Below are 72,089 nucleotides of genomic sequence, written 5' to 3'. Positions count from 1 at the left end.
AACAGAGCAGATGGAGAGAAAGGAACAGATGGCTCAGTACAGGGTTCAGCAGACACTATGTGGAGGAGAGGGGGCTTTGTATAGCCATGTGCTCATTCTTCTACTTGTGCCTGGTTATGTAATAACAGATGAGAGTGAAAATAATGAGCCCATATAGCCAGAAAAATATGAGAGTGGATAATGTACCATATTTATATACAAATATTTATGCGCTAATCATATGCTGGGCATAAACATATATATTATATATATATATATATATATATATCCTTAGATAATAAGAAGTGAAATACTAAGAGGGCAGACTAGATGGACCCAGTGTCCATCTAGGAAACAGAAGAAAAAGCTGGACACTATGGGAGGCATTTATTAAGTCCGGCGTTTTTTACGCCGGACGTAAAAATGCCCCCGCAGCTCCGGCGCTACGGAGATTTATGTAGAGGCGGACTGCCTCTACATAAATCCCGTGCGCGCCGTTGCGCACCGCCGAAAACCTACGCCAGCTGAGGACTGGAGTAGGTTTTCGGCGTACATTTTGGCGGAACGGATGATAAATTGCGCGGACTCTGAGTCCGCGCCCTCCATTCCGCCCACTCTCCGCCCCTTTTCCGCCCCCTTTCCGCCCCCTGGCGTACTCGGCGGAAAGTGCCGATTTGCGAATATTTTATTCGCAAATCCGCCATTTTTGCTTAAAAAAAGACGCAAATCGGCACTTTCCGCCGAAAATCAGCCATTCGCCGGATGATACATGTGGCCCTATGTTTAAAGTGCACACCACTTTATTTTGACATGATCCAATAACAAAAAAAACACCAAAACAAATATGATTAAAAACTATTAAAACACCACATGAGTGTATGGTAACCTAAGTGAAAGGATATAATAATCCATCACGTGACCAGGATATTAGACAATAGTTGTACTCCACATGATCCAATACATAAGTATGTCTGATTACATTATGCAAACACAGAAAGGTTGGTGCTAGATGTAAAAACAATTTACCCCAAAACAATGGATACAGTAATATAGCAAGCAATTAAATACACCCTAGTTAGAGCAAATAATCATATTCAGTAAGCAAACACTTTTCCATATGAAGTGCTGGTAGTGCTAGGAAAAACCTTGTAAACACCAAAGTATTGCACGAAAAAAGCCAAACCCAGTGAAAAAGCCAGTGGTCTTTTTCTGCAGATATTATTATTATTATTATTATTATTATCTATTTGTATAGCGCCAACACATTCCGCAGCGCTTTTTTAAAAACATATAAGTACAATACAGGTAATATTTATAATACATTATACAATAAATTAAAAAAAAAAGATAAAAACAGTTACAGACCTACTCACGAGAGCTTACAGACTAGGATGACTGGAAATGTCACAAGAGGCAGCAAGTGCTTTATTTCCCAATGTTCCAGTCATTGAACATAGTCGTAAAGTGTCTATAGGTGATTGGGTGAGCCAGTCAAACGCCATTGTCTCGGTTCAGGTAGAAAGTGCTTGGCACCAAGGAGAATATAGGGTGGATGGAGAAGGGATAGCAGAGAGGGAGACGAGATTAGGGAATGTTATAAGTGCGCCTGAAACTGTGGGTGTTGGAGATAAATCTAGGTCTAAGTCTATTTGGTAAAGCATTCCAGAGAACTGGTGCAGCACGAGTGAAGTCTTGGAGGCAGGAGTGAGAGGTTCTGATTATGGAAGATGTTAGTGTAAGGTTATTAGCAGGATGTAGAGCACGGGTAGGATGATAGGTGGGGAGGGGGTACATAACTGCGTGTCATCGGTGTAGAGATGGTATTGAAGGCAAAACCTGCTGATGGTCTGTCCGATGGGGGCTGTAAAGAGGGAGAAGAGGAGGGGACCCAGGACTGATCCCTGGGGAACCTCAGAATTCAACCCCAATCTTCTGTGTTTGTATGTTTCTACAATAGTTCAGAGTTCAGTGCGGTTTATGAATTTAGGATCGTCCGACAATGTCCGGTATAGTTGCACAGTATACTATACCCAACATCAGAAGCTACAATGTCTATTGTAATAAATTTCAGGCACAATAGGGTCAGGATAAATGAAACTATTCCCAACTTTTTGGGGTTGGTTTTGTGCCAAACAATTGGCACATGGGTAATTCTGTATGCCTTGCATTAAATTCTACAACACTTTTATCCCAACCCATTATTTTTGTCTTGGAACACAATTCAGTGACAATTCAGTAAAGGATGCGCCAGGGAATGAAGGGGATGTCATTATATGTAGGAAGAGCAGTGGCTCCACAGTTTTGTATTGGAAGAGCTCCCCCTACTGTGCACCTGACTGCAGGCAATACCCAGCTGCTAAATATTTCATATTAATCAGTTTTCCAGCTGCCACACTACGCAGCTGTTCATCTCCTCCGCTGAAGGTGCTGTGCACTGACCCCCCCCTGGTGCCAGGTTCAGTTATTGTGATGAAGCTTTATTGCATTGGGATTGTGGGATTGCTGGCTGTATAGATATCTAGGATCCCCATTACTTCCCAAGCTGGTGACTATTATGAAGTCACCTGGTCTCTGGCTGTCATATCTCAGAACATATGCCATGAAGTGGATGAGATTTATAAGGTTACACATCTGTGACAAAACTGACTTATGAGGTGGATTTCACATTCTTGGTATGTCTGTTTTGGTGTTGAAAACACTGCAGACTTTTGGATTTCCCCATTGACATAAATGGGAAAGAGAAAAGCCTCAATAACAGTACAAGGTTGGTGGCTTGGCCTCAGGCTGCAATTTTCACACTGCCTTTTTTGCTAAAATAACATCCGCTAAAATAAAAGATAAAAAATAACAGCCATTATTTGCCATTAAATGACGGCTATCCTCTCAATTTGAACAGTTGCAAAATACTGACAAAAATACTGTGTGTGAACATAGCCCAAGGCCACGTTCAGACGCTGTAAGACAGCGGACGTTCTGTCACACAGCCATGTCACAGAATGGCCGTTGTCTTTGGAGTTCAACTTGGCAGTACTGCAGTACCAGCCGGATGAACAAAACTTCTTTTGAATTGGAATACAGGCACATTCAGGTGTGCCTGCTTTCTAATTAACCATAGCAGACAATGTAAAGCAGTGCTTCTCAAACTGTCGGTGAGGCCCAGCTGTGGAGCCAGACAGGACACTGTCCAGCTCCAAAGGACTCTCTCAAAAGAAGATAGAAGACGGGAGCCAAACGGGAGCTGTGGGGGGATCGGGGCTAGGCAAGTATAGATTTTTTTCTATGTTGTAAGGGGCACAATGTACAGTGCAGCAGCCTGGGCTTGGTGGATTGGTGCTGTACCTGCAATAAATAAACAAATAATAACATTATTATATGCTGTAAACTGTTCATAGATGTTAGATATCTACAGTGCTGCTATCAAAACATAATACTGACCAGGGAGGGTCCCACTTGCCCAACACGTTTTGCTATGACACTTCTTCTGGGGCCTCTTTTTTTTTCTTTTTTTTTTTTTAATCTTTGAAAAACTTTTTTTAGTCTTGTAATGTATTTTGATTTACAGTTACATTGCGGTACTTCTATTACACCCTGCCTATGGCTAAAATAAAGTCCTTCAGAAGGCTCCTGGAAGCTATGAGAACCGATAACCATCCAATTGTGCCCTGTAGGGGAGCAGAAGGGGGTACTGCCTGTGATATAGTTCTGGTATGCTGGCAAGTTCTAGTAATGCTATGATATTTTGGGTGCCATCGGTGCTATATAATACAGGCAGACAAGTCACTGGTTGGGTATCACTACACTACATTATGTGTATTAGTGTGGGAAATAGCCATAGTGCATCAATGAAGCCCCAGGCCTTTCCATGGGCCTGATTGTAACTTCCACTTCTGCATTCTATAGCTTTGTCATTGCCCCTATAATAAAAGCTCTGTCTGCTGACGGACACTCTATAAAATACACGACTATTAAAACATCATTTTAGAGACGATTTGCATTACACATGGGTTGTGCACACACATACTGAGTCATGTAAATGCATTAATCCCACTCAGCGCTGAGTTATTAACATCACCCCTCTCTTTACTAGAGGTCACCCATTGAGCACGATACATAATTCAGGCAATTTCAATAAGATTTCCCTATAAAGGATATGTGTAGTCGGGGGTCTCATATATTAAGTCAGTATAATCCCCCCAGAGCGCGGCAGTAGCCTGAACACCTGTCACAGCCCTGGGACACAGACTGCCCTTTATTGTGGGAGCTGCAGCTGCCAACTGCCATCAGCATCAAGTTACAGGCACAAAGAGGCGGCCTTCATTCTTCTGGTTCTGGAACTAGCAGCAAATGGCGAGGAAGGGAAGAGGATGTCATCAGAATGATAATGGGTGGCATGGGCTGAAATCTATATTGGTAGAAAATATATCAGGAACACAATATGGATGTCTTTTATTCCATCTATTTCATTTATTTATAATGATACATATGGGATGTGAATACTTTTCCGTTGACATCACATTACATAGAATAGTATTTACTTAGTTCTATAAACTTTCATTTCTGTAATTCGCCATCTAATAATAATAAATAATCACAAAACGCACTGACACCGCTCAACGGTCTATACGGGAATCTGGGAGGTGAACAGGACTGCTGTCTGGCAACAGCCTTTCAGGACACACGAAAAGACGAATGTCCAGCTCCAAAACTCTGTTCCCTTGTAGTACTTTATTGAAGATAAAACCGACACGTCATAGTCCAAAGACCGATATGTTTCGGGCATAAGCCCTTATACTTGGTATATGAGATAATTACAACAATCCATTTAAAAAGTCTAACCCCATTGGGTCACATGGTTTCCAACCCGCCCTCCTGGGGAAACACATAAAGCCCCGTAAACATATAAAACCCGGAAAATAGATAATTAATATAAAGATATCATAGGCATAATCCCCTATTTGCAAAGAATATGATACAGGCTCGTACATCAACTGCAACACCTGGTCTATTTGGCCATGTGTGAAGCGTGCCAGCTACAGTATGTTGGTTGCACTACATGTCCCCTTTAGGAACGAATTAGGAGACATATATCAGACATTCACAATTCTGTTGTTTATGTATTTATGTTGAGACGTCATTTTCGCAACATTCACACAGGGTTGACAGAGTCATTGCAAATTACAGGCAATGAAAGGGTTACACGCCCAGCAAGAGGAGGGGATCATAAACGTAAACTTATTAACAGGGAATCGTAATGCATGTTTGTCCTTGCTACTAGGATACCGAATGGATTAAACTTGACCTCATCTTGACATACTAGGCATTACCTAGAACAGTGTAGTTTGTAATTAATATTATGTATAACAGAGTTGTGTGCTATGACAAATTAGTCTGATAATGTAGAATAGCTAAAAGGGGATTATGCCTATTATGTCCTTTGATTAATTATAATTTAAGTTTCTGTGTATGTACAGTACTGATGCATGTATTTTCTGGGGTTTAAATGTTTCCGGGCTTTATGTGTTTCCCCAGGAGGGAGGGTTGGAAACCATGTGACCCAATGGGGTTAGACTTTTTAAATGGATTGTTGTAATTGTCTCGTATACCATGTATAAGGGCTTACGCTCGAAACATGTCGGACTTTGGAATATGAAGTGTCGGTTTTATCTTCAATAAAGTACTACAACAGAAAGGATTTTCAGACCTGGACATTCGTCTTTTTATCTAATAACATATATATATATATATATATATATATATATATATATATATATATAAAATTCTGCAGCACTTTTTACACCCTGCATATATAACCTTTTCCTGAACCGGAAAACCTGAAAAATCACCTCTCCACAATGCAATGTCTATGGGACTGATGAGGATGAAGAGTGTTGTACTGTGTTGTCAGTCCTATAGATACTGAACAGAGCAGCAGGGCGCAGACATGACCACTGTTCCATTCAAACTCCTCTGTGATAGAGGATGACAGATCCTGGGGGTCCTAGCAGTGGGGCCCCTAGGGATTATACAATTAGCACCTATTCTGTGGCTAGGTGACAAATGTTTATCCAGTCTGTCTGGGATTACATTCACAGAATATCTCTGCTTAGTTCTCCAAGATGTCTGGAATAACTTCCCTGTGTGTAAGTACCTAGAAGAACTGAGGAAGGCTCAGGGCCATCACACCAAATATTCATCAGATGTAGATTTCTCTTCATTCATTTTTGTATTTTAATTGATAAAAATAAACAATTAACTTTTATTAAGCATTCTTAGTTTTACGCTATTTTTTAACCTGCCTATACAGTGCTGTAACTACATCTGTAGCTCAGATACTGATAAAGTACAAAGGCAGAAAAAAAAGCATACGTACACAGGAGCTGCTCATCCGAACAATATTTTATGTAGTCAAAGTGCACAAAATTAATAAAAGAAGCAGACAAAAGGAGAAAAGCCTCCTCACAAGACCAAGACTTTAAGGGTTAAAATACTCAAAATGCATCAATACCCGGCTTGCGACCAAGATGGGATACACTGACAACAGACTCCTAAACACCACATGGATGAAGCGTGATTAAAATATAAGTACAATGGTGAAAGATAATGCAGCAATAATATCAACCCCCAACCAGGGGTCAGGTAGGAGAAGCACCAAGCGGCTTCATCAGGATTTTAACTTCTATGAATACTTACACTCTGTTGCATAGTGTGGTGCCAACCTTCTAATACTTACACTCTGTTGTATAGTGCGGTGCCAACCTTCTAATACTTACACTCTGTTGCATAGTGTGGTGCCAACCTTCTAATACTTACACTCTGTTGCATACTGCGGTGCCAACCTTCTAATACTTACACTCTGTTGCATAGTGTGGTGCCAACCTTCTAATACTTACACTCTGTTGTATAGTGCGGTGCCAACCTTCTAATACTTACACTCTGTTGCATAGTGTGGTGCCAACCTTCTAATACTTACACTCTGTTGTATAGTGCGGTGCCAACCTTCTAATACTTACACTCTGTTGCATAGTGCGGTGCCCACCTTCTAATACTTACACTCTGTTGCATAGTGCGGTGCCCACCTTCTAATACTTACACTCTGTTGTATAGTGCGGTGCCAACCTTCTAATACTTACACTCTGTTGTATAGTGCGGTGCCCACCTTCTAATACTTACACTCTGTTGCATAGTGCGGTGCCAAACTTCTAATACTTACACTCTGTTGCATATTACGGTGCCCACCTTCTAATACTTACACTCTGTTGTATAGTGCGTTGCCCACCTTCTAATACTTACACTCTGTTGTATAGTGCGGTGCCCACCTTCTAATACTTACACTCTGTTGTATAGTGCGGTGCCCACCTTCTAATACTTACACTCTGTTGTATAGTGCGGTGCCCACCTTCTAATACTTACACTCTGTTGCATAGTGCGGTGCCAACCTTCTAATACTTACACTCTGTTGTATAGTGCGGTGCCAACCTTCTAATACTTACACTCTGTTGCATAGTGCGGTGCCAACCTTCTAATACTTACACTCTGTTGTATAGTGCGGTGCCCACCTTCTAATACTTACACTCTGTTGCATAGTGCGGTGCCAAACTTCTAATACTTACACTCTGTTGCATATTACGGTGCCCACCTTCTAATACTTACACTCTGTTGTATAGTGCGTTGCCCACCTTCTAATACTTACACTCTGTTGTATAGTGCGGTGCCCACCTTCTAATACTTACACTCTGTTGTATAGTGCGGTGCCCACCTTCTAATACTTACACTCTGTTGTATAGTGCGGTGCCCACCTTCTAATACTTACACTCTGTTGCATAGTGCGGTGCCAACCTTCTAATACTTACACTCTGTTGTATAGTGCGGTGCCAACCTTCTAATACTTACACTCTGTTGCATAGTGCGGTGCCCACCTTCTAATACTTACACTCTGTTGCATAGTGCGGTGCCCACCTTCTGATACTTACACTCTGTTGTATAGTGCGGTGCCCACCTTCTAATACTTACACTCTGTTGTATAGTGCGGTGCCCACCTTCTAATACTTACACTCTGTTGCATAGTGAGGTGCCCACCTTCTGATACTTACACTCTGTTGTATAGTGCGGTGCCCACCTTCTAATACTTACACTCTGTTGTATAGTGCGGTGCCCACCTTCTAATACTTACACTCTGTTGTATAGTGCGGTGCCCACCTTCTGATACTTACACTCTGTTGTATAGTGCGGTGCCAACCTTCTGATACTTACACTCTGTTGTATAGTGCGGTGCCAACCTTCTAATACTTACACTCTGTTGTATAGTGCGGTGCCCACCTTCTAATACTTACACTCTGTTGTATAGTGCGGTGCCCACCTTCTAATACTTACACTCTGTTGCATATTACGGTGCCCACCTTCTAATACTTACACTCTGTTGTATAGTGCGGTGCCCACCTTCTAATACTTACACTCTGTTGTATAGTGCGGTGCCCACCTTCTAATACTTACACTCTGTTGTATAGTGCGGTGCCCACCTTCTAATACTTACACTCTGTTGTATAGTGCGGTGCCCACCTTCTAATACTTACACTCTGTTGCATACTGCGGTGCCCACCTTCTAATACTTACACTCTGTTGCATAGTGCGGTGCCAACCTTCTAATACTTACACTCTGTTGTATAGTGCGGTGCCAACCTTCTAATACTTACACTCTGTTGCATAGTGCGGTGCCCACCTTCTAATACTTACACTCTGTTGCATAGTGCGGTGCCCACCTTCTGATACTTACACTCTGTTGTATAGTGCGGTGCCCACCTTCTAATACTTACACTCTGTTGTATAGTGCGGTGCCCACCTTCTAATACTTACACTCTGTTGCATAGTGCGGTGCCCACCTTCTGATACTTACACTCTGTTGTATAGTGCGGTGCCCACCTTCTAATACTTACACTCTGTTGTATAGTGCGGTGCCCACCTTCTGATACTTACACTCTGTTGTATAGTGCGGTGCCCACCTTCTAATACTTACACTCTGTTGTATAGTGCGGTGCCCACCTTCTGATACTTACACTGTTGTATAGTGCGGTGCCCACCTTCTGATACTTACACTCTGTTGTATAGTGCGGTGCCAACCTTCTGATACTTACACTGTTGTATAGTGCGGTGCCCACCTTCTGATACTTACACTCTGTTGTATAGTGCGGTGCCCACCTTCTTGCTTGTTTAGATACTGATATATGAGCACATTGTCAGCATTTCCTGTGACATGATAATAATAATAATAATAAGCACACACTCCTTCACAAGGAATCAGACACATTAATATTTTTGAGACTACTTTCCTGTGAATTTACAGGCATCTGACAAACCTTTTGTCTGGAAACCACCTATCTTTCCTCTGAAGGAGTAACCTACTCTTTCAGCTGCAATGTCACTGATTGGCAGTGTGACGTTACAGCTGGAAGAGCTGGACCCGGAATTGATGATATGGGGCACAAGGATAGGTGAGTATACTTTGTTTATTCTGCTTTTTTTACTCTCACGGGACTTTAAATAAGATATGTGCACAGCGTCAAAATATTCATATTCATATTATGTGAGATAATAACACAGTGGTTTCTGGTTAAGTGACCAGAAAACAGTGTGTAGCCCAAGCCTAAACGGCAGACAGCTAGCTCCCCACCTCTAGGGTTGTCCCTTGTCTATAAATTCATGGGTAGTCTATAAAATTAGGGTATTTTTGGCCAGCGTCTGTCATCCCTGATGTTTTCTAACCCGGGAGTGCTGGTATTTATTCTCCATATCTGATCCCTATATATCCCACACTACAGATTGTCATCTAACCCTAAGAAAACGTATAATGTGCACGGACATGTTCAAAGACATTGTATTACTCCATGAACAGTTGCAGCATTTCTTCCCCCATGCTGTCCAAACAAGTTTATAGACCCTCGTATAATTAGGCGGCAATGTGCAAATGGCCCAGACCCTCAGCAGAGGACTGCAGGCAGTAAGAAGGTCTGCCCCCCGCAGCTTTGAACTTCAGTAAAGTTCCCAATAAAGGCTGCACTTACTGGACACATCAAAAGGACAGGTCCACCACACATTAAAGGTAATCGACACCTTGTGGATGGGAAGGTAAGGCTGTGGCATCTGGATGTAATGTACTATTTAAGAAGTAATGCCAGGGTCCATGTTGTACAGCCTCATACACAGAAGATTTCCAATCCATTGGAATAAGCATTAATAGCACAGGAGTAGATCAAGGCTCCATTAGCCGGAGTGGCTCCCACTATGGAGGACTTGGTGTGGCCAGGTACTATATATTGTCATCCATTTGTATTAGGTTTATCCTGGTGTACACTATGAAGCTTCTCTCTTGTTTTGTCTGTTTTTTTTGTTTTTGTTTTGTCAGGAATTTCAGGAACAGCAGCTCTTCTTTTGCGCCACATTCAGACATGGTAAAAAATCGGCTGTTCTGTGACACGGCCACAGAACGGCTGCTGTCTGAGATGTTCAACCTGGCCAATACTGCACATCACTTCACTTCTTTTTAATTGGAATATGGTCACATTTGGGTGTGCCCGGACTCCAATTAGTCATAGCAGACAATGTAAAGTATGGCCAGAGCCGCACTTTACAATGTGTGCGCAGTCTATTTCGTAGGGCCCCTGTTTAATGAATAACGGCCGCAAGAAATAGACATGTGAGTTTTCTGTGCGGCGCATGGAATTCCGGCAGGGATTCCATAGGGGTTAATGCGATCGGCTGCTATGATTAAACAATGTCCGTTGTTGCAAACTTAAAACAATGGCTGTTGTTTAATTAAAAAAAAAACATTGTGTGAATGTGGCCTAAAACAGATGAAAGTTGGCATTACACAAATTAATTTATAATATCTTTTTTTGCCGCTCATATGTTGAACTTGTGGTGCGGATATAGTAAAATAGTTGATAAAATTGAAAAAATAAATCAAGTCCAATTGATAGCCCTACTGGAAGGCAAAAAGCTCTTATGTGGCAGATGCCAAATGCCCCAAACCGGGGGTGGGGGGGAGTGGGGTTGGGGATGCCTCCTGACCCTAAATCTGCCAAATAGAATAAATCTCTGGAGTAATGTTCCATCACATGTGATCTAGGGATCAGAACGCCAAAGAAAATAAATCTTCTTTCCTCTAGACCAGGGATAGGGAACCTTCGGCCCTCCAGCTGTTGCAAAACTACAATTCCCATCATGCACGGGGAAGCCAAAGCAAAGCTCTAGACGTAGAGGATGCCTCCTTGTCATGGTTACAGGCCTAGGTATACAAAGATCACTACAAAGATCTCTGTGCTGTCCATCATGATCAGATCCCCCTCTATAGTATTTTTTCCCCAAACGAAATGACCCCAAGTTTCAACAATCAAGAACCCGCTACATGTAATAACGATGCACGGCCAATGGCTGATGACTAGGAAAATAAAATTAAATCCTATACACACCTCTCTGCGCACCCTGGTGTCCTTCTTGCTTTTGCCTGCAGCCACTGCTGGAACTTCAGAGCCGGTCTGCTCAGCCAGTCACTGCCCGGAGCACTGTCCTGTCTCAGTCAGTGATTGGCTGAGCAGCATGTCACTTCAGAGACCCGTTCTGAAGTTCCATTGGTGGCTGCGGACAGTGGATAAAAGTGAGAAGGACGCCGGGGAGCATGGACAGGTTTGTATAAATTTTATTACTTTAGACTTTTGAAGCAAGGGCTGCATGGACATCACTTACAATATCTGTGCAGACCTTGCCGCATGATTATCGAGCTAATAGGCTCAGTAAGTAAGCGCCAATCTAGAAAATCGCTAGTAGCTGCCACTACTAAAAGACCCATTAAAGAGAGCTACTCAGCTGGATTAAGGGGGTAGTTCAGCAAAAGAAAACTTTCTTTGAAATCAACTGGTGCCAGAAAGTGCCAGAGATTTGTAACTTAATTCTATTTAAAAAATCTACAGTCTTCCAGTACCTATCTGTTACTGTATGCCCTGCAGGAAGTGGTATATACACTCCAGTCTGACAAAGTGCTCTCTGCTGCCACCTCTGTCCATGTCAGGAACTGTCCAGAGCAGCAGCAAATCCTCATAGATAACTTCTCCTGCTCTCCAGACTGGAAAAAATACACCACATCCTGCAGGACATACAGCAGCTGATAAGTAGTGGAAGACAAGATTTTTTTTTTTTGACAGAAGTTAGTTTCTAATTTCTGGCCCTTTTGGCACTAACTGATTTGAAGGATTTTTTTTTGTAGAACTACCCCTCTAACCGTCCAAATAAATAGTTATCAAGTGAATGACATTTTTCATACAATTTTTTGAGCATTAAAAAAAAATTAAAACCTATGGTGGTCTCTGGGAGAAAAACACCACAACCTATATGAAAAAAAAATATTCCCCCCCCCCCCAAAAAAAAAAAAAAAAGTGGTGGAAAAAAGCCACAAAGTAAAAAGCATTGTAGATGTAGGTAAAGTTTAAACCTCCCTATTGACGTCCAACTAGAGCCAGCGAAAAAATATAATTCCTCCGGCTTCTTTCAGACACAAGCATTCTAGCATGAAAAATGCCACACAAAAAAAAACTTTTTTTTTTTTTTGTTCTCCACGATGGTTTATGTAGTGTGTAGTGTAGTACGTAGTACTTTTTTTTTTTTTTAGACATTAATATATATATATATATATATATATATATATATATATATGTAATTATACCTGGTATGTCTTTTTTACCCTGTGTTTTTTCACTATTTTCATATATTTGTTATGCACAATTTGATTTGACTCCCACAGCCTCAGTAGCACCTGCCTAGTACACAGTTATAGAAATAATAACATAAATGACTCTGCACACCCAGCAGACTTTTAGCCACCAGTAAAAAAAAGAGCCGCGGGCGGCGACAACAAGCCGAATATTTCCGTCCCGTCCCCGCAACATTCTCCTGCGCTACACAGCAGCTGCCGCCTGGGACAATAGAGAGCCCGGGGATTGGACCGTGTACCACGTGACGTCAGCAGCGGCCTCTCATTCACATGCAAATAAGGCAGGGTATATGGCGAGTGCGAGCAGCCGCATTGTGACGTCACAAAGAGCCCGATAGAACGATTGTATATAGTCACATGGACCGGGGGGAGAGGCAGGTGTGAGCGCTCTCCCTGTGCACACTCACTGGTCACCTATAGCGGCGGCACTCAGTCACCATGGAGCGGGGGGACAGGCAGGTGAGCGACCCTGTGCGGATCCCGCGGATGGCAGCACCGAGCTCCTGTAGGCCTCGCTGTGTGCTCGGTCCCGGCCGGGGGAGGAGCTGCGGATACATTGTTACTATTGTCATGTCGCCTTATGGACCGATCCCTGTGCATAGTGGATATACTCCTCTACTGTATATATATATATATATATATATATATATATATATAATTGTGTGACGTCACCTCTCCTTATATACAGCTATAATAACTTGCATCTCTTTGCATACTGTATCTATTGCTGTGTGTCATTCTGCAGTGTTTAGGCTACCCCTATGGCGGTGTGCTACTTTCTTGTATGTTTAGTGTTTGGCTACCAGCTAGTAATGTAGTAAGGCCTGTTGGGGTAGCATTGTGTACGCTTGTTTATGGGTAGAACGTGTATGTGCTGGATGCAGGCGGTATTAGGGCGATGTTCACACGCTGCACATTTTCTGCATATTTCTTAGTATATTAGGGAGAATTGATCAGTGCTTTATGGAAAGTTGTGTAACGATTGAAAATTGCTATATTTTTTTGCATAACACTTCATGTACCGCAAATAAGCGACTGCTCCAGTATACACAGAAACCTTTGATAAATTCCTCCCATGGATTTTAGTTTAGAAATATTGCTCGTTTTAGGTGCTGACCTACAGCTTGGATTCTTCAACCCATGTCGGGGTAGTTGCTTATGGTAGTCAGGCCTCATAAGGACCCCCCCCAATATTATACTAAGTGCAGCTTCTTCTGTACTTGATTCTTCTCCTAATGTAGCTATGCAGTATACTGGATTATTAGGTGCATAGCACTCTATGGATATGGCAGATATTAGGGTCTGTATTGCTGATAGATGGGTTACGTCTTGCATTTTGGTCCAAATTTAAAGCCAAAACAAGGTTTGAAACTGACATTGAGGGAAAAACTACATTAGAGATTTAAAAAAAAAAAAATTATGGACCCAGTCCTGTTTTTTTTGCTGAGAATACTGCTACTACTGGATAAATATACCTTAGTCAAACTTCCTATATAGAGTACAATTGAATTTTCTTAAATTATACTTATGCAAGAGGAATTCATAAGCGGACTATGATTATATTGTAGAGAAGCCTTGTAAGTGAAAGATTTCAGGTGCTGGACCGATTCCGAATTACTTACCAATTCACACATACAGGATCCGCAGCAGATTTGATGCTGTGTTCAGTTATTTAGTTACATTGATATCTGATCTGAAGCATCAAATCTGCTGCGGATCCTGTATGTGTCAACGCACTCTAAAGGTTATATTGTAGGATTACTTATGTTTGCTGGTACAAAGTGGCACTTGTGCCCAGTTTATCAGTTCTTCATGGCCATATAGTTGGTTCTTTATTTTTTGCAAATTTATGAACCTGATGTAATTTTTAGAAGAAAAAAAAATCCAGCATTTACATGGGGCGTATGCATTAAAGGTTAGAGCTAGGACAATCCAGTTCTCAAATCCAGCAACCATCTACAGGGTTCTGTTAAAAATGTCAAAGCTCGATTCAGTTTTACCAATGTCAGAACACAAGCGATGCGTTTCAGGCCTTTATGGCCCTTAGTCATTCATGGTATAATTTGGCATCATTTAAATTTTTTTTTAACTTTTTTTTTTCCCAGACAAGGAAACCTCTAGTGGAGAAGAGAAGGAGGGCCAGGATTAATGAAAGTCTCCAGGAGCTTCGAGGCATCTTAGCCGACAATGAGGTGGGTTTTAGCGGGAACTATTGATGACCAAGAAGATGTCACTTAATTTTTACATTCAAATCAGGAGATCAGATCTGTGGAGTGAATAAGTCTGCCAACGAAAGAATAGCTGAATATAAATGTATTGTGCCATCTCTTGGGCTTTTCCCATACTATAATTTGATATCTTCTCTCAACAGTTTCAATCAAAGATGGAGAATGCGGAAGTTCTTGAACTTACAGTGAAGCGCGTTCAGCGGATCCTTCAGACAAGATCAGCTGGTGTGTATATATATATAATATAAATACAGAACTGTTACCTGCTTTGTGAATTTGGCCGCTCTTGTCTGTGTGCCCTATAGGTTTAGATGACTGTTGTTAATTTTAATTTTTTTTTGCTTTCTCCAGAAACGGACCGGTTACAGCGGGAAGCCAGTGAGCGGTTTGCAGCCGGCTACATCCAGTGCATGCATGAAGTGCACACCTTTGTGTCCAGCTGTCCAGGCATTGATTCTGGCTTGGCTGCCGACTTACTCAACCACCTACTGGAGTCCATGCCTTTAAGTGAGGGAAGTCTTCAAGATCTTGTTCTGGATGTGCTTCTGGATTCGCCATCTTCTGATCCGTCATGTGCTCTTGGCTTGTTGGGATCCTCCTCTGATGACAGCTGTTCTGAGGTGGATATGGATGAAGCTGAAATTGGGAAAAGTGGGATGGAAACTGTTGAGGACAGTGAGAGGACCCCGGAGATTCAGCCTCCAACCCCTTCTATGTGGAGACCATGGTGATGTGATCCATAATAATGAAGCGCATAGGGACCTGTCCTGACCAGAACACCTGGGTCATCGGTAGTGGTCCCAGATCTAGTACATATCGCATCTATATATTTGGATGTTCCAGTCTATAACTCTTAATCTGTTGCAATATGAAGAGACACCGTGTATAACTGCAATGTACCAACGACATGAATGCCTGTGATTTATCGAAATATTTTCTCTTGGACAAAGCCTCCTTTACAGCATTGGTGGCGCAATCGCAGTGCAGGATTATCTAAGCAGGATACGCCTCTGTAAAGACTCTGTAAACCAACTTGGTGTATGTCATACAATTGTTATACTGTGCAACATGTTCATTGTCTTTGTACAGATACTATTCATTATACTGCGCAGCAACATTGCAAATCCTATCCCCTAGTCTGTCTCCCATTGCCAGAGACCATCCGTCCAGTGTTTGAGTGTTTAGGCTAGTCCTCCTGAGATAATTCTGGGCACCCAACCAGCTATTGGGGTGTGAGATTCTAGAGGGATGTGGGTGAAGTCAGGAGATGCTAGGTAGGGATAATATAGGTAGTGTTCTGTCTTGCTGCGTAGAGATAGTGGTAGTGCATTTAACTCTAATCCCTAGGAGGGATGTCTAGTGTTTAGGTAACCTGAGGTTCTACCTTCAGTGAAGGAGACTAGAGGATTGTTTGGATACCGATTTGAAGGGTGCTATAGGAAACACTTTTTTTTTCTTTGCAGGAGTATGTGTATATTAGGATGGTTTTGTTTTAGATTTTTTTTGTGTATATAGATAATTATTCTTTTTATTTTTTTTTTGTAATGCTTTAGGGAGCAGGTGCCTGAATCTGTGTGATGCACTTGAACCAAATAACAAATCCATGGTCTCCATTGTGTGCATCCATCTGCCAAGCACTTATTGTTATTTTCCTTTATACTTCTCACCCCCACAACTTTATTGTCTTCTTTTTATACTAAAAGTACTAGTGTGTTTGAGTAGTGCTTCTGTGCATTAATTTTTTCATGAATAAATTAATGATCTTTTGATGGAGAAACTTTTTGCATTTTTCCTTTCCTATCTCAACGTGGTTATCTGTCACTAATCCTGAAATCTGTGTCTGTTATAACCTTATTCTATTAAATAATATCTGTCATTTTGTGTCCTGTTGGAAATATATAGTGCAAAATATCCTATATAAATGTGGCGTTCACATTAGCCCTTTAGAGTGTTCAGCTGCCTTTTTATGTGACAGTAATGTCACATAATACATTCTTCTTTACCCGATACCCCCACACAGGTCATACATCATTGTAAAAAGAATACAGTGAAGGGGAATGTACACTATTTGGCCATTGTGGTCAAAATATTCCCAAGGATACATCCAATACAACCTTATGCCTGTACAGCAGCACTTCTGCATCATTGCTATATTCTGTTTGAAGATGCAATTGTGTAGGATTCACCGAAAGCTTCTAGAAATAGTGTGGTATTTGATAACCGGTGGCTGAAGAAGTTGGAAGCAGCCCTAAGCCTGCCTGGAAAACATGGATACAGCCTTAGGCCGGGTTCACAATACGTATAACACCAGCCGTGTGAACCCGGGTCACAGAACGGCCGGTGTTACTGAAGATTATTCCAGCCGGTACTACAGTACCAGCCGGATGATCTACAATCCTGGTGAATTCGGATGCGGACGCACCCGTGTGCGCCTGCATCCCAATTCACCAATGTACACAATGGAGTGTGTGGCTGGAGCCACACGCTCCATTGTGTGAACTGACAGGTTCTCTGCAGCCACTATTCAATGAATAGCGGCCGCAGAAAGCTGACATGTCAGTTTTTCATGCAGCCGGATGGAATCCTGGCCGGAGCGTATACTATGTGTATACGCGCCGGCCGGGATTCCATTCATTTCAATACAACGTATGTTTTGTATAAATCATGGCCGTTGTTGCAAATGATTTATTCAAAACGTATGTTGTGTGAACATAGCCTGAGGCTGTATCTATGTTTTCCAGGACTACCTAGGGCTGGATCCAGCTTCTTCAGCCACCGGATGCTCAAGGTTTGCTCATCTCTAGAAGGTCTGAAGCAGCCAAATCTGTACATTCCCTTTAGGATATATCATATTGCCTATAGCAGTGCTTGTCATCCTGTGGCTCTCCAGGACTATAAACCTCCATGTGCTCTGATAGCGAGAGCCTCAGGTTGAGGAACACTATGAGCTGTACATAATCCCATTCTATCATTCTCACCACTTCACATACCTGATATATTCTTTGAGAAAAATAATGATGTTTGTTCTACAGCACTTTGCAATTCTGAGGATATAGACAATTGGACATTACTAAATAATTGGGATCTATGTATATGTTTTGTACCCAAGCACAGGCAGTATGTTCCTATTAAACTTTTAGTGATTTTGACAAACTGGAGCCTTTTTTTTTTTTTTTAGAAAACAATTTGTGTGCAAATTGTGGTGGGAATCTCTTTCCCTCTACCCACCTTGTACACATATTAGTTGCGTCTTAAGTGACTTAACAAACTTATCAGTTTTGTGGAAAAAAGGATGCAAAAATGGATGCAATTGTGTGCCATCTTTTTGGATCAGTTTTCCCATTGACTTCCATTATAAAAAAAACAGATCAAAACGGATTTGTGTTTTTTTAGCGTACACAAAAACATGGTTTTCCTGTATGTTAAATGTAACCATTTAAAAAAACGATCTGTTAAATTGACTGCAAAAACGCAGTGTGAACCCAGCCTAAAGGCACTATTACACCAAACGATTATCAGCTGTACTTAGCCGATTACGGGCCACTAATTGTTTGGTGTAATATCACCTGTTAAAAAAAATGTCAACAGGTTGAAAAATCATGATAACAATAGCGATGGTCTACTGCATGTCACTCAGTGTAATAGGAGCAGTGGCAGCAGGGTACCGCTGACTTCATTCAATGGGCCACCCATGCGATTTAAGAATTGTTGGGGCAGCCCCTGCTGCCCCCCACCCCACTCGCTGTCTGTGCATGTAATAGCACAGGCAGCGAGCGCTGAGCTGACAGATCGGTGCTCACTTCCTTCTATAAATCGTGCCGTGTAGTACGGCTCTTACATTAAAACACTTTGCACAAGTATACACATCATCAGCAGATCTCTAGTAAAATGCCTTGGAGCTGAAATCACAAATCGGTATGAAGCACCGACGTCATTGCAAAATAACAGACAGTGTTTTTTAGAATGGTAACTACCAGCAAACTTTTTGTTATTATATCAGGATTTGATCTGCGGGGTCCAAGAGATATGACACCCATCGATCACTAAAACAAAGAGACACAAGCACTATTAATAGGAAACAGAGATTCTCATGAACCCGAACGGTCAGCATTTGAATCCTGCTGCCTGGAGAAGGTGGATGCATAGAGCCGGCGTCTCCCTAGAGAATAAATAAAGCCGCGGGTCGGCATGTGACTGTATTAAAAAAAAAGAAGCCAGGGCGATCTGGAGATCGCTGGGGGTAGATCTCTTACTTGTCTCTTATCCCAGGGATAGGGGACAAGTTAGTTTTAAGTAGAAAACCCCTTTAAGGCTATGTATACACACTGTAAATATATGGTCGTAATTTTAAGTAAAAAAAAAAAAAGGAATGTAGGAACGTGACCAGTTACATACGCTAATCTGGGGTGACGGTTTTCCCTTAAAGTATATAACTTGTGATGACTCAATAGGTTGCTTCATTTTATCAACAGCCAAAACTTTCCTAGTCAGGGCAATGTACAGGTTCGATATGACATCAAGATAATTTTCTCGTGAGAAAATACTTCTCATGATATAAAAATATCCTGGCGTTTTTTGTGGTTTTCAGATGAACATCAGTCGCCGTGTGGAGCAATCTTCCCTATAGATAGTTTCACTTTAAACAATATTTCTCCATTCGGGGAGTTGAGCTTAAGTTCCCTATTATGGACGGCCATTGTTTATAACCGGCCAACCTGCTAATGTGTATAGTGGCCTCCTGACTCTGCCTCCCCTGATGGCAGATGTTGGAGGAAAGAAGGGGCAGCAATGTTGGATTTCAATTCCACAAACCTTATGTTTTTGAAGAGATAAGATGTCAAAAGATTGTTGTCTGGCAGCAGCTTTCTACCCTCTCCTCAATCAGAATACATACACACTCAGCCGAGATCAGCGTCCATGTGAATATGAGGACCAGGAGAGACAGCCGTTGCTCTCATACAAATGGCCAACTTCAGAGACCTCTACATTATATCTATACTCAGGTAACCATAAGCCAACACTGTTCCTTTATCTCTACACATTTAGACATGTAACAGGCTGATATACACTAAAATGTTATTATGTAATATACAATATATTATACACAATATAATATAAGGGGTTTTCCCGCAATTTGCTATAAATAATATAAGGCCTAGCTTCTCAGACTGGATGGTCATAGTGAAGGTGACTCTTGGCTCCCACGTTCCCTTTGATGTGCAAATGAAGACCTGTTCTGTGGTAATTGTGAAGTTCACATCAAAAGCCCAGAATGAGTGTCCATAGTGGAAGCAGTAAAATGTCCCTTCAGAAGGAAGCTGGAGTTCCCAAAGGAAACAGCTGGGAAACCTACCTGGCATATGCTATGTAGTGTGCCTATACCTATCGGCCCTGATTCTTATGGGAGATGTTCCATAATTTGCAAAAAAAAATTATCACTACTTACCTGTATTTGACTGTAACCTACGTATTTATACAACAATGCAATAAATGATCCAAAGAGCACAGTATGCAGCAGTGGACTGTCATATACCATGTTTCCCCCCAACAAACACAGTGTCTTATATTAATTTTTGCTCCCAAAGGTGCATTATGTCTTATTTTCAGGGGATGCCTTATTTTTCCATGAAGAAGAATTCACACTTCTTGAAAAAAAACATTGATTATATACTGTATAGTAGTTGTCATCCCAAACCAGAATAACGAGACAACCCATCTCATTCACCCCTACAGCCCCCCCCCCCCCACACACACACCTCAGGCGAGGGTGTCTACTTTCGGAGGATGCCATATTTTCAGGGGGAGCCTTAGTTTAAACTATCCTGTAAATCCTTCACTATGTCTTATTTTCAGAGGATGCCTTATTTTCAGGGAAACAGGGTAGTAACCATTAACGTCATACATATTATAATAATAATCTTTATATAGCATCAGCATATTCCGCTGCATCACTTTACAATACACTGGGTACAGACAAAATCAGATATTACAGAGGAAAAAACAGACAAGAGGAGTGGAGGCTGCCGAGATGGGAGGGAGGGTGGCTTCACATACAGCTTTTTGTGAGGTATTTCTGGCCTCCAAAAAAAAAAAAAGCGGCAGAAAAACTGCTAAATTTTATTATTTTGTGGCGTTTTTGAGACTAACAAAAGACATTCCATTGAACTCTATGGGAGAAAAATGCAAAAAACAAACAAACAGCCAAACCCTCACCATCCCGCGTTTTGGATAAACTGCCACAAAGCCAAAAGAAAAAATAAAATAAAAAAAACACTGGTATGTAGAACGTTTTGTAAAATTGACTTCCAGCTAACATATGCCTGGTGGTGTTTTTGCTTTTTTAAGGCTTTGTAAAAATTTAATGCTGTGTGAAACCAGCCTGGCAACCTGGAAAACATAGAAACAGCCATGCATCTAACTTCTGCAGCCACCGGTAACCAAAGGCCGCACGCTCGGGTTTGGATGAACCCTAATGGGCTTGAGGTTTGTTCATCTCTTATTATTACAAACGTCACCATAAACACCTTGCAACTCAAGTGTTGGCTTGCAAGTGTTACCACATCAGGACTACAGGACTGAGGATTACAAATGTATAACTGTTACGGGGCTGTGAAAGTGTGAGGGTGTATTTATATGAATTTATACGTCTCTTATTATTCATTCACCTTCTATTCCCACCTTTTTCTGAGTTGAAGATGTCACTACCAAATACTGGGTAATTGTAAGACTGCATCTGGATACAGGCATTGTCTTGTCATAGGCATTAGGTTTTAATTTTCTTATCCTAATTCACAATATAATGGCTATGGGGATGAGCTGATCACCCTCCAATCACATTGGGCAAAAGAAGAATCTGACAGTTTGGATTTTAACCTTATTGGTTTCTTTATGATCAGTGGAAGAAGCGCCTGACATCTGTGCCTCTCCCTTCCCCGATGAGTGTTGGTAACTGCCATCGGAGCAGCTGTCTATGGAGCTTTCCAGCCATATCATGTAGAGGAGACATGGAGTAGGCCTCCTTCATACACTTTCTGTGTGCTATTTTGGGTCTCAGTATTCTTTTGTGCTAAAAGTTGGCTTTTTGTGGTGTCTATCTAGAATAGTGTTTTAGTACATATGTGTTTTATGTAGATTTTTTTCCATGTGATAATTCCCTTTCTTGTTGGGGCCTATGTGTCCTCTGGGTACACCTATATATCATGTCATTTGAGATTGTTGTGTACACGGTTTATATTGCCTAAATATAATATGAATGACATATACTCATTGTGATATTATAGAATACAGTATGTTTCCAAGGAATTACCATCACACAATAAGTCCTCACATTGTGGATGCATTGTAGTCTCCACTATCTATGGAACAAAGGGGAAGAAATATAAAAGAACCTTTCCTGTCCTCAGAATCTAGTTTCCCCAAAAACACAATATAAAGTATATTACGTAAAGCTAAAGGCATAGTATAGTATATGCTTGCATTATATATATATATATATATATATATAAAATGTATTTATATATTTTCCCCTGATCTCTTTTCCTTTTTTAAATTCTTTTTCCCTCAAACCCTTTTCTTACCCTTAATGTCCTCCTTTCTTTTCCTTTTTCTTCCCAACTTTATTGATGCCTGGAAATTGCAACGATTCTGTGTTTTCAACCCACTACTGGTTTTGGTTGAAAAAAAAAAAAACTGATGGAAATATTATGTGTGAACATACTGACTAAATGTAATCTAAGGCTTTGTTTTTAGATAGTTTTTCAGGACAGTGAAAAAAGCATAGCAGATAAAAATTGTACCTTTTTTTGCCTTTCATCTTCATTTTGGGGGGAATACCAACCAAAATACTACATGTGTATCAAACTGAAAGCAGGCCATATGTTTAATGATTTTTGGGGAGTATACCAATAGGAGCCTTTTCTGGGAATGTTGGGAAAACCACGCTATAAAACTAAGGGGCCTATTCCACGGAGGGATAATCGGCCGAATCGGATCGATTCGGCCAATTATTGATCGCTCCGTGGAATAGAGAGAGCGATCAGCCGATGGTCGTGTCATCGGCTGATCATTCATTTAGGTTCAAACCTAAAATCATCAGTTGCCACCCGCGCATCGCTACGTAGAATAGCTGGCGCAGCGGGCGACCACTGATTTCACAAACATCATACATTACCTGTCCAGGCGCAGGTCTTCTCCTCCCGATCCCGCGTGGCAGCATCAGCTTCGGAGCAGCCTGTCTGAGCTGACAGAGCGCTCAGCCAATCACAGGCCAGGTCCGCCGCGGCCAGTGATTGGCTGAGCTGTCTGTCAGTTCAGTCAGGCCGCTCTGAAGCTGATGCTGCCGCGCGGGACTGGGAGAAGGAGAAGACCTGCGTCTGGACAGGTAATGTATAAAACAAGGGCTGCAAGGACATTGGTAACGATGTCTCTGCAGCCCTCGCTAACGATTGACGGGCCTTGGAACAGGTTTACATCGTTGATCAGGCTCTGCTCGGCCCATGGAATAGGACCCTAAGGCTATGTTCTCACACAGTACTTTTGCTCAGTATTTTGCAACCAAAAACAGGAGTGGATTGAAAACACAGAAAGGCTCTGTTCACACACTGTTGAAATTGAATGGATGGCCGCCATTTAATGACAAATAATTACCGTTATTTCAAAACAAAGGCCTTTAAAAAAAAAAAAAGCAATTATAAAGTGCTGTGAAATCTGTTGGCGCTATATCAATAAAAATTATTATTATTATTATTATTATTAATTATTTGCTATTAAATAATGGCCATCCACTCACTTTTTAACAGTGTGTGAACATAGCCTTTCTGTGCCCACAATCCATATAAAATAAAATGATGTTCCTGTGGCAGCAGCAATTGTTTATACATAGTGTGAACATGGCCTAAGAGTGTAAGACTAAGCGCATGCCTCTGGACAAAAACTCTTTTTAATGTTTTATAACTTTTTAGTTATAATGGGTATAAAAAAATCTGTGTTTAAGTCTTTATATAACTTTTTTAGTTATAATGGGTATAAAAAATCTGTGTGTAGCCCTAGCTTTATACTATAACATTATTACAATGAATGATGGATTATATTGGTCTGCAAATTTGGATCTTGTAATTTTTTCAAAACATAAAACTGTTGCCAAACTATTGGAAAAGTTAGAAAGTTGAAAGCTCCCTGAAAGTGTCAGACAGAAGAATGTGTGATAATACAGGGCAGTCTGGGCTGCTGAGCTGAGCCTTGTACACACAGACAGCTTTGTCAGGCTCATTAGCAAGAGATAAAAGGGGCTTTCTAGGGAAGGGGCTCAGCCTCTGGGTCTCTTCCCCACACAGGGAGCTAACAATTTTCACACTTCCACCAGGAAACACATTATCCTGGCAATGTCTATCAGCAGGTTCCTGCTGAGGGTACAGAGGATCCAAAAACAGGCCAGCAGACAGATCACACCCAATCTGGCCCTTTCATGTCACACAGGAACTCTAAGCACCACATACTTCAGATACAGGAACTAAAAATGGGACCTTGTCTTCATGACTTCAAAGCGGCAGCAATTACAGGCTGCACATAAAGACATATACAGACTGAGCGGCCTGGTACATCAGTGTGGACGGCTCTGCTGTCCCCTGCTCTTTTATTACACATCATAGTGGACTCTGCACAGTAGGATGTGCTGAAGGTGGAGCAGAAAACCTGTGGCCCCGATATGTATTTTAAGGATCCTATTAGACAAATCGGTTTCGTTTTCTAAGGGCCCTATTATGGTTCGAAAAATCGTTAGATCGTTTGGATTTGAACGACAATCGTTTAGCGTAATAACAGACAATTAAATGACCAACGAGAAATCGCTGGTCTTTTGGTAGAATTTGGACCTATTTTCATCGTTGATCATTTGCAAATCGTTCACATGGAATAAGACGTCGTTGACAAGAAGACGACCGCAAGAACAATCATAAGTAACGATCATCATTGCGTGTAATTGGACGAACGATTTCAGGTCGTTCGCCATAGCGGTTTATACTTATCTATTCTCCCCCAATGTCCTGCAGCCTTTCACTGTGTTCCAGCCAATCACTGGCTTGTCACTAAAGAGATGGAACCAGAAACGTCAGTCGAATCGGCAAATTATCGCTACATGTAATACGGCCCATATTTTGATCATTATTATGGACGCTATTATGATCGTTCGTATACTGTAGTACATCAGTTTATGACCGATTGTAATAACGAACAATGTGTACATACACAGAAAGATTAGCAATAATTTTATATGAGCCAAAAAGATGCGATCAATGGCACATAAACTTATTTTCGTTAGTCTTTTGGCCGTTGCCTGCACTCACACTGAAAGATTAACGCTTGAATTTGAACAAGATAATGAATGATTCTTTCCATGTAATAGGGCCCTAAGCCATGTACTTGTTAAGGTCAGGGCCGATTCTGGGGTTTCTGCCGCCTGAGGCAAACCTCAGGCGGCCGCCCCGAGTGATGGCCGACATGCACCCCCGCCCCCCCACCCCCTCTTCCCCCCCCCCCCCCCCCGCAGCCAGCCACGCACCTGTCCCACGCCGCAGCCGGCCCGCGCTCTCCGCTGTCTCCACATCCCGTCAGGTCGCGCGACGTTACCCTGCAGCTGTCACGGACCTCCAGGCTGTGGTGAGTGAGTGGGGTGATCGGGTCGACCCGATCACCCCAGCGCGTCCCCCACCGACCCCGGGCACTCACCACAGCCTGGAGGTCCGTGACAGCTGTAGGGTGACATCGCGGGACCTGACGGGATGTGGAGAGCGCGGGCGACGGGACAGGTAAGCGTCCGCTGTCATTTTTGTTAAATGATACTAAAAAAAAATTACAGCAGGGGGGACATAATGCCGCCCCCTGCCGGACCGCAAAATCTGCCGCCTGAGGCGGAAGGCTCATTCCGCCTCATGGCAGAAGCGGGCCTGGTTAAGGTGCCCATACCATTGGATGAACCCTTAGATCTTAGATGTATGTTTGGCTGGCAGCCATATAAAGGAGGTCTTACATATTATATGAACACTACCTGAACCTACCAACTAACTATCTAATGTGTATGAGGGTGTTTTTCATTTTTATGGGTGAAAAGTCAGAGGTGTCTGGCAGCAGCTAATTTGCTTTTTACTATTAAAAACACAAGGATGCGTGCACGTACAGAGGTAGGGGATAAACTGAAGGTTGACAGCTCTTTAAGGTGTATGGCCATCTTTAGGTTAACTACAGACATGCAATATCTATGTGCAGATATAGATTATGTGAGTGTAATTTTGTGTGTGTTGCTATGTATATAGCTGGATCTGCCATCAGGCCGCAGCTAACTTCCTAAAGTCCCAGGCTGTATTACAGGTCAATATTAATTCTGATAATCAGCTGACAAAAGGGTACATGCTTCAGAGGCTGAATGTGCCCCTATGACATGCTGAAACATCAGTATACATCAGTATACACTCAGGTGAGATCATGGGGAATCTGTACTCATTACTAAGTGAATCCTTTTGTCTTTCTATAGAACAAAAGCATTGGCCCATAATGGTCCCTACCTTTGTTTTGTCTATATACAGTACAACTCCAAACCTTTCATTCATCACCAGTACACTACACATCAGACCTTTGATCTTATTGCTGTATGTAACTTCACAGTCAACAAATGCAGTATTGTCAACATAGCAAAAAAACTCAATTCCTGAGTTACTTTAGTGACACGATCCAAGGTGCATAAAGTGCGTAAAGAAGAGCTCAGGACTCAGATTACGGGCCTTGAGTATCATCCATATCAGTCATTCTTAGGGCTCGTTCACACAAAGCAAAAGCAGCTGAATTTCTGCGCTGAATCAGCGCTGAAATTTCAGCCGTTAAAATAGGTGCAGAGCTAATTTCCATTGTGTTGAATGGAAATTCTGCTCTGCAGTTCACACAGTGGAATTTCCGCACTGAACTAATCCGCTTTCCGCCAGAAGAATGAACATGTTCATTCTTCCGCTAGCAGAAGCCTATACAAACCAATGGGGCTCTAATTTTCTGTTTCAGCGCGGAATACGCGCGTATTCAGCGCGGAATACAAGCGTAAGACAGATAGTCAGATCTGTCAGTTCAGTTGAGTCGTAGATAGGTACGGCCTAGTCCTAGTGCCTGCAACTGTGACCAACAAATTATAAAGGAAAACTGACGTACAGGATATGCTAATATTTTAAATATTCTTATGTATACCACTTTGTTCTCAATATGACTACCATATAAACAGGACATGGGTCTCACATTGCTATTTGTTGGCCAGGAGTTCACGCAGTGCTATCAGTGCACGGAGACTGTAAGCTTTATGGGCAAACAAATGGGGTGAAATCCAGGAAACAGGCCTGCACTTGCACATAAGTTTAACCACCTAGTTCAATGACCCCCGAATATACAGCGTTAGGCTGCCATCACACGCTGAAGTGTTTGAGCCAAAACCAAGAGTAGATTTAAAAGAAACAAGAACTATTAAGGAAAAATTATACTCGTCATTCCTGCTGGATTCACCTCTGGCTTTGGCTTTTAAACTATTGTGTGAGACTACAACCTTGCAAACACTGGAACCTTGCAACACCTGCTGGCCGAGAGAGACAGCTGAACGTCCACTGGAGGGAAAATGTTATCCAGCATTCATCCTGTACATACTGTGCCTTTGATTCTGTCACTCTTGGTATTTTTAATGCTGACCTGCTACCAGCCCTAAGCTTTGTGGTGTCTGCATGGGAATTATTTCTCCAAATTCTAAGCACTTTTGTGATCTGCTTTTAAATTGGTATTCTGCTCAAAATTACTTTTAAATATTTTGCTGGCCTTGGTGAGAACATAACAAACATGTGTTGGCACTATGCAAATAAATATTATTCTAAACAGTCTATACTTACCTTTCTGCGCTCCCCAGGTGTCCTCCTACGTCATCTTTGGGTCTTGGTTGTGCAATCCCACCTCCACTTTCGAGATAGACTTGTCTGACAGTGACAGGCTGGTCAGCCAATCACTAGCCAAGACAGGACAGCATCAAAGCTTGTGATTGGCTAAACAGGCTGTCACTGCCGAGACTAGTCTGTCTGGGAAGTGGAAGTGGGATCGCTCAGCCTGGACGCGAAGATGACGTAGGAGAACACCAGAGAAGCAGTGAAAGGTAGGAATAGGCTGTCTGTTATGTTCTCACCAAGGGCAGCCACATGCTAAGTGGAATACCCCTTTAAGTGATGCAGTAAGGGTCAGAAAGATGCCCTCTGTGTAGTGAAATATAAAGCCCTGTTCACACGTTCTGATGAAGATTCTGCATTAAAATCCATATTATACCTGCTAACAACCAACATCCGGTATATGTGAGAGGGCTCTTTGTTACCCTGTTCACATGCACTGGAAAAAGATCAGTGCAGATTTTTAAGTGCACCTCAGGCAAAAAAAAAAAAAAAAAAGAACAAGGAGGTAAGCTACTTATTTTTGTGGATTCTGCATGGAAAAGCTGATGGATTAAATCAATTGAATGGAACTAATCCTCATGTGGATCTGTGACACATCACACTCCACATCCGATACGCAATATGCAATGGATTTGTCATGGGTAACACACCATATACTACAGATACTTGTCCTGACTCAGCAGGACCCGTATGGCTTCTGTATCCAGTCCTGATATCCACACTCCCAAAGATCTCTCCCACCTTCTCTTCCAATCCCTGTGCAAATGAATTAACCTTTGGGGGACATTCTCCGTTCTGTGCATGGTCTGTAAATATGCTACGGAGCTCGGCATCAGCATGAATCATGATACCGGGAACTCTGAATTCTGTACCATATTACCGTGCACAGAATGTGTGAATGCCCCCTTATTCCCTATGCAATATATATATAAAAATGGGTGAACTAATGTTTTTTTTTAACATATGACAATGATATCGGTCAAGGAGTGGAATACATTAGGCAGCAAGTAAACAGTCTGTTCTTAAAGTTTATACTTGAAGAATGATTTGGAAGCAGGAAAAAAGTGTAAGGATCTGAGTGATTTTGACAATGGCCAAGTAGTGCTGACTATACAGCAGGGTGAGAGCATCTGCAAAGCAGCGGCTCTTGTGGGGCGCTCACTGAATGCAGTGGTTCATATAAGATGAATTGAATCACATGATCTATGAATCACAAAAAAATGTCAAATAACATAAATAAAAAAGATTTCCTGTGTACAGGGGCCCTAAGCCAGCTCTAGTGTTGCATATTGAGTTGGGCTGCAATACTGCAGTTAATGTGTGTTAATGGCAGCCCTGGACCATTAGGGAAGGGATACATGAGAGAATAGGCAGCAAGGGAGGAAGGGGTTGACATGGCTTTAGTGAGTGTAAAAGTTGAAGACTTATGGTACTTTTACACGGGACGATTATTGTTCGTTTTTGCACGATAACGGTCGAATTCGAACGATAATCGTACATGTAAACGCAGCGAACGATCAAACGACGAGCAAAAAATCGTTCATTTTGATCTTTCAACATGTTAACAAATCATCGTAGATCGTTCGCAAAAAATTCGCAGATTGTTCAGTGTAAACATTCTTTCAACGATATACTACTGGGGGACCAAGGGGGGACTATAGGGGAGGGGGAGAGCACCCAGGGGGAGATATATGTTATTTTGTGCTACTATTTGCCTGAACGCCGAATGCCAGAGCCGAACGGCATGCGTCCTGCCCGGCGAGGCATCCGGCGCTCTATTCGATTGAATTGGTGCGGCGCCGCATTGCCGGAGCGGCGGTCCGCCAGGACGCTGCAAGATGCGTCCTAACGCACCGACGGTCCGGCGATGCGGCGGCCACTAGTTCACCGCCGCACATTTTGAACGATCCCATTGAAAACAATGGGATCAGTTCAAAGATGCGTTTCCCTCCGGCGCTTTTCTCCTGCGCCGGAGGGAAACGCCGCCGCACCGCCAGACATATGTAAACCCGGCCTTACACATGCTCATGCTTTATATTTATACAAGTCTATCAGATGGTGTCTTGCTAATCACCTGGCACTGCAGCACCACCACAGGTGAAATTGAGAAGTACACAGTGTCCATAAAATCAATGGAGTGTCCATATAATGCATGCAGTTCATGGACATTCTAAATGATGGAAGGGTCAGAAGGCTATTTATGTTTTTAAAATAGAAAACTAAGGGAGAGGAGAGAGAGAGAGAGGTAATTATGGGTTTTTTTTTGGGGGGGGGGTAGTAAAACAAATAAGATAATGTGAGGATTTTCTGTATTGGAGAAAATGATATTTAAAGGGAACCTGTCACCCCCCCCCGTGCCGGGGTGACAGGCTCCCGCCCCCCCCCCGCTACAGCCCCCTATACTCACCTGATCCCGCGGGGTCCCACGCTGGACTCTCCGTCATTCTCTTTGAGCGTTGGACTCATCTTTCAGCGCGTGCGCCGGGCTGCAGCGGCTGATATCTCTGTGACCCGACCAGGTCCAGAAGCGGGACCCGGCAGGATCAGGTGAGTATAGGGGGCTGTAGCGGGGGGGTCGGGAGCCTGTCACCCCGGCACGGGGGGTGACAGGTTCCCTTTAATGCTTATTGACCAATAACTCATATATTCGGTGAACGTAACCCATGGCCTGAGATGGAAAGTCCTTGTTCTCTGCCTAGAGAGAATGTATGTGGAAAAAGCTTTGAGGGGGGAGTGGCGAGATGGACAAATAATGGGTGTTATATGCATCTGAGGTTTAGAGACCACTGCTGTAGGAAAATGTCTGTCCATACAAATGCAGTTCTTGCCCTCATAGCAGCAGCATCCTGACAAGCTCTCAGAGCACCCCCTCTGCTGGCTGCTAGGATAACACCACCCCAGCTAGCCAGGCCTAGGCACCAAAATGGTTGAAAAGTGTCACAAAAAAGCCCCCAAAACTGCCAGCCATTTTCCTTCTTTTTTTTTTCCTGGCAGTTTTCCTGGTGTTTTAGGGTACGTTCACACTTACCGGACCCGCATTGTATTTTCTGCTGCGGATCCGCAGCAGATTTCATTTAAATAACTGAACACATCATTAAATCTACACCATCAAATCTGCTGCAGATCTGCTGCGGATCCTGTACGTGTGACCGCACCCTTAGAGTAAGTTACTATGGGTGGTTTTATATCTGGTGTTTTATCCTCTACTTTTTTCTTAGTACAAGTCGTGATTCTCATATTATTCCAGGTTTTCTATTGAAGTGAACTGGGTAAAAAAAACATTGTGTGGATATTGCGTTTCATTTTCTTTATTTCCTATCCCAGCTTACATCTGGCTCCAGTGTTTCTGACCCAAAAAATCACGCAAATATGCCTCATGGTGTCGCAGCCAGATGTTAGCTAAAAGTCAATAAGGAAAAATGAAGAGCAATACCCACAGGATGTTTTTTGCTCTGGTGGTTTTTGTGTGTTTGCAGTTTTGTAAAATTGCAGCAGGGTCTGCGTTCAGTTTTTTCCCTCCATAGACTTTTATAAGAGGATGAAAACTCTAGAAAAAAATTCATATCTATATGCATATTGGCATTTTTCTGGCTTTTTTTTGCCACAGTTCTTCAATAGAAATTCTGGAATCACATGATAAAAAATCACATAACTTTTACTGAAAGAAAGAAAACATGCTTAATATGCATATAATTTACACTAAAATGAGAAACCCTACAAACATTGCCAGGGGAAAAAAAAACGAAAAACTTTTTTTGGGCACTTTTTGTAGTGTTTCTTTGGCCCAAAAAACTGCTGTGCAAAAGTAGTGTGTGAGGGGATCCCCATGCTGGAACAGAAAGCCAAGGTGGCAATACTTCAGGTCTTGGTCGTCTGGATTTCTGTGGTCGGTATAAGTCTGGCTTCACACTGCCTTAAAGTGTCCCTGTCGAGAAGAAAATTTTTCTCTCCTTTCTGAGGGTGTGGCTTTTTTTTTTGCCATTTTTTCTTCCATATGGGATCAATGGGATCGTTCTGGTTGTCTCTTCTGGCATTTTTGTCATCTTTTGTGGTCCAGCCGCTAGGTCATGTAATGGCAGAGGTAACAAAGATCAGCACACAAAAACGCCTAAACCACAAACAAGATCATTCACACATAAAACTATAGAAAAGATGCCAGAAAAAACGCTAATGCATGAGAAGAAAAAAAAAAAAAACACAACTCAAGTCCAATTGGCATTTGATTACCGGTGGCTGAAGAAATTGAATCCAGCCCTAGAAGACTGGATACAGTCTATGGCCTATGGCAATATCCACTTTTCCCAGACTCTTTAGGGCTGCATCAAACGTCTGCAGCCACTGGTATTTAAATGTTGATTGGACTTGAGCATGCTGGCGCTGCACTCATCTCTAATCTCTACAAATACAATATTTCAAGTAATTATACTCATGGTAAAATGACATTTTTGTGAAACTGGATTCATAGAAAAGTTCTTCTGTTTCCTTCAGTGTATAATCCAACATTTCATCACGACCGTCAAACTTAAAGAACAACAGTGAGCGGGTGCAGCATATGTCTGGCAAGGTGGAAAATTATTCAAAAATATATTCAACTTCCTGGCCACCCGATGCCAAATCTGGGGCCAAACTGGAATGCCTGTACAAAACAGGCTATAATAATGGCTGATAAGAGAGAGCAACATTTAACAATTGCTGTTCAGCAAGGTCAGGACCTTAAAGGGGTTATCCAGTGAAAATCTTTTTCTTTCAGATCAACTGGTTTCAGTAAGTTATAAAGATTTGTAATTTACTTCTATTTAAAATGATCAAGTCTTCCAGTACTTATCAGCTGCTGTATGCCCTGCAGGAAGTGGTGTATTCTTTCCAGTCTGACACAGTGCTCTCTGCTGCCACCTCTGTCCGAGACAGGAACTGTCCAGAGCAGGAGACACTTTCTATGGGAATTTGATGTTGCTCTGGACAGTTCCTGTCTCGGACAAAGGTGGAAGCAGAGAGCACTGTGTCAGACTGGAAAGAAAAAATCTCCTGCAGTTCATACAGCGGCTGATAGGTACGGGAAGACTTGAGATTTTTAAATAGAATAAATTACAAATCTAATTACCTTTCTGAAACCAGTTAATTTGAAAGAAAAAGATTTTCGCTGGACAACCCCTTTTATGAAAACCTTCCTTCCTGGTCACCCAGCTGATAAGTACTGTTTTTTTGTTTTTTTTAAAAGTGAAATACAAATCTTCATAACTTTTGGACTCCAGTAGATTTTAAAGAAAAAAATTCACTGGAGTACTTTAATTCTACTGAATTTACTACAAATCTGAACCAAGATTAACACTGTTGCAAATTTTCCTGCTTTTTGGTGTTTTTCTCTGGTACTTTTTCTGCCATGTCCTCATTTTAGTGTTTAGTGTTCTTATATTACAGTTTTATTCCCTGTTTTTTTTTTCAGTACAAGTCATGTGATTCTTTATCATGTGATTCCAGGTTTGCTGTTGAAGAACTGGGGGGGGGGGGAACACAAATTTCCATATAGATATGACAATATCCCTCCTATAGAAGCATTTAGCAAAACACCAAACACATAGCCTGCTATGATTTCACAAAACAAAAAAACACCATAGCAGAAAAATGTCCTATGGGTATTGCGTTTCGCTAACATCTGGTCTCTGGGTTTTTGACCCCAAAAATGCCATATTTCTGAAACAAAAACGCCTAGTCCTGCCATATAGTACATAAGAACATACCCCTCTCTCACAATTATTCACACAATAAGGAATACAAGAATTGATGGAGCACTGTCCACACTGTTTATTTGAGGGGAACACATTTCCCACATTCTCATGACCACTGGGACCCCGGCCAATCATCTTGGTATCCCCTATACTGTGGATTTTGCAGGGGGAGAGGGGGGCTACCTAGGCCACACCTGCATGTATGGATGTGGGGGTGCAATACTTTGTCTTGCCCCTCATGCTGCCCACACACACACACAAGAGCCACTGGGTTGTGTATATATGATGTATATTTATGGTGGTGTCCGTGTTGCTATGATTGGTGTGACCCTGTCACTTGTAAACACTTTTTCACAAACCTTGCAGATCTAGGTATAAACCTTACGATGTATGTTTTTTCTTCAAGATTTGAGTGCCCCCTTAATCAAGGGATACTCACATACATGCAAGACTATTAGCCACTGCTCCAATCTATTTGTGCTCATTGTGCAGGTGATAGATCTGTGTAGCAGGCAGCTGTGTCCAGCTTTATGACTCTGCAATATGTGATGGATCCCCAACGCCCAAGCATAATTAGTTAAACCAAAGAACGTAAAAAAAAGACACAACACATTGTAATCAGGTGTCAAATGGTCCCAATTTTATTTAAAATTACATGACACTGAAAATGGCAGACCCCCCGACTCACGAAGAGTCACCCTCCAGCACTCAGGCGAGGAAAAAACCCCTGTGGGGGAAACCTCGAGGAAGCCATGGCTGGAGAGCTGCCCCTCCCCTGGGCTTAGAGGGTAATACCATACTATAAATATAATTTGGATGTGAGAGAATCTGGCTGCAATGTCACCTTATTGATGGCTAGGCGGATGCATCTCTTCTCCCTCACAGATCCAGGTCCACTTCTCAGAAAGGTGGAGACTTGATAAGGGGTAGTCTAAATCAGACAACCCCCATTTTCCCTGCTAGAACCTCCAAATTACATCAAGAGTAGGGGGCAGTAAAGTAGTCAAGCTCTAGGTCCTCTGGCGCATCCAAGATGGCACTGATCTGGGCGCAGTGTATTGCTTTATGGAACCTTTTTTATGACATAAGCGCTTGTCATCACAGTTTACGGTTGCCATGGTTACTGCAGGTAAACACATCTGAAGCATTAACCCATTAATGACTGGTGATGCGCTTTACTGCAGAGGTCACTAAACACTCTTGTGACCAAGCGAACAGCTTATGGTTAGGCCACACTAAGAACAGTAAATAATATGGTTTGATGAGGCCCATAGCAACCAATCACAGCTCAGCTTTCATTTCTCAAATTACTCTGGTAAAATAAAAGCTGAACTGTAATTGGTTGCCATGCTTAGACAGCCTAACTTGCCCATAGCAACCAAAGTTTAGCTTAAATTTTACAAGAGCTTGTTAGGATATGAAAGGTGAGCTGTGATTGGTTGCTATAACTGTGATCGGTTGCTATGACTGTGATTGGTTGCTGTGACTGTGATTTGTCTCTGGCAGGTTGATAAAGCTGCTCCATTGCTGTAAAGCTTATCATGATGATGACTAAAAACACATGACATCAAGCTTCCCCATAATGCTTTGCAGTCAGCCCTTCCTCCATACCTCCAAACATTTTGGAGGGACACTTGTGGTTCACAGACATTTCTATACACTACAATTCCCAGCATTTGTGGTCACTCAGTTTAGCATTCACTGGTATACAGTTACATATGGCGGATTTGTTAACATAAAGGAGACTGCTGACAATCTAATTTAATTTTATGTTGAAAGGGCTGCCAAAAAGTATTATAAATAAAGCTGTTGAAATGAATAGACAAGGAGGGGATCCCTACCTGGAAATCTTCCAGAGTAAAGACAGTATGGGCATGTTCAGCAGGAAGTGGTGTATTGTTTCCAGTCTGACACAGTGATATCTGCTGCCACCTCTGTCCATGATAGGAACTGTTTAAAGTAAGTTCCTGACATGGACAGACGTGGCAGCACTGTGTCAGACTGGAAAGAATACACCACTTCCTGCAGGACATACAGTAGCTGATAAGAACTGGAAATCTTGAGGGTTTTTAGTAGAAATAAATTACAAATCTTTATAACCAGTGTCAGACTAGGGTATCTTGGGCCAACCTGGGAATCTGATTCTTGGGGCCCACCCAACTTACACCAGATATAACAAGCACCAAATTTTTCACAGTACTATAGCAACTTTGCACAGCACTGCGTATGTGACCAGCGATACTAGCTCACTGCTAGTAACTTGTCAGTCACTCTATGCAAACAGCATAACATGCTTCTTAAAGTGTAACTGTCATTTTTTTTTTTTTGCAGAAATCAGTAGTATAAACGATTTAAAAAAACCCCTCTATAATAGGTTTTATTAGGCAAAAAAGCCTCTTTCTGTACTCAAAAAGCAATTTCCCAGACCTCCCCTCACTTCTTATCTGTGCATTATCAGGCAAACACGTCTTCATTACAGAGAAACCAGTGAAGACGGGTTCTGCTCAGTCCATTATATCCTATGGAGGGGGGGAGGGGCCGAGGGAGATGAGTGAGCAGGGAGAAGAGACATGAAGGTCAGCTGTTTGTAGACTCTCTGGGCACCTAAAACGCTGGATTCAGGAGTCAGAAAGGTCAGTGCTTATCTATGAACTTGCTGCGAGAAGGGTGTTGTGCTGTGCACGACTGCTCCGTGCTCACTCCTCTCAGCCCCTCCCCTCTCCATAGAGCATAATGGACACAGAAATCCTGCTTCTTCTGAAGTCTGGGGGAGCTAGGAAATCAGCTTTTTCAGTACAGAAGGAAACTCTTTTGCTAAATAAAACCTATTACAGAGTTTCTTAAAATCGCTTCTACTATAGATATTTATTGTTTTCAGAAAAATTACCCTGAAATGACAGTTACGCTTTAAGTTACGTGAAAGAAGAAGTCCCATTAAACTAACAAACCTCAGGTAGGCAGGGGGTGCAGGAACATGATAAAGAAAGTATACTTACCCATCCCTGTGCCCCCAAAGCTCTTCCTTAATGATATACAATAGCCACCGGCCTCCTGCAGCTCCTCCAGCTGCAACGTTACATACTCGGCTGAGGGATCACCCGTTCAGCCAATCACTGACTAGGGAAGGACACTGCTGCAGTCATTGACTGGCTGAGCAGGCAATCCATCAGCCGAGTGTGACATTGAGCTGGGGCTGTGACATACACAGAACCTGGTAGAAAATAACTAAAAAAAAGACTTCCAGCGGCTGAGGGAGAGGGCTGACCCACACCCAGTGGGAAGAAACCCCAGCCCCTCCATGACGTGATTCCATTAGAATCAATGGAACCCTATCATAGAGGGGCTAGTGTTTCCTCCCACTAAGGGTGGGTCAGCCTACCTCCAGTGCTTCAGCCTCACCCTGGTGGTACAGTCCCTTTAAATATATTTGTCTGTGCTTCTATAGCATAGAAAATGTTTTTATTTTCTGGTAGAGTCAGATAGGGAGGCCCACTTCCTGCCAGGGGCCCACCGGGGGATTCCTGTGTTCCCCTGTGGCCCGTCCGAGACTGAGGGAGAAGTCCGGTGAAATTTTTAATTAAAGTATTGTATTGCCCCCAAAGGTTATACAAATCACCAATATACTGTACACTTATTACGGGAAATGCTTATAAAGTGCTTTTTTTCCCTGCACTTACTACTGCATCAAGGCTTCACTTCCTGGATAACATGTTGATGTCACTTCCTGGATAAAATGGTGATGTCATGCCCCGACTCCCAGAGCTGTGCAGGCTGTGGCTGCTGGAGAGGATGATGGCAGGGGGACACTGAGGGACACAGGCCACTGGAGGGACACTGAGCATCCCCCTGCCATCATCCGCTCCAGCAGCCACAGCCCGCACAGCTCTGGGAGTCGGGTCGTGACATCACCATGTTATCCAGGAAGTTACATCACCATGTTATCCAGGAAGTGACATCACCATGTTATCCAGGAAGTGAAATCTGGATGCAGTAGTAAGTGCAGGAAAAAAAGCACTTTATGTGCATTTCCCATAATAAGTGTATATTGCGTAAGCGCAAAAAAGTTCCAAAGTGCAAAATTGCGCATTTTTGGTCGCATCAATTCAAGAAAAATTGTAATAAAAAGCGATCAAAAAGTCGCATATGTGCAATCAAGGTACCGATAGAAAGTACAGATCATGGCACAAAAAATGACACCTGACACAGCCCCATAGACCAAAGGATAAAAGCGCTATAAGCCTGGGAATAGAGCAATTTTAAGGTAGATATATTTTTTAAAAAAGGTTTTAATTTTTTAAAAGCCATTAAATAAAAGTAATACATGTTACATATCGTTGTAATTGTAACAACTTGAGGAACATGTATAACAAGTCAGTCTTACACCAGGGCAAACGGCGTAAACACAAAACCTCCCCAAATAAAACAAATGTGTTTTATTTTTCTATTTCACCACACATTTATTTTTTTTCCGGTTTCGCAGTGTACTTTATGCAAAAATTCAGCCTGTCATTGCAAAGTACAATTAGTGGCACAAAAAATAAGGGCTCATGTGGGTTTCTGGGTGAAAAAATACAAGTGCTATGGCCTTTTAAGCACAAGGAGGAAAAAACGAAAGTGCAAAAATGGAATTTGGCCCGGTCCTCTAAGGCAGTGATTTTCAACCAGTGTGCCGCGACACATGGTCGGGTGTGCTGCAGGGAAAGTTCCCCAAACTATGGTGCCCCTGTGAAACAGGAGAAAACAATGGGGGAGAGAAACCTGGGGATGGGGGAGAAACAGGGGAGAGAAGCAGGGGGGAGAGAAACATGGGGATGGGGGAGAGAAACAGCGGAGAGAAGCAGGGGGGAGAGAAGTTTGGTGGTGAGAAGCAGGGGGGAGAGAAGTATGGTGGAGAGAAGCACAGGGGAGAGAAGTATGGTGGAGAGAAGCACAGGGGAGAGAAGCACAGGAGAAAAGCAGGGGGGAGAAGTATGGTGGAGAGAAGCACAGGAGAGAAGCAGGGGGGAGAAGTATGGTGGAGAGAAGCACAGGGGGAGAAGTATGGTGGAGAGAAGCACAGGAGAGAAGTAGGGGGGAGAAATATGGTGGAGAGAAGCACAGGAGAGAAGTAGGGGGGATAAGTATGGTGGAGAGAAGCACAGGAGAGAAGTAGGGGGGAGAAGTATGGTGGAGAGAAGCACAGGAGAGAAGTAGGGGGGAGAAGTATGGTGAAGAGAAGCACAGGAGAGAAGTAGGGGGGATAAGTATGGTGGAGAGAAGCACAGGAGAGAAGTAGGGGGGAGAAGTATGGTGAAGAGAAGCACAGGAGAGAAGTAGGGGGGAGAAGTATGGTGAAGAGAAGTACAGGAGAGAAGCACAGGGGGGAGAAGAAAACAGGCCCAGGTTTCACACTGAGTGAGTATAAATACGTTTAGAATCTATATTATTAACTATATGTATAATATGTACTGTTTTAGTGTCATTTTGGTTGGTGGTGTGCCCTGGGATTTTTTAAGTATAAAAAGTTTGCCGCGGCTCAAAAAAGGTTGAAAATCACTGCTCTAAGGGTTAAGTGTTCCCTTTCATACTATAGATACATGGATGGTGTAACCAGTTCCCAGGGATGGAAGTCTGATCACTGCTCCACATGACACAGTATTTCCTATACTACACGAGGTTCTCCATTTGTTTGCACCACGTCTGATACAGGGAGAGTGTAGGGGGCTGTCTCTCCAGCCATGGCCACTTGTCTCCTCCTCCCTGTGTGCTTTCCACCACGTCCTCTCTGCTCTCCTGTCCCCCTCAGGGGTTATGGGTCCAGTCTATGTGTCACATTACAGGACACCACCCACCACCACTTGTACACTCATACGGTGTTATTCATCACTGTACCGTCAGGGGGAGCCCGTAAGCTAGCACGACACTACACAATCCTATCTAGCTCTGTTTTACCAGAGAGTTTCCTCTGAGTTAGCTCTCCAGCTCCACGGTCGTCGCTGTGCCAGTGACGTCATCGCATGCGCCGGAAGTGATCCCTCTGGGACCGAGAACACCATAGAGACGGGAGGAGCCGCCCGGAGTGACCCGTGAGAGAAAATAGAGACCCCCGGAGTGACCCTGTAGCAGAGACACCCGGGAGTGGCAGGAAAGGAGCGGCACTGCTGCGGTGTCACGGAATTCTAGACACCCCGGAAGTGACTGGAGAGGACAAAAGCCCTGGGAAGGAGCGGAGAAGAAAGGAACCCGGGTAGTGAACCGTCAGCACAGGGACAGCAGCCTGGGAGAAGCCCCACACTGACGGCACGGAGCCCGGCAGAGGGTGGGTCCCTGTGTCTGGTGCTCGATAGCTCATCTGTGAGTATCCTGGGCGGATGCGGTATGCATGCGTTATCTGCGCTCCTCTATGCAGACTGTGCGGTATCGTGTTGTGTGTTACTCCCTGGGGCGTTCCTGCGTTATTTGGGTCCGGGTTCTCTCATCACTTGTGCTGTGTGCCCCCCATCATCTGGCCCTGTGAATCACAAAGACGCCTGGTGTGACTGATGGCCTATGGGATCGCTTCACTTTCCTTACAGAATCAGTGCAGAGAACTAGTCAGGTGTCTCAGTACTAATATATAAGCCGCAGCCATCACCCAGCTCTGGCTTTTACTGAAACTGTGTCACCTGATCAGTATCCTGAGACTTGTAGTGCTAAGGTTATAATATCAGCCATCCATAGGTAGATGTATGTGATGGAGCTGTGATTGTGGGGGTTATTCTCATATCATACTGCAGCCTGCTGCTCTTTAGTTGTTGTGAAACTACAAGTCCCAGCAGTAAATTGACCTTATGGCGGCCATATGCAATATACAACGTTGAAGATCCCACAGTTGTGTTCTCCTTCTCTACAAATGGAGGGGGATGGATGGGAGGCCTAGTGAGTAATAGACACATAGTTATAGCTACAATATCAACTTGTTCTGTGACACAGGTGTCAAACTCGGGGCCCTACAGCTGTCGCACAACTACAATTCCCATCATGCCTGTGGCTGTCCAAGCATGAAGGAAATTGTAGTTTTGCAACAGCTGTAGGGCCCTGAGTTTGACACCACTGATCTGTGATGATCCTATATAGCATTAGGCATGTGGCTATACAGTGTAACCTATGCCGTACCTCTAACAGGCTCCTAGTGCGCTGATAATGGTGAGAAAGTAATCCGCTAGTCAGGGCTTTTCTATAATTGACTATGATGTAATCCATGTGTGTGGTATATCAGTGTCTTCTTGTTATGCAATGCAGGGGACTTCCTATTTTATAGAGTTGAATTATCTACACCTTATTAGGTCATTATTATGTCAGTGTACTGCAGTGTTCCTCACACACGTTACATATAGGATAGTCTACCAAAAGGAGGCGCTAATATAACTGTATGTATGTGTGTGTGTGTATATATATATATATATATATATATATATCCTTAAATATGTTAAAGGGTTAAGGTTCAGGACAGAAAAAAAATTACTGAAACAGTAGTAGATACTTGGAACAAACTTAAGTAAGTTAATGTAAGTATGTAATAGCGATGAGCGAACCAGGTTCGAGTCGATCTGAACCTGAACGTTCGGCATTTGATTAGTTGGGGCTGCTAAACTTGGATAAAGCTCTAAGGTTGTCTGGAAAACATGGATACAGCCAATGACTATATCCATGTTTTCCACATAGCCTTAGGGCTTTATCCAAGTTCAGCAGCCACCGCTAATCAAATGCCGAAAGTTCAGATCGACATGCTCGGGGTTTGCTCATCTCTAGTATGTGAGTTAAACATATCTATCCCAATATAATTATATATTTTTTTTTCAGTTTTATACCAGACAGTCTAAGAACTCACTAGATAATAAAGCAGTCATGGGATTAGACTACGTAGTCTACATTTAGACCAGCTATTAACATTTCACTCCTCGCCACTATTGTTGGACTTGGTGAAATGGTATCTATAACTGGTGCATTTGCAATAGTACATGTACCCCATTGTGTTACAAACACTGGGCTGCACTGTAAGTGTTAAAAAGCGATTCTTATTAAAACAAAAGATTTCCTGGAAATGGTAATCCATGAGTTTTCTCCTTTGTACAAGGACACTTAACATTTTGTTGCGCAGGTGACTTGCTCAGGTGGCAGCCATGGCGGTATCATGCAGTTTTCTGCAGGTCCCGAATGGTATATCATGCATATACCTGCAGTATATTAGCCTTACAATGTGCTGCTTCTGACTTCTTCTTTAGGTTCCCGTCAGATTGGGGAATACTGCTGTGCCTGGCATTGTGACCACGATTCTGCTTCATCAGTAAGCAAAGCTGCAGTAACTACAGTCAAGGAGACTCCTGAAATAGGTCATGGCATCAATACCAATTACACTGGAAAGACAAGGGTTACCTCTTAGTGTTACACTGCCTTGTATGAACACAGCTCTATAGATTCTTAAAAGTTCATCTCCCCCAGGGACCACTGATGGCAAATCTCTTATGACCAGCAAACTTATTGTAAGTTTGGGCTTGCGCAAACCCGAACACTTGGTATTTGAATCCCATTGCCTGGATAAGGTGGAGGCAGCCCTTGGGCTGCTGGGAAAACCTGGATACAGCCTATGGCTTTAACATTAGGATGTTATCCTTAGCTGTCTCGATCTTCTCCAGCCACCAGGATTGAAATACTGAGCATTGGGGCTCATGGGAGCGCTCGGGTTCACTCATTTCTAATAGCCATCTATTGCAGTAAATATGACTCTGCTGATCTGGTGAAAAAGTGATGTGGCTGTAACTAGGTAGGTGTGATTGTTATATATAATTGTATAAGAGGTCATAGAGACTGGCACCTACTTAGATTCTTTACTACTGGCATCATTAGAAAACAACTTGCAAAATATTAAGCACTTAAGCCCAGATTGATCAAAGGGTGTAAAATCTACACTGATGTAAACTGCCAACAGCAACCAATCACAGCTTAGCTTTCATTTTACCTGGGCAAAAAGCTGAGCTGTGATTGGTTGCTTTGGGAAGTTTACACCAGTGAATATTTTACACCCTTTAATAAATCTGGGCCCTATAGTGTATTTGTAGATGTAATAACCTAACCGGTTCCTTGCATTTGTCTATCCCTGGTAAGGCTGCCCATGCACATGATAGTAAAGTTGGCTGAACCTACTTATCTCAATGAAACCAGAAAACTATGGGGGTATGCCGACTCTCCCCTAGATCCTGATGTCTGGGGGATAAAACATAGAGCATGCTGAAAGCGACTCTGTACCCACAATCTGACCTCCCCAAACCGCTTGTACCTTCGGATAGCTGCTTTTAATCCAAGATCTGTCCTGGGGTCCGTTCGGCAGGTGATGCAGTTATTCTCCTAAAAAAATACTTTTTAAACTTGAAGCCCGTGCCAAACGGGCGTATCTGTGCACTAACTTTGCACCACCCCTCTGTCCCTCCTCCCTGCCCTCCTCATCATTAGGAATACTCCAGGCAGATTGCCTCCTATTCCTCACCTGTGGCAGCCCGGCACATGGGCTGGATCGTTAAGGACCTGTGCAATGTTCAGCATGGAGAAAATGTTTCAGTGGCATTCCTAATGATGAAAAGGGTGGGACGGAGGGACGGTGGGGTGGTGCAAAGTTAGGGTACAGATACTCTTGTTTGGCACGGGGTTTAATTATAAATTAAGTTTAAAAGTATTTTTTTAGGACAATAACTGCATCACCTGACGAACGGACCACAGGACAAATCCTGAATTAAAAGCAGCTATCCGAAGGTACAATCGGTTTGGGGTGGGAAGATTGTTAGTACAGAGTCGCTTGAAGTCCAGTGGCTGATTGATTTATTCTTAAAAAGCCAAACAATGTGTACATGTGTATAAGGAGAGACAGGAGGAATAGCTGTCCAGTGTTTGGCCAGTATATAGGCTTACCCAGTAATCTCATCTGTAAAGTCTTATGGATGCTGCTGGTCATTTTGTCTTATATAGCAAATCTAGACTTTTTATCCTGGTATATTGTATGGTGAGTAGCAGCTAAGGTCGTGCTGATAAACTTCTGCTAGGTCTGAGAGCAAGTAAAGTGTTTAGTGTAATGAACTGGGCTGAACCTTTCCTTGCTGTATACTCATCAGTGATTAAATGTGACTGTGGCAGACACGACAGTAGGGACGTCTGCTGCTGCTGCCGCTTATACTCTCCATGCAGATGCCTTGTGTGCCTATCTTCTTTCTCAGTTTAAGGTACTGTTTTGTGTCTCTGGCATTATAGAAGGCATGTCAGCTCCCCTGACATCTCAAGTAAAATAATTGTATTACCCATAACCATTCTGAAACATTTATTCTAAGTTTGTACCATTCCTCTGTTTTTCCTTCTAAAAATAAATTAATAAATGGACAATTGGGTGTTACCTGCTGGGGCAGTCTCTACTGTTCAGTCATTGCTGGCGGTATCTGACTGTACAGGGTCGGAGGGAATGGTAATACCCATATGTCTGTTTACTTGTAAATGTCTAGGAGAAATAATAGAAGGATGGTACAAGATGGGGCTCTAGAGAAAAAAGATGTTCCATGTTAGTTATTTCATAGCGAATACAAGAATTCTAGCAAAGAGACAGGGCCTCTACAATGCATGTATTTTGCTTTTTCATTTTTTACTATAAGATTTTCCTTCGCTTAATACTTTGTGTTCAGTATTGGAATTGCTGTATATGCAGTGCGCTTACCTCTCCTTGTGCTGTTTAGAAACTTGTAGTTTTTATATTTGAGCAGTAACGTATATGGCCGCTACAGATGAGGGAACCTCGAGCATGCTCAGGTTTGAAGAGTGTGCTACATCCCTAGGGCGGCATCCATCTTCTTCAGCCACTGCTAATCAAATGCCTCACGCCATATGTATCAAGGTCTGCACCTAGTGTGAAAAAGTTGCCAGTTTGTGCGTAAAGCCCTGTATTGTATGTAGGTTTTTTTCTTGTGATTTTATCCGTTGTTCACAATGTGGGTTTTGGATGGGGCACGGTCATTGGGGGGGAGGGGAGGGCCTCTTTGGTGTTTGGGCATTATCATGATTTGTGCAGTATGTGTCAGCATTTTCGCTTTATTATAATGTGTGCCTCTTGATAAATCTAGCGGTGTAAGAGGGGGTGGGAATATGAAATTAGAGTGGCGTGAAAACCCAGCTTACCCAGTTTACATCCCCCCCTAAACTTTTTTTTTTTTTTTCCTCTTTCTTGCACATTGGTAAAACCCTTTGATATTTTTATGATGTCCAGATATGGGGCATGTTGAATTTTAACTGGTCTATCTTTTGGTTCTCTGCTACTCTTCTTTTCCAGTACCCCCTCTGCCCATTCCTTGGCTGTTGTCTTTATAAGTAGATTGGGAGAGAGAGGTGGCTGACAGCTGTCGGAGGCCTGTGCCCATCTTTAGTCTGATTTTGTAATGTTTTTCTTTTTTTTTTATTGTAGATACCCAGATGTGCTCTAAGACTCTATACAGTTATATTTCCTTTTTTTGTGTTCTGCAGGGTCACTGCTAATTCCCTTTTGAGGTCTGTAGAGGCTGGCTGCCCACCCAGTTTTTGGGACATATCAAGGATAACTAAAGGTAACCAACACAATACACCTTACATGCTCTTTACCTTATCCTCTTACCCATATGCGCACAGGTTGCATTTAGTGTGGTTTAAATGATAAAAGGTTATAACTAAATTTTCAGTTGTACTTTTTCATTGCCCGCTTTGTCTAGTGACAATGCACATAACACGTTCATATATCAGTTGCCTTGAAACCCAATACCTAGTTTGTATAAGTTGTTAATAAGCTCATGCTTTCTGTTTGTAGTTACACCACCTCCAAGAAGCCTGCAAAGGTCTCTCATCCTGTGTTTTGTATACTCAGCAGCTATTGATAGTCCATTGAGGTCATTCAGCCTGAGCAGAAGCAATGCAGACATATAATATGAACCAACGTCTGAGAGATTTCTTTAGTATTTGTCCGTGCGGTTATCGTTATACCAGACATAATATTAAATCATTCTATTTAGGATGAGAGGAAATAATGAGTGCAATTATAATACTTATTCAATACATCATGAATTGCATTCACTTGACACACTTTCAGTTTCTTTACTGAATTTGTGGTCTTTTAGGGCCTTTATTAGAATGATGCATTCTGGGTTTAAATTGGTAGTATAGCAAGCTAACATTTTGCAATGTTCCACTAGAATCAGTCATTCTCTTTATTGCCTCACTAGACTTTGTGGCTGTATCTTCTGGCATTGTCATACAATACAATACCACAGGTTGTGCAGAAACTGGCTATCTGAATTCCTTATGTCCGGCCTGCTTTACTGGTCATTTAAAGTGTAGCCGATTAACCTTAAAAATAAAACAATCTGTCATACTTCTATAGTGTGCTATTTGTTCAGCTTAGAAGAAGCTACTTTGCATACAATGGCTTCCTTTACTGCTGTTTTCCTTGGTTATCAGTTTTAACCTCAGAGTTTACTGGTAGTATCTTTCCAAAGGTTTCCAAAGAAAGAAAGGTTACTTATCGAGATTTACACATTGTGACCCTTTTATCTCTTCTAAAGCTTAACAAAATGCACAATGGTTTCGTCTAACCTTCTACTACTATTCAGTTTTGGGGTCATTTTAAAGCCAGCTGCCTAATGATAATATTACACGGGCCGATGGGGGCCCGATAATAATATAAATGAGCGCCGATCTGCTAGATCAGCACTCGTTTACTCGTTTTCATCGGCTGATCGTTGTGTTTATTACACAGAGCGATAATCGGCCGGATGGGGCCTATTCGGACGATTATCGTTCAGTGTAATAGTACCCCAATACAAGAGGCGCTTTACTTTTATATAAGTTAGTTGGCACTTGTTAAAGTGACCCCTAAAGGTGGCTACAAACCTTTGATATCCGTTGACCAATTATTTGTTCCCTCAGTCTCCCCATACAGGTGAGTAGCATGGCTCTCCTGTTCTATATGATCAGAGCAGCAGTAAGTCCCTGCCAAATAGATGTAGTGGTGGTATATGCAACTCTATTTAGGGTCCTGTCTCTGGAACAGGGATTTAATCTTCATTCCCTTGGAGCCTACCATACACAATAAAAGGCTTCTGCAGGATTAGAAAAACATAGCTGTCATCTTCAAAAACCCATCCTATCACTAAATACTAGTTGTCTGCCTGTGGTGGCTGTGTGAAATATGTGAGATAGGGTCATTCTTGACCTAAGAAGGCCAGTGCTAAATCTTTTGAATGCCAAGAGACACAGACATCTTTAAGGTAAAGGATGATCCTAGAGATGCAAGCACTGAATTTCATCTGCTAACGTAGTAGGAAAGCTATGTCGTCTCGGCATTCACCCCAGTGATGTCATATTTTTAGACTCTGCCAGCCTCATGGCTCATCTTTATAAAAAGACAAGAGTCATCCACCAATTTATTCCACTGAGCAGCTTTTAATTTTCACTCTGGCCAGACAGTGGAGAGCCAAGATGAGAGCAAAAGTTCATGTTATATAACTGCACAGCAATCTGTACTCCTCCAGGAATCTAGCATATTTCTCTTTAATAGATTCTGTCAGATATGTATAGTATTACTGCCTTATGGGAATGAGAACCATATCAAACACCGTACTTCTGGTTTTATACATGAAAGGGCTCTTTAATGATGACAACCCTCGTCCATATCCCCTGTTGGGTACCCACCCTGGACCTCACTTTAAGAGCCAGAACAGCATCTGTTCTCATATACCGTACATAAACAGTCTTCATATTACATAGATTGCCATCTATTTTTTTGAATGGTTGCCATATAATACTACATTTGCCCTAAAGTAGTTGCTGTACTGGCTGGCAGTGGCTTCCCCCCGGCTACATAAGCTGTTCTCTGGGGGTCCTGGGAGCAGGGCTGAGGGCGATGCCTGGTGGTGTGCTTTGAAAGCAATTGTGTCTTATGAGACAGCCCATTTATTGTAATCCTGGGAAAGAGTCATTTATTTCCTTTATATAATGAATAAAATTACTTCTAAGTAAGTAAATGAAGTAGTTTGTAGTTGCCCTTATAACATATATAGTTTTTAATAAAAGATCGGGAGCTGATCAACTGCAATTCCATTAGGTTCCTTGCACATGTTGGAGGGAAACAAGCTCTCTTCCTTCTCTCTGTGTAGCGCTGTTATCTATAGTGGCCTTGTCACTAGAACAGATAGCTTTTTGAAGATTTCCTTAGATGCCCTTTAACTTTTTGCATAATTCATTGGAAAGGCAACTTCCCGGAAGACCTAGCATTGGCCTATAAATCGATTGATAATCTGAATGCCAAGATATAAATTGTCATCTGTGTATACATTGACTGGCTTGACAATGTATATACTTGGGCCGTGCTAGCAGACAATTGGTTTTGTGAACGTCTGTCTGTACTGGGTTAATGGATTACTGGGTAATCGTCAGTCCTAGAAATCCTGCATTATAGCCCTATAGTAAGAGAAACCCTTGGAGCTAATCATTTTCCTCAGAGTGGCCATTATGGATGTAACCTGTCTAGATACCATAAAGGTGCTGTGCAGAGTCACACAATGTTGTCTTCATGTTCCTTTCATAGATAAGCTACTGCTAATTCCCTTTTTGCATGTTAACTTGCAGGAGGTACGGGACTGTAAAGCAGTGTTATCCCAGCAAACATGCCGTTTCCCTTTGGGAAGTCTCATAAGTCTCCTGCAGACATAGTGAAGAACCTGAAGGAAAGCATAGCAGTACTGGAGAAGCAGGACATCTCGGACAAGAAAGCAGAGAAGGTACAATTAATCAAATCTTTTATATCACTGCATCACTATAAGGCTATGTTCACACACTGTACTATTTCTTAAAATATTGGCTGTTGTTTTCCTTTAAAACAATGGCCGTTCTTTTCATACTGCAATGAAATGCGTTGAAGTCAATGCCATTGTTTTGAAAAATAGGTGCTGTTCAATATATTGTGTGAATGCATTTGGTTGCAGTGTCAAAAGAACGGCCATTGTTTTATTGGAAGACAACAGTTGTTGTTCTAAAAAAATAGAACGTTGTTTGAACATAGCCTAAAAATATGTTTGAATATACATATTTAAATGTAATTTACTGTGAAGCTGTGGTGGGCTTGTCTGTTTTCCGTCATATTAACTTTGTTTTAGTTTAGGACAGGGCATCAGATTGTTATAGAGTTATCATTGCTTAAGCCTAAAGGCCATAATACAGGGCCTGAGCCTGCTGTGAACAATCAGAAGAAACAATGTGGAGACAGCACGTCCAAAAAACTTCGCTTTTATTCACACCAGTGCAACGTTTCAGCTCTTATTGTAGCCTTTCTCAAGCAGAAAAGCTACAATAAGAGCCGAAACGTTGCACTGGTGTGAATAAAAGCGAAGTTTTTTGGACGTGCTGTCTCCACATTATTTCTTCTGGATGATTATACGTACCTGGGTCCGGTTTGGTGAGACTAGCACCTATTCATTTTTTATTTTTCTGGTGCTGCTGGAACCTGTTTTTCGTTTGCTGTGAACAATCAGCGTTCTTCCATATCAGCTCTACTTCACAGATCCTTTTACTCGACTCAATGATCGGGCAGCCATCGCAGCTCAAATTTTCTCTAGAATCAGCCAGCGGCAGCACATCCCTTATTACTCAGATACGCAGCCGACTGCCGATTAAATATTTAATGTTGAGTTCAGTGTTATCACAGGGACGTTATGTGCTTCATCATTTACTATACACACACATAACTTAAATATACACGCCACAACATTAATTATTAGATTATATTACAATCCCATGGTTATAAAGGAAAATGATTTAAGATTAGTTTTACCAATAACTACCTCCAGAACCACTGTAATTACATACAGTGTGTGTGTGTGTGTGTGTGTGTATATATATAATATATGATTCATTTCTTATATTATAGACTCTTACTATAGTAGAAAGCATTCTGGCATAATCTCACACTGGACTAATCATTTTTGATCAGATTTTAGAAGTCAAACTTTATCTGCTGCTATGTCCCCAGGATATTCTGTCATTAGTGTGGTCCACCCATTCATTGGATACCTACATTGTCTCTTGATTTATTTCCAAACAAAATGTATGGATTAAGGCCCTAGCACACAGAACGATTATCGGCTGTATTCGGCTGATAATCGTCCCGTGTAACTGAAGACAACGATCAGCTAACATGAACGATGTCAGCTGAACATTGCTGTCGTTTGTCTTTCAACATGTTAAAAGACAAACAACTGTGATACCAGCGATCTGCTGCCACCGCTATCCTCTATGGGCTGCCCAGACGATCTAGTGGTCACCCGGGCAGCCCCCCCCCTGCACTTGCCCGCTCTATGCCAACACATGTTATAGCGGTGGCAGCGAGCGAAGAACGAGGAGCAAACGAGCGCTCACGTCGCTTATTTACTCCAGCAGTCGCCTGCAGAGCTGCCTTTGCCATCAGATTTGTAAATAACAATTAAAGGGTGACTATATAGCACAATGAAGGAAAGAGGGGATTTTTTATGTGTGATCAATACTGATTCATGTAAAGCATAAGCATTGTGTAGTCTGCTATAGCTAGGCACCATTTGAACTATTTTTCTATGCATTAAAATACCTGCCTTGGTGGTTCAGTGGTAATGGAAATGCATGTGACCTCTGTTCTGATCCAATGGAGGTCACATGCATTTATGTAACAGCGTGGTTCGTAGCCATAGAGGCCCCGAGTTCTGGAGGAAGAGAGGAATTCACTGCTGATCTTATACTGGCTGTCGTGACAGGTACACTTTAAATTTGAGCCCTATAGATGATCAGAAGACCCCTGTATTGTGTGTGTGTTTGTGGCAAATCTCACATGTAGTGAATCTAAAACTTAACCAGTTACACTGTAAAGGACTGGACACCACAAGACAAATGCAACCAGCTACAGGTCGTAAGAAGGTGGATGCTGTGCCCATGTTCCTATGGAAACTAAGTGTAATGTAATAACCTACAGTGATAGCTTTCAGTCCTTCTAAATACCACAGACAAAGTTCACTCATTAATCCATCACTATACAATAATCATTACTTTCTAAGATGTAAGAGTTCACACTTGTTTTTGCAGTCCGTTTAAAGAAGAACTCCAGGTAGAGGTTAAAAAAAAGAAACTTCTGCAGAAGCATGTAGCATTACTTACCTATCTATCCCAGTTTTGAAACTACCAAAAATCCAATTGTTTGGGGGGGGGGGGGGTTCTGTACTGTGTTTCTCTCCTTCCTGGTTGACCAGTTCCCAGAATGCAATGCTTTCCCTCAGCTGATCATCACAGTCCCCCACCCATCACAGTCAGTAACATTAGTGCTGCACCTGCTTCTGGCCCGTCAAGAGATGGTGAATCAGTCAGGGGATTGAAGGATCAAGTCAAGCCTCCTGTGACATCACACCCTGCCCCCTGTCTGCATCATCAGCAGAGAGAGGCATGGAATATATGTCTCCTAAGGAGGGATAGCAGAAGGAGCAGGAGACAATGTGAATCGGCACAGGTGCCATTTTTTTCACTTCCTGGATTTCTATCAGCTACCAGTGTGGCAGACTGACACCTCAGACAGCCCCATAGACCAAAGGATAAAAGCGTTATAAGCCTGGGAATAGAGCGATTTTAAGGAATATATATTTGTTAACAATGGTTTGAATTTTTTACAGGCCATCACACAAAATAAAAAGTTACGCAAGTTACATATCGTTGTAATTATAATGACTTGAGGAACCAGGGCAAATGACGTAAAAACAAAAACCCTCCAAATAAAAAAAAAAAGTGGTGTTTCCCCCAAATTTCACCACACATTTAATTCCCCTGCTTTTGCAGTGTACTTTTTGAACAAATTCAGCCTGTCATTGCAAAGTACAATTAGTGGCACAAAAAATAAGGGCTCATGTGGGTTTCTAGGTGAAAAAATGTAACTGGTATGGCCATTTAAGCACAAGGAGGAAAAAACAAAAACGCAAAAATCGAAATTTGGCCCGGTCCTCTAAGGGTTAATGTATTTGTTTTTAAATGGTTTCTTTTAACATACACAAAAACCTGGTCATCCATGTTTTTGTGTATGCAGGAAAAAAAGCATCAGTTTTTTTTTTTGTTTTTTTTTTGTGGAAGTTAATAGAAAAACTGATCCAATGGATTGCACACAATTGCATCTGTTTAATTTCTTTTCATAAAATGCATACCTTTTAAAGCGACTCTTTACCCACAATCTGACCCGCCAAACCACTTGTACCGTCAGCTGCTTTTAATCCAAGATCTGTCCTGGGGTCCGTTCGGCAGGGGATGCAGTTATTGTCATAAAAACAACTTTTAATCTTGCAGCGCTGTGTCTAACGGCCCGGGCTTACATTTGTATATGCATTAGGCTGGCACCACCTCTCCGTCCTTCCTCCCCACCCTCTTCATCATTAGGAATGCTCCAGGCAGATTGTCTCCTATTACCCACCTGTGTGCATAATGAACATGGGCTGGATCGTTAATAGACCTGTGCAAAGCTCGGCAGTAAATGTTCCTGGATCATTCCTAATAATAAGGAGGGTGGGGAGATAGGACGGAGAGGTGGTGCCAGCCTAATGCATATACAAATGTAAGCCCCGGCCGTTAGACACAGCGCTGCCGGATTAAAAGTAGTTTTTTAGGACAATAACTGCATCCCCTGCCGAATGGACCCCAGGACAGATCTTGGATTAAAAGCAGCTATCCGAAGGTACAAGTGGTTTGGGGGGGTCAGATTGTGGGTACAGAGTCGCTTTAAACGGACTGCAAAAATGCAGTGTGAATCCAGCCTTAGAGGGAGTTATTGTAATTTCATAGGTGCAAATTGTTATTTAAATCTTCAACAAAACAGATAATATTCCACATCTCTCCAAGTCAAGGCAGTGGGGCTAAACCCCTTGTAGACACACAGATTATCAACGTCACATCCGTGGCAGAAATCCAAGTGTCAGCACTCTCAATAATGCAAAGACTATGCTGAGGTAGGGTGACAGACGCCACTTTCGCCAGGACAGTAGCCCTGGGGCAAAGTATAGAGCCAGCACTCCAATAGTGAAATTGCTTAATTATTTATTGATCCATAGCATTAAAATTGCCACTACTTATATATGATTATGCTGCTTATGCATACTTGGTTGCTGTGTTTTGGATTGATGCAATTCCTCATGTTGTATAGACTAGTTCCGGGACATAAAAGTCAAGGTGCACAGTACTGTGCCATAGTGATCACATATAACAGGCATATTAGCAATTTTCATGATATGGATCAATAACATATCTGCATATCAAGATAACTGCTGAAGCGCAGTTTTGCCTTTGCTTTGGATTTGTGCTGTGGATCCTTTTGTAGAATACACACAGGATTTGAGACATATTTGTTCATATTGTTGTTGTATTCCTGAACAGTAGTATCCATGTTTTCACCATATGTGATTTATAGGACATTCACGTATCTGCTGTCGCTCCAACCATTTCTCCAGTCTATGAACTCACATCTCGGCTCAGTTGGGTGTGAGAACTCAGGAAGTGATTCATTCCTAATCCCAGAAGTCATTAATTGTAACCGAGATAATTCACACCTAGTTAGTGCAAACCTGTTTTGTCACAATCTGTTTTATGTAGTCAGTAGGCGACTGACTTGTCCAGTCTGCACAATGTCCCATTGTAATTATACACGCCTTGTGATAGCTATGCAATGCTTCAATCCCAGAATGCTCGGCATCTTGCTGTCTCTTTTTCTTTGCAGTGCTGGGGGATGTATCCTACTTGCACTATAGGGTCAAATGTATAAAAACACCTGAATATACGAGACGTTTGCATGTTATAGTTAGGTTTTTATTTAAGTTGAGATAGTCAAGCTGAATAGAAGCCCTGTATTCTTTTATTGACCTGTCACAGTGAGTCAGTGTCACTGTCGTTTAAATTTTTTCTGCAGAAATCAATAGTACAAAAAAAAGCAGTTTCAAGCTCTCCCCCCTGTCTTCATGGTTCTCTTATGGAGAGGGGAGGAGTTGAGGGAGATGAGGCACCACAACTGGACAACAAAGAGTTAATTTACAGCTACATCATCAGGCTATCTCTTCTGACAGACAGCACTGACCTCTGAATAGAGGCTTTCACAGTGTTCCTGCTGTGTAATCCTTTGTTCTCAGCTGGCGACTAATCTCCCTCCTCCCCCCTCCCCTCTTCATAGACAGACAGGGCCTGACTAGATTAAGGCCCTATTCCACGGAACGAATATCAGCCGATATCTGCCGCTACGGACGATAATCGTTGCGTGGAATAGAGTGCAACGATCAGCCGACATCGTTCATGTCGGCTGATCGTTGCAGTCGCTTGTTTTTCAACATGTTGAAAAACAAGCGACTGATACAGCAACAATCTGCTGCCGTCGCTCCGTTGAATAGGAGCATCGGCAGCAGATGCTACTGTATCCTATGGGTTGCCCGGACGATCAGCGATCACCCGGGCAGCCCCCTCCCGCAGCTCCCCGCCGCCCCTCCCGCACTCACCCGCTCGCTGCCGCCGCGTTGAATAGCGGCGGCAGTGAGCGGGGAACAAGGAGCAAACGAGCGATGAGAACGCTCGTTTGCTTCTCTTGATGGCCCGTGGAATAGGGCCATTAGACAGGGCCCGACTGATATAAAAGAGTCGGGATTTTTCTGATAATGAGGAGGGAGGGGGCGAGGGGAAACCTGGGGAAAGTCTTTTGGAATGCAGATAATGGCATATTTGCCTAATAACCCCAATTACAAAGTTTCTTAAAAACACCTGGACTATTCATTTCTGCAAAAAAAAAAAAAAAAAATATGACAGTGAAATTTTAAAAGGGTTATCCAGAGTTAAAGAAAGCACTACTACTTTCTTGCAAAAATAGCAACATTCCTGTCCTCAAGTTGTGTGCGGTATTGCAATTCAGCTCCATTCACATCAGTGGAAATGGGCACCAAAAACTAAACCGAGGACAGGAGAGGAGCTGTTTCTGGAGGAAAGCAGCCATGTTTTTCTAATCCTGGATAACATTTTAATAAAGGGTGCTGTATTAACACCCTTTATCTGGAACCTACCACCTTTACAACAATTCTCTTTTACTTATTCCCTAGTCAGAGATGGAGGGGAAGAGTTGATAGACTATAAAATAACTTCTAGAAAGCCTTCCCTAGGTATTGTGTTCTTATAATAGGATGCTTTATTAGTAGAAATGTATGTGGCTTTTTACCTTTTGCTATGCCTGTGTATTTTATATGTTGCTTTTTTGTGCTATTTGTATTTTCAGCTGCTATTACCTCACACTTTCAACTCCCCCACCCTCCAAACCAATTCTCTTAATCGCCCCTCGTCCGGCTCAGACATCTCCCTTTCCACATTCGCTGCTGATGACTTGCACATTGGCAGCAAGAACAAGGATGCAAAAAAAGTGGCATGGCCCAAAGCCAAAAGGAACTCATTTGGGAAGCAGAAGATGGACAGAACTGCAGTTTTATCGGTTAATATGTGTGAATTGTCACTAGGTTCTCTTTGTAGGATCTTCTGGTGGAGGACATCCTCACTATGATGGAGTTACTAACTTCTCAACTGGACAATCAACTAATGCCACCTTTATGTGTCTGAATACAATGTATAGTAGTGTATTGTGTATTCTGATGTGGGTCCTCATGTCTTTATCTGAGAAACGCCCACTGTAATGGAACTTAAAGCACAGAAATGGCATGCAGTATTTTACTGCTACAGCCAGGGTAATAGGCAGTAGTAGGTTATGCTACCTGAACCACGAGTCATGGCGGTGACCCCTGTCTGCCCAGCTGGCCTTGATTGATTGATCTCTACCTGTAATCAAACAGAGAGAGATCTATCACCCAAGCCTGGTGTGGTGAGGAGATGATGCCGCCTTCTGTGTGTCACACACTGATCACTCTGAATTCACTGATAAAATTTTGACATCCTCTTATTCTTCGGGTGTTATGTACATGCAATATTCTGTAGTAAACACCGGTTCTGCTGCCATTTTTGTGTTTTTAATTGAGGTAACATCGTATCCTTGTCTTTTGGAATACTAACACTGTGTCTTCGGATTATATTGATCCTACCGTTAACTAGTTCTTTTCATATCCTAATCCACAGGCTCTCCACAAGTCCTATTTCCGTAATAATGTATATTAGTCTGCATGGTTTGTCCACAGAAGGGCAGCCTAGGTGAAACCTGTGGTGCTGGGTGACAGCATATCTGTGACCTACCATTTTGTAACCTTAAGCCTTAAGGTATTCTGTGAAAGTAGCATCATTTCCTTTTCTCTTATCCCAGGCAACTGAAGAAGTGTCTAAAAACCTGGTGGCTATGAAGGAGATCCTTTACGGGACAAATGAAAAGGAACCTCAGACCGAAGCCGTGGCCCAGCTAGCTCAGGAACTGTACAACAGCGGTCTCCTTGGAACTTTAGTGGCCGATCTGCAGCTTATAGACTTTGAGGTAACAGTGAATGCTGATAAACTTCAATTAAAAGAATAATTAAAATAATATATATATATATATATAAAATTATTATTATTATTATTATTATTATTATTATTATTATTATTATTTTAATTGTGTGCGGTAGTGTTTTCAACTTTTGACCTCATGCATTGTAGGACAACTATGGGCCTGGTGGCATAGGAGACATATTGATTCATCACAGTGCACCTTTAGATTTTGTTTTAATAAAGCTTATGGTGTATTCTTTTCAGGGCAAGAAGGATGTTGCTCAGATCTTCAACAATATATTACGAAGGCAGATTGGAACGAGAACCCCAACAGTGGAATATATATGCACCCAGCAGAATATTCTCTTCATGCTGTTGAAAGGGTATGACCTATGTGGTTATGTATTCAGAGTACTTGAACTGTATACAATTTAGTATAACTATATCAGAGCCATGAAGAAGATAATTGGTATCACAGCTAGGTGTGGACAAATGGGATATAATGAAGTATTGATCGTGTGACCAAAGGGAATTTGGTTATTTGGGAGAGCATGAAATAGAAGTGTTTGCAATAAATCAAAGCTGTTCACTTGCAGTATGTGCTTGCTCAGTTATATGTTTTTATATTGTCTTGTTTTTCTCAATAAATAGATACGAGTCTCCAGAAATTGCTTTGAATTGTGGAATCATGCTGCGAGAGTGTATTCGACATGAGCCGCTTGCCAAGATTATTTTGTGGTCTGAGCAGTTTTACGACTTTTTCCGATATGTAGAGATGTCAACATTTGATATTGCTTCTGATGCCTTTGCCACATTTAAGGTAAGAGATCTTTCTTTGGATTTACTTTGGATTTATTTTGAAGTATGGGTCTTTTTTTTTTTATCACTTTGTACCCTCAAGTGTCCAAGAGTTGTGTTGTGTGTTTTTTTTTTTTTTTTTTTTACTACTTTTTTTTTACTTTTTTGCTATGCCCTCCCAATTCCTGACATTTTGGGGTTTTACTGTGTTGTTGACTCTTTGTCCTTTTCACTGATGGCTAAGATGGGTGGAAACTTTACTGTATTCACATCATATTTTGCAATAAAGTTCCAACCCCTCTGACTATTCATTGACAAGTACAAATAGTCAACCAAATAGAAAAATCTCAGGACTCAGGAGTATAGCAAGAACTAGGATACCCAAGGTTTTATGGTGGTTAAAACATGTTGGAGAATATTGCAGGGAGTGAGCATTATTTGTCCCAAAATTATTAGAACTTATAGGGATTTAACTATTCCTGTGACTCTTTGCAACTTCCCCTGAATAGCCAGATGGGGGGAACTCAATTTCAAAAAGTGTGTGTCTGTTAGGCTCAGGGGGGTTGAAAATAAGGCTGAGGGGGCATGAATCAGGGCACCCAAGGATACAAAGTTATTGATATAAAACACTATTTTTTTTATACTGACCACAGGTCCTCTTTATGATGACAGGTCAGTAATAGTTGGCCCCCACGACTTGCTGTCTGATCCATCTCCTGCAATGAGTGGGATCAGGTGGCCAGGCAGGAAGTAAACCACACTGCCACTTGTTTTACCCAGCTATAAGTAATGATCAGAGGGGATCTCGGTACAGAGACCCTGAGCAATCTTAACTTTTGAAATATCTGTGACATTAAGACTTTTATGATCGTTTCTTTTCTCAGCCAGTTACTGCTATTTATTCTTTTTACTATTTCTTTTTCAGGATCTATTGACTAGACACAAACTTCTGAGTGCCGAGTTTTTGGAACAGCATTACGATCGGGTAAGATGCACACTATCTTTGCACTTTACACGCCTTCTTTATCCATCTCTCTAGTTTATTACACCACTTTTGCTGGAGTTTGTGTTATTAGCCACACTTGATGCTTAGATTGGTCTCTATTTTTATCTTTTGTTTCAGTTCTTCAGTGAATATGAGAAATTGTTGCACTCAGAAAACTATGTGACAAAGAGACAGTCACTGAAGGTATGTGTGTCAGGTCATTTCACAAAACTGTCTCTAGAATATTCAAAGTGCAGTTTCACCTTTAAAGAAGAGGCCAATAGCTATAAAATCTAAACGTATACTACTTGGATATAATATATTAATTGCCAGTGGGTTTCAGAACTCTGTGCATAGACAGTGGTTCCCGACTAGTAAGCGCATAATGACACAGCTAAAATTTATGCTGTTTGGAAATGGCATCCATTTGGTTTTTTCGTCCAAATGTGCATTTCCAGCAGGAAATTGTTGTTCCCGTTGACTTGGGAGTGGCTGCACAATGCTGATAAAACGTTATGGTTTTATCCAGTGGGTTTTTAGAGTGTGGGAGGGAAGCAACATGTCACCTTTCTGCACTTTTCACTGGGATTTGTAAGATATAAATCCACATAAATAGTATCTTGGAGGTAGTCTTTAGCCCCTTTGAGCTTAGCTTTTGACATTCATATTTCTTTAGACATTGCTGGGATTTCAGAATATAAACAACCTATTCATCAACAACATAACAAAAAATAGACATTGTATTCTGTTACTTTAAAGGAGTACCCCTTTAACTGACAATTAAAAAAACTGCATGCAGAGGGGAGGGGAAAACAGCTTGAAAAGGCAACAATTTATTTAATGTCCAGAACTAGTGCTACTCATGTATACACATAAGCTTATTCCAAGATGTCACTCGAAGGGACAGGTTATACTTGTAAGTGTTTCTCATGGAGCTAATGCCCATCTTCTCCACCTTTACTGCCTCTGTGCCTGTTGTAACTTAAAGGGGGTTAGGTGGTTAATAAGAGGTCTTCTGCTGTTCTGGGGAATGCCCTGAGCATTTGGGCCTTATGTACATTTTAACACAAAGGTTTATATCTTTGGACTGGAAATGACTGTAGAGATTAAGGAGAAAATTAAAGGTAAACCTGAAATCTTGACAAGAAGCCCTATCTACCAATGGGCTTATTTTTATCCTGTTTTAGCTGCTGTTAGGTCTGTTTTAATATGGACATAATTCATACTCCTTTAGCTCCATTTGCTTTCTTATTATGAGATAGTGATGTATTTGGTTTCAGTAATACATACAGTATAGCTGGGGGTGTATAAGGAGGTAGAAGAAATTGTAAACAGTATCTTATTTTTCTGGGTAGTTTTGTAGTTAACGTGTCTATCAGAATTGTGAAATGAGCATTTACTAACATTTATTTAGTTAATTAGTGCAAATATTACTTTATCTTATTATTTGAATTGAACCTTTTTCGTTCATTCCTGTCATTCTTTGTTTGCCATTCATTCATAGCTACTTGGTGAACTTCTTTTGGATCGACACAATTTCACCATTATGACAAAGTATATCAGTAAACCTGAAAACCTCAAGCTGATGATGAATCTGCTACGTGACAAGAGCCGCAACATACAATTTGAAGCTTTCCACGTGTTTAAGGTACTTGCACAAGTGATCATGCTTCATGTAACCCGCTGTTCAATGTGATATGAAAGTGAATCTGTCTCTACTGCCCTAGACAACAGCAGCATAACTGAGGATGAGGTGCTGAACTTGAATGCTGTTTCTCTTTACACCATTCTCTGCTTTTTTTTTTTTTAAATAATAAGTCATCCTCTCCCCACTGATCCCCTTAGCTTTTGTTATGTATGTGTCTAGAGTAGAGAGGGTGTGAACTTTGAGCACATTTGGGTTCAACACTCGGCATTTGGTTACCGGTGGCTGCAGAGACTGGATGCAGCCCTAAGGCTTCCACAAAAACATGAATACAGTCATAGGCTATATTCACACACAGTATTTTGGTCAGTATTTTTCAACCAAAACCAGGAGTGGATTGAAAATACAGAAAGGCTATGTTCACACAATCCAAGTATAAACGAGTAGGTTCACCACTCAACCATAATTATGCTTTCTAATCATTCCGGTCCATACCTTTCCATGAAGTGTCCCATAGGATCTAGAGCGGTGCACACGAAGTCCAGGAGCTTGCTGGACATAAGGTACATCAGTCCAAGGTAAGAATTCTCGTAGCACTCAAGCCCATAAAATCATGATCCTTTATTTTTCACGATGTACAAATACATCCAACGAAACAAGATGTGTACAGCAACGCGTTTCAACGTGACCGTCTTCTTCACAGCTTATACGCTGTGAAGAAGACGGTCACGTTGAAACGCGTTGCTGTACACATCTTGTTTCGTTGGATGTATTTGTACATCGTGAAAAATAAAGGATCATGATTTTATGGGCTTGAGTGCTACGAGAATTCTTACCTTGGACTTCTGTTCACACAATGTTGAAATTTAGTGGATGTCAGTAATTTGTCTGTTATTTCAAAACAACGGCTGCTTTACAATAACTGCAATTATTTGCCGTTAGTGTATAGAAACATATACACTAACCTAAGACTTTCTGTTTTGTAATGATCACTTTCCAGCAATGTCCTCCTTACCATCACTAAAATGCCTAGATTTAGGGTAGCTTCACACGTACCATATCGCAGCAGATTTTCTGCTGCAAATCCTCAGCAGATTCGCACTGTCAAATCTGCTGCGGATCTGCTGCGATACGGTATGTGTGAAGATACCCTTAGATAAAATGAGGGTATTAGTATAATCCTGATTCTATTTAACATGTATATTAAGTGACTTTTAATCTTTTTCCTTAAACTCTAAGGTATTTGTAGCTAACCCGAACAAAACGCAGCCTGTCCTGGATATCCTCCTCAAGAACCAGAGCAAGCTGATTGAATTCCTCAGCAAGTTTCAGAATGACCGCACTGAGGATGAGCAGTTTAATGATGAGAAAACCTACCTAGTGAAACAGATCCGGGACCTGAAAAGACCTGCACAGCAAGAGGCCTGAAGTGGATGGCGGGGGGAGGGAGGAGCCCAAACCCAGAGCTTGCTGCGAGAGTATTCAGTATCCCGTGGACTTTGAGAGCAACATCCTCATTTCTACCCCGAACAGTTTCACCCTATTCCATTGCATTTGAAGTTTTAGTCCGAGTGTAACCCCTTCTCTGATGAAAGAGCCCAGATGCTGCACTATTGTTATGTAGCTCAGGGGTTGAAAGATGAATGCATAACTACCTTATGTTCTTTCTTTTCTCCCTTACACCTTTAACTGCGCAAGATGGAATTCCTCTCCCTTCTATTCTTTATGTTGCATCAACACGGGATTGAGACTCGCTGTTTATCACAGTATCAGGGTGCAAATCAAAAGAAAAAAAAAAAAGGGTCTTTAGAGTCTCGAGCGAGTGTGTAGTACCTAGTCTGGGTTTTGGATAAGATGGCATACATGTAGTTAATAATTTTCTTTATTTTTTATTGCAAGGCATTGCATGCTTGCAGCGGAAAAACCTGAAAAACAAACAAAAAGGTCAACACAAAATCTGGTTTCCATCAGCATATTTGCACATAAACTTGTTAGAGGAGAAATTGAGCACAAAATCTGATCTGTGCATAGCTGGTACCTTAGTTTTAAAATAACAATATGCCTTGATTTCAAACTGAAATAACCAATAAAATGCAACAGCGCATTGCTTTTATTTGTATGCCGTGGAGTGGGGTGGCCCACTCTGCGGAGGGTGAATAGGAATGGAAGACTGGTTGGGCAGTAAATGCATACGTATTTTAAAAGTGTGGATTGGGAGGTGATTATTACAGATGGGGTTATGTAAAGATGAGTGTACATTCATTATATATGCCTTTCAATTGCTTTTTTTTTTCTCCCCTCCCCCCCCCCCTCTCTCGCTTCCCTTAGCAGTGTGATTTACCAGGTGTATGAGGAGGTAGAGAGTACAACCAGCATCTTATGTCCTTGGCAAACATATCATTGAGTATATTATTCTGTAAGCCAAGTAATGCACACAAGGTGGTAATGGCTTGTCTCTTCATATGTAGGTAGAACAGCCTCTTGCCAAATCATACCACCTGCACCAGTCTCCGTTTACGGGACAAATTGTGGGAGTCATCAGCTCATAGATGTTTGGGGAGCAGGGCAGATAGTGACCTATAGTGGGGGCCAAGCTTGGACAGGCTTGGTTAACCACACCTTTGCTCTTAAACATAACATGCTGCTTTATTCCTCCACCCTCCTCACCACTTGGAAGGTTGACATGATGTTTACCTCTCTACTCCCTGAGATTTCATACTACAGGGGGGTAGGCAGGTGGGTTTGAGACCTTGTGTGATTTATTGCTTCACCTGAGAAACCAAACTTCAGCAGAGCTTCCACCCCTCACACAACACCACAGCTAATAGAGCACCTGCAAAAGCCTACAATGTATTGCTGGTTTGATGTATGTGGCCACTTGGACAGCATGCTTCCCGTGTTTGCTAAGTGGATGGGTGGATTGTGTAGAGGAGATGAACATGGTCGGTGGTGGTTTTGATGATATTCCAGTCTCGCTGCAAATGTACCATTTGTGAATGGTGGTGAATTGCCACAACAATATTGCTATTTATGAATGGTTTTGCAGAATGCTAGTGGAATGAACAGGGTACATAACATTAATCGTGTCCTTGAAGCTTGCATTGTAAGCTATTACAGTCAAACAAGGGGAAAAAAAAGAACATATCAATCTTTAACAGAGTTTCTGAAGAAAGAGACCTGAGCAAACATTCATTTTTTTATGTTATTTATTACACACAGGATTTTCTGCCTGGTGCATGCAACTGGGACAGTGCATGACATTTTTATTTCATTTAAGGAGCCACGGCTAATGTGGTTCTATAAATGCCCCCAAATCTCCCCTGGACAATGCTGAAACCAAAGCCTCGGGTGAAGGGGTAAACACTCGCTTCATGCAGATTTGCTTTGGGTTACTTTGGATTCTCTGTGTACATACGTTTTTTTGGCCTCTTATTCGTAAAGAAAAAAAAAATAAACTGTACAGCAAAGGAGTGGTACTCATGTTTCTTGTAGTCGAGCTTCTGCAGTATACTACTAGGTGACTTCCCTATAGATCCCAAATCTTGTTCAATATAAGCCAATGATACTGGTTTAAATGCGACAGTTCAATTTCACACAATGTGCAGGCATTCATATGGGGCACAGCACCTCTATGGAAGATGCATGGAGTTTAAGATATTTATTCTGCATTGTGTATATGAGTCCAGCTCTCTCCTTAATACAGGGATTTGTGTCTTTCAGAACTGCAAACCTCAGCATATCTAGAAATATTGTTTTGAAAGACAACCAATATTTGGGCTGCAGTACCAAACCAAACTGTAGGTTTTGATAATTTTGCAGGACACCGACTGTTCTGCCACTTGTTTTAATGGTAACCTTTCCAGGTAAATTACTTACTGCAGCTTGATAATGTATTACTAGACTGAAGTTTAGAGATAAGCAAATTTACAGTAAGTTTGGGTTTGCAAAACCCTGAATGCTCTGCACTCGACTCCTTGTAGCTGGGGAAGAATAATTTATCCCTAGGACAGAATCCGTCTCTTCCAGCCCTGGGAGTCAAATACGGAGTGTTTGGGGGTTCTGTGAATTCGCTCATCTCTACATAAGGCTAAATCCTTCTTCTAGACTAGTTGATTGTCAGGACAATGGGACTAGAATTAGCATAGAAACCTGTGATGGTTTATGTTCTGATCACTAGGCACTATGGATGGTGGTGGTGGTGGGTGGTTAATATTGCTGGCCTAAACCATTAGGTCTTAACATATCTCTCCTTGGTTCCCACAAAGATGAGTGTATTACATGTCTGGTTTTGTGTTTCTATTACAGATGCAGTTCCTAGCCTGGCTGGGGGTCATTAGACCCTCCATCAGTCCAGGACTTGTGTTCGTAATACAGATTCAGTAATGGCCATGTAATACACTTGTCTCTGGGGAGCCTATGTCTGGTTTCACATGAGCGTAGTATGACTGCAAGTTCCTGCCTTTGTACCTGAACTGATAACTTCATGATTAATGGGGTCAGGCCGGGACTTGCAGAGATAATACAGAAAAATGCGACCAGTTTACGCCTCTGGGTACCTGGCCTTAGAATAAATGTGGCAATTGTTTTTTAAGTGTCTGGTTCTGTGTGTACCACTGTAGCTAAACTGTTTAAGGACCTAAGATAAACATGTGATATAGAGAGTCTATTCTACAAATTCTCACAGTCCATACGGCTGACTTGCTCTTGCAGAAGAATTTGAATTATAAATAATATATATATATATATATATATATATATATATATATATATATATATATGTATATATATATATGGAATTTGCGAGCTGAGATGTCTCAGAGCTATGAAATCATGGTTTCCTGCAGCAGGCATGCTTCTCTTCCTGCCCTGCATGATAGATATACAGGGCTCAGTGAAAGCCAAACCTTGTACATCAATCACGCAGAGCAAGAAGTCATCGGTGAGGATGGAGGCTTGCATGCAGCTCAGCACGGTCTCTTTGGCAATTGAGCTTGGAAGTAAAACATAATCTTTATAACCATCAGCTAAGAGACAGGTAATTTATTTGTTTTATTGCTCTATCTGCCCATGTCTGTACCTCTGAGCATTATATACAGCGGATAGAGTCCCTACATTTTATTACTACCTTTATCGCCACAATTGTGTGTGTGTGTGTGTGTGTGTGTGTGTGTGTATATATAGGAGACAGCACTGAGGAGGAAGGTAAGACACATACCTTCCTCCAACTCCTGTACAATAGGGAGATATCAGCAGGTTAGATTTCTCTAACCTGCTTATCGTTCCCCTTTAAACATTTCCTGTTTTATAGTTGGCCTACTAGAAATAGTAACAGTATTATTATCAGGGGTGTGCTGACACTTAACATGGTCTGATCATCTCATATAAATGCAATGACAAGGGCATGACCTCTAAGACTGCACATTTTATAGAAGCTCTAATGGTAAGTAAAGGCACGAGGAACCTATTATTTTGTCACCCAAAAGTCACACGGTAAGACATCTGAGACTGGACTTCACAGGTTGGGTTAATGCAGTCTGGCTCTTGGAATATTTTTTGTTTTTTTTTAGAATATAATTGTTGTGTTGCAGCCTTACTATATATATCCATACAAAGGCTTCAGATATTTACTATGTGTATATAAATGACATTTTGTACCATGTGGAATCGGATGCAAGATACTATATACTTATGTTTCATCTTTAGCTCCCATCTACTTACTCCTCCTGTGTGTTCTCCATGTTGGCACATTTTAAAGGGTGATCCATCAGCTCTCTGGATCCCTGTTGGTAAATACTAGAGATAAGCAAATTTACAGTGAAGCGCTTTGTTTGCTCGGCAGTCAGAAAAGCTGGATCTGTTTCTGTGAAACTTCTCTCAGTTTCCAAGGACTGTATCCAGCTTTTACAGGCACCCGGAGCAGAACGGCACAAAGTTCAAAGGCAGCTGCTCAGGTAAATTGCATGTTAAATAATGCCCCCTCAACAATTTGTTCAATACTTTTCAGTCTCCTTCCCCAATTCTGGGCCTAGTGTTTTCTGCTGAAGACACAGAAAGCTGTTTGTGAGCTGTTCACTTCATCTTCCTCTCCTCTCCCCACCCTTCTGTGATGGCTCATGTAGACAGTGCAGAAACAGCTGTTTGGGAACACTATGTAATGCCGGGAGCGTTAATCTAAGTTCAAAAGTGCAGAAAAAGCCAGCCAGGGTCTGTTTACATAAGCCGTCTCAGAAAGGTAGAAGAGTTCAGAGCAGAGGGGGAGCGAACAGCTCAAACACAGTTTTCTGTGTCTTCAGCAGAAAACAGCAGCCTCAGAACTTGGGAAGGAGACAAGAAAGGTAATGACATGTATGGAATGAATTGTTAGTCTCCAGGAGAGAGAGGTGATTTATCATGTATTTTACATGAGTGTAATACCCCTTTACATTGGATCAGGCTGCTACCTGTTTGTTATTATGTAATTGATGCTTAAAGGAGAAGTCCAGCGAAAATTATTTTTTTATATGTTATTACTGATGGAAAGTTATACAATTTTCTAATGTACATTAATTATGGGAAATGCTCATATACTGCTATTTCCCTTAATTTAGTGTACCAGGAAGTGTTAGAATTCTCTCAGAAGCAGTGACGTCACGACGAAAGGTGTAATTCCTATGGAGTGTCCAGCAGGGGGCGCACTATATATATAGAAGTCAGTGAGTACCATTGACTTCTATATATAGTGCGCCCCTGCTGGACATTCCATTGGAATTACAATGGATGTGTATGTAATGTAATATACAGTGTTTTTGATTGAATACATTTATGAAATACTTTGGGGAGCAAGTGTCCTTGCTCCCCAAAGTATTCCATAAATGTAAGCAATCAGTACATCACAGTAAGCCCGCCGCTGCCGAACGCCCGCCGCTGTGGACTACTCTCAACTCATAGCATGTGCAGGTGATGGGAGAGTAGTAGCCGGGTTATATGGCTGAGATCGCCGCCGCAATGCCGCGCAGGGGGAGCCGCTCATCACTGCAGCCATCATCCCCCTCCGCTCCCCCCTCCTGCTGCTTCCTTACTCTATGTGATAGCTGACTTCCTGCTCGGCCGCCGGCACGTGTGAACGGAGAGCGGCGGCCGGGCGGGGAGTCAGCTATCACATAGAGTAAGGAAGCAGCAGGAGGGGGGAGCGGAGGGGGATGATAGCTGCAGTGATGAGCGGCTCCCCCTGCGCGGCATCAACAGCGGCGGCGATCTCAGCCATATAACCCGGCTACTACTCTCCCATCACCTGCACATGCTATGAGCAGGTGGGGAGAGTAGTAGTTGAGAGTAGTCCACAGCGGCGGGCGTTCGGTAGCGGCGGGCGGCAGGCTTACTGTGATGTACTGATTGCTTACATTTATGGAATACTTTGGGGAGCAAGGACACTTGCTCCCCAAAGTATTTCATAAATGTATTCAATCAAAAACACTGTATATTACATTACATACACATCCATTGTAATTCCAATGGAGTGTCCAGCAGGGGCGCACTATATATAGAAGTCAATGGTACTCATTGACTTCTATATATAGTGCGCCCCCTGCTGGACACTCCATAGGAATTACACCTTTCATCGTGACGTCACTGCTTCTGAGAGAATTCTAACACTTCCTGGTACACTAAATTAAGGGAAATAGCAGTATAGGAGCATTTCCCATAATTAATGTACATTAGAAAATTGTATAACTTTCCATCAGTAATAACATATAAAAAAATAATTTTCGCCGGACTTCTCCTTTAAGTGCCCAAAGACTGCGTTTACAGAGAGATTCATCTGATAGATATTTAAAGCCAGAGTATAAACTGGGAACAGGTCATAAAGGAAAGACTGAGATGTCTCCTCTTTTCAAATCCATCCCTGGCTTTAGCTTCAAATAAACCAGATACATTTGTCTGTGTAAACACACCATTGTGCCATCCCATCTCCTATTATGTACCACCTGTGTCTGTTTATTAAAGGGAGGTATGCTGCGTTTACACGGAACTATAATTCGCCCGATCGCAGGATTAATGATTTCGAAGTAGCTATTTTTTTAAAATAACGATCAGTGTTTAGACAGAACGCTATATCGTACGGAAAAATCGTTTTACGATCGCTTAAGCCTATCTCGCACATAGTTTAACCCTTTGAGGACCAGGCCCAAAATGACCCAGTGGACCGCTCAAATTTTGCTCTTTGCGCTTTAGTTTTTCCCACCTCCCCTTCTAAGAGCTCTAGCACTTTCAGTTTTCTATCTACAAGCCATGTAAGTGCTTGTTTTTTACAGGAATAGTTGTACTTTGTAATGGCGTCTTTCATTTTACCATATCATGTATGATGGAATCCCAAATATATTATTTATGAAGATATAAATAGGTGAAATCGTAAAAAAAGAATGCAATATGGTAACGTTGGGGGGTTTCTGTGTCTACGTAATGCACTATATGGTAGCGACATGATACCACTATTCTATAGGTCAGTCTGAACACAACCATATGCAGGTTTACGCAGATTCTCTGTTATATATATATTTTTAATGAAATCCTTCTTTTTGGGAATTAGTTATTAATAAAATGGGCCTATTGTGACGCTTATTGTGACGCTTATAACGGTTTAATTTTTTCACAGGGCTGTATGGGGTGTCATTTTTTCCGCCATGATCTCTTGTTTTTATTCATACCATATGTGTGAAGATCGGACGATTTGATCACTTTTTATTAATTTTTAAAAAAATATATATTATGTAACATCAAATCGGCACTTTTTTCCCTCTTTTCGTGTACGCCGTTCTCCGTTCGCAATGACGCTTGTTATATTTTAATAGATCGGAAACGCCGTGGATAGATTGCGGCCTTTAAGGAGTTAATGACAATCTGCAGCCTGTCATTAGCGGTGAGGTGCCGGCTGCTGATTGCAGCTGGCCCCCACCTGCTATGAAGCGCGCTTCGCTCCGGAGCACGCTTTATAGCAGGAGAAACCCCCAGGACGTACTAGTTACGTCCAGGGTCGTCTGGTGACAAACTTCCATGACGTAACTGTACATCCAGGGTAGTCTAGGGGTTAAATCAGTGAACAGCTGTTTACACGGAACGATATGCGAATTTTTGGCGAACGACGATTTAAGAACATGTTGTAAGAACATCAAAATGAACGATTTCTCGCTCGTCGTTTGATCATTTGCTGCGTTTACACGTACGATTATCGTTCGAATTCGATCGGTATCGTGCAAGTTCAAACGATAATCGTTCTGTGTAAACACAGCAGTAAGTGAATGCATCAGGCATGGAAGGGACTGGCTAACCTTGGGCTCTTGCTGTGCTGGGAGCACCCTCTGGGTACTAGAGCTTCATTTATATATTAACAAATAGGCTGCTGACTGGTCCACAAATTAGAAAGTGGTTCAGGGTGATGCAAAAATAAAAAAAAAAGAGTATTTACTCTGCCATGATCCTCTGCAGCTGCTGAAGCAATGTCTCCTGGTCCCTGTTTATCACCGCTGCTCTCTGGTCTATGTGAGACACACACACTGCCTATTCAGTCATTCGCTCAGCCAGTGGTTACCTGGCTGGGCGGGCAGTTCCTGCAGGATTGTGGGGTGACAGGGAGCAGCAGTAAGGGGCAGGTGAGACAGTGTCACAGGCTGTAGGCAAACCCTAGTGTGCAGGAGCAGGTAAGATACTGTAGCTGGCACTACCATGTAATTCACATTGGGATATAGAAAAATAAACGGTGCAGGCGCAGGAATGTGTATAAATTGTTTTGCGGTGGTGCTCACCCCTGGTTGAAAAATAGGTAGGTATAGTTCCACACAAAATAGAAAAAAGGAAAAATTAGGAGGGCACTCACCGTTAAAATTTAACTTTTATTTCATTTCTTTAAAAATCGTCCATTCGGTTAGGTACGAGGACGCCAGCTCCGGCGTGATTGTGAAGGGCGTGACAGCTGTTTCACACGTGATTCGTGCTTCTACAGACGTCTGTAGAAGCACGAATCACGTGTGAAACAGCTGTCACGCCCTTCACAATCACGCCGGAGCTGGCGTCCTCGTACCTAACCGAATGGACGATTTTTAAAGAAATGAAATAAAAGTTAAATTTTAACGGTGAGTGCCCTCCTAATTTTTCCTTTTTTCTATTTTGTGTGGACCTAGTGTGCAGGAGAATGGTAACATGCACTAGTCAATTTGTTCATGTGTTTCCAAATTATATAAAAGAGGAACAGCACAATACAAAGTTCTAAGAAAACAGGCTGCAGAGTTGTCATTTAACTGGGCATGCAAGTATTATATTATGTAAGACCAGTGGTACACTTTACAGCTAGCATGTCTCCCTCCCTCCCTTCTCTGTGATCCATGGAAAATCATGTGTATTTGCATCCATATCAGCAAAATGTGGAAAGAACTAGTTTTCTTAGATTTGATTCTTTTTTTTTTTTTTACGGACACCACAAATTTGACATACGTGACCTCCATAAAAAAAAACTGATCCTATAGACGTCTTTTGGTTATCTGTACCGCAATCATAGTCGGCACTAGGACATTTTTTTTTTTATGGTACAGATTGTGGATCTGTGAAAAGACGCAAGCACAATAGAAATCAATGGGCAATAAGTTGATCTGTAATCGCGTATCTGCCATTACGTACAACTTTGCAGGACGTGTGAATAAGGCCTAAGTCATAACTATTCATATAGTGCAGTTATTGTCATGTGGTTTAATACCTCTACATTGGTCAATTATAGTACTAGCTCCTTAAAGGCTGTGTATATTACTACAGCCCCTTCTTCCCCCAAAACTATGTAAGGTAATACAATCTCTGCCAAACAAAAAACTATATAAAGTACTTTTACCAGCAGTATCCCACCTCCTAAACCAGGGATGGGGAACCATCGACCCTCCAGCTGTTGCAAAGCTACAATTCCCATCATGCCTGGACAGCCAAAGCGAAGCTTTGGCTGTCCAGGCATGATGGGAATTGTAGTTTTGCAACACCCGGAGGATCGAAGCTTCCCCATCCCTGTCCTAAACAATGCTTGAAGCCCGACATTTACTGTGTTAAAGGGGTTGGCCACTTTAAAGTAAAATTGCTCAGGGTACAGTATTAGTAAGTGTACTCATTGTATATACTGACAGCAGCTCCCTGTGTACCTCATAGAGATAATATCAAACTCCCCTCCTCCAGGCTGTGCTGTCCTGCTCTGTGGTGTTTTGGTCCATAAGATTGCTGACATAGAGGAGCATGTGACCAAGCCCCGCCCCCCTGTGTCCACCACTGAGCCCGTATATGTCTATGGAGGACACAGTGGACAGGGCCTGGTCACATGCTCTTCCATGTCGGCCATTTTATAGACTGAAACAAAACAGAGCAGGGCAGCACAGCCTGGTGAAGGGGAGTGTGATTTTAGCTCTATGAGGTACACAGGGAGCTGCTGTCAGTATATACATTGAGCTCACTTACTAATACTTTGTACTGACCTATTTTACTATAAAGTGGCCAAGCCCTTTAAATAAACCTGTAGGACATTAGATCAGGGCCGAGTTACTGAGCTGAACTTGTGTTACAAACCATGAGTACACTAGTGTGCCCTTCTGTACTTTTTATTGGCACTGATAAAACACGAAGTATGTATCATTACCGCATTTTTTTTTATTTTAGTAAGCGCATGTTTCATGTTTTGCCCCAAAAACCCCCGTCCATGCCCAAAAATGATCAATAGGAGCACGGGCCTTGATAAATATTTAGGAATTTTTGGGCCTTTTTTGGTTAAAAAATGGCTAACAAGCTACACCAGGGTCGGACTGGAGTGTTGCTGTGCAATATTTTTTTAACTAAAAAAAAATAAAAAAAATAGGTAATATAAACCACACCCCCTCCGAATGAACAATTTGAGAAATAGTGCAATTGGCTTGATAAAGGCTGGGAAAGATAATTTTTTTTCACTATTCATTCAGGCCTCATTCACACAACAAAACCTGCATTGGTGCGTGTAGTCATTCTATAGGTCTGACCCCCTGTGTGATGTCACCATGAGGTGCAGTATTCTACCTTAGGAGTAGAGCCACAATTTTGATTTTTATTAGTTCTGCATGAATCTGTATGAAGCCAGGGGTACGGGGCATTTTATGGACATTGTTTAATGGGTCTGTACACCACAGATTCACTATATGGTTGTGTGATATGTGTGGTTTGTGTTTGTATACTGAATGAAACTATAGAAATGTATGACAGGCCTCAGTGTTTGATGGGTGTGGGTGTGACCATTAGTAGGATCCTGGTATTGGATCACTGTAAATCATACATTAATTGGATATCCTAAAAATAGGCTATTACAATCCATATAAAAGTGTACCAAATGTATGTCACCCACCCGCACACACAAATCTCACTGGCAAGTGTTTAAAGTGAATGTACCATCAGGCCCGGGCTGAAGCACTTGAGGCAGACCGACCCACCCCCAGTGGAAGGAAACTCCCGCCCCTCTATGATGCGGCTCCATTGATTCTAATGGAGCTGCATCATAG

At 42.0% G+C, this 72,089-nt stretch overlaps 2 protein-coding genes across 3 annotated transcripts; both read left to right on the top strand.

The window, feature by feature from the left end:
* The first annotated feature begins 12,991 nt into the window (after positions 1-12,991).
* On the top strand, positions 12,992-16,840 carry HES6 (hes family bHLH transcription factor 6). The gene is made up of 4 exons (XM_069973923.1): positions 12,992-13,195; positions 14,842-14,928; positions 15,108-15,189; positions 15,316-16,840. Exons 1-4 carry the CDS (start codon positions 13,175-13,177, stop codon positions 15,693-15,695), a joined length of 570 nt encoding a protein of 189 aa, XP_069830024.1. The 5' UTR covers positions 12,992-13,174; the 3' UTR covers positions 15,696-16,840.
* Positions 16,841-39,614: 22,774 nt separating this feature from the next.
* Positions 39,615-63,035, top strand: LOC138795874 (calcium-binding protein 39). Of its 2 annotated transcripts, none has more exons than XM_069975548.1 (10): positions 39,615-39,976; positions 45,155-45,234; positions 48,287-48,438; positions 55,980-56,144; positions 56,402-56,520; positions 56,789-56,957; positions 57,861-57,920; positions 58,059-58,124; positions 59,425-59,568; positions 60,805-63,035. In XM_069975548.1, the coding sequence occupies exons 3-10, from the start codon at positions 48,325-48,327 to the stop codon at positions 60,991-60,993; spliced, it is 1,026 nt and encodes a 341-aa protein (XP_069831649.1). In that variant the 5' UTR covers positions 39,615-39,976; positions 45,155-45,234; positions 48,287-48,324; the 3' UTR covers positions 60,994-63,035. The 2 variants fall into 2 exon arrangements, with proteins under 2 accessions (XP_069831649.1, XP_069831651.1); XM_069975550.1 differs by lacking the exon at positions 39,615-39,976 and adding an exon at positions 43,811-43,872.
* Positions 63,036-72,089: the final 9,054 nt, after the last annotated feature.

The sequence above is a fragment of the Dendropsophus ebraccatus genome, chromosome 6 (assembly GCF_027789765.1).
Source record: "Dendropsophus ebraccatus isolate aDenEbr1 chromosome 6, aDenEbr1.pat, whole genome shotgun sequence".
Lineage (NCBI taxonomy): Eukaryota > Metazoa > Chordata > Amphibia > Anura > Hylidae > Dendropsophus > Dendropsophus ebraccatus.
Note: the sequence above shows the minus strand (reverse complement) of the source record. Positions and strands in the feature narration are given on the sequence as shown.

Coding starts and splice junctions, on each gene's coding strand:
- HES6 (XM_069973923.1), top strand. CDS start 13,175: ATGGAGCGGGGGGACAGGCAG. Junction 13,196..14,841: donor TGGAGCGGGGGGACAGGCAG/GTGAGCGACCCT, acceptor TTTTTTTCCCAG/ACAAGGAAACCTCTAGTGGA. Junction 14,929..15,107: donor GCATCTTAGCCGACAATGAG/GTGGGTTTTAGC, acceptor TTCTCTCAACAG/TTTCAATCAAAGATGGAGAA.
- LOC138795874 (XM_069975548.1), top strand. CDS start 48,325: ATGCCGTTTCCCTTTGGGAAGTCTCATAAGTCTCCTGCAGACATAGTG. Junction 57,921..58,058: donor TGGAACAGCATTACGATCGG/GTAAGATGCACA, acceptor CTTTTGTTTCAG/TTCTTCAGTGAATATGAGAA. Junction 58,125..59,424: donor CAAAGAGACAGTCACTGAAG/GTATGTGTGTCA, acceptor ATTCATTCATAG/CTACTTGGTGAACTTCTTTT.